This window comes from Diabrotica undecimpunctata, chromosome 6, assembly GCF_040954645.1.
Source record: "Diabrotica undecimpunctata isolate CICGRU chromosome 6, icDiaUnde3, whole genome shotgun sequence".
Taxonomy (NCBI): Eukaryota; Metazoa; Arthropoda; class Insecta; order Coleoptera; family Chrysomelidae; genus Diabrotica; species Diabrotica undecimpunctata.
Window position 1 is genome coordinate 109243421 of NC_092808.1, and position 72089 is coordinate 109315509.

The window sequence follows — 72089 nt, forward strand, 5'->3', positions numbered from 1 at the left end:
GCTCTAAACTCGATTACGGCAGCTTTATATATATGTCAGCATCCAAAACATCTTTACAAACCCTTAATTCTGTGCATAATACTGCTATCCGCCTCTGTTTAGGAGCTTTTCGTAGCAGTCCAGCTGAGAGCCTCTACCGCGAAGCCAACGAACCTCCTCTTTGGCTCAGGCGCCAATATCTCCTCCTTTCTTACGCTGCCTCTACTTCAGCTAACCTTTCTAATCCAGTACACACACTGCTGACATTACCCAACTATACTAGTACTCACCCTCCTGCTCCACGCATACACACTATCGCCCTCTTACTTCCAACTTTAATACCACATATAAATTTATCCCTAACTAACCCTCTCCCGATCCCGCAGAACTCTCCATGGACCAAAACTTTACCGAAATTTAATGTGTCACTTACAAAGTTTAGTAAGGCAGAAACCAACCAGGATTTGATTAGGAAATCCTTACTAGAAATTCTTAATTTTAAGAAATTCGATCGGGTACTCTACACTGACACATCAAAGAGCGAAACGGGGGTTGGTTGTGCGGTTACCACTACGGAAACAGTCGTTAGTTCATGTCAAATACCTGCCACATGCAGCGTTCACACTGGTGAACTGTATGCTATTTACCAAGCCTTCAAACTCTGTACAGCACCCAATCAACATATTGCCATCTGTACAGACTCCGTTGCCTCTATCCAGTCCATCAATAATCTATTTACTAATCACCTTCTTGTAGAAAAAATCCATGATATTTACCAAAATCTTATCATCCACGACATCCATATCACTATCATATGGATTCCCTCCCACATCGGGATTATAGGTAACGACAACGCCGATCGCTTTGCCAAAGAAGCTGCTGTATCCAATTGTACACCACGTAATATACAAATTGCCAGTGACCTAAAAACTAGTATAAAGAAACTCGTACGAAATTACTGGCAGAATCATTGGAACCAATCCACTACATTTTTACACCAAATAGATCAGACGATTGAGCGGTTCGTTATCCCTGGTATAACTAGAAATGAGATGGTTGTTGCTAGAAGATTGCGTATTGGTCACACCAGATGTACACATGGTCACCTAATGAATTCTGCACCTAAGCCAATCTGTCACTATTGCCAATCTCCACTAAGCGTTCTACACATCCTTGTGGACTGCCCTCACTACAATAAACGACGCCAAGAACTGGGCATGGAAGGCGACATCAAAGATATATTATCGAACCAGAGCCAAGTCATCACAGCTATCCAGTTCCTGAAGCTAGAAAACTTATTAAATAGTATAAAACTATAGTATATAATATGTAATTGTACCTTTATAATTGTATCCACAGTGCCTCGTGCTAATGGCCGAAGCTGTCACAAGCACGTTAAATTAAATAAAAAAAAAAAAAAAAAAAAAAATTCCAAACCCAAAAATAATTTTAGGTGATATTAATTGCCATCATCCGGCATGGGGAAGTCATAAAACTGACAAATTCGGTAATTTATTAAATCATTTCATTGATTCCTCAGACTTAATACTACTTAATAATGGAAAATCGACCAGATTTAACTCTTACAACGGCTCATTTTCCGCCATAGATTTGACATTATGTAGCCAATCATTGTCAACTTATCTCTTATGGAATACTTTAGAATCACTACACGACAGTGATCATTTCCCCATTCATGTAACACTTAATAAATCTCAATCTTCTAAATTCCCAATATATCAATCTTGGAAAATAAAGAATGCAAACTGGAACTCCTATCAGATCGACATCCAAATGAAAATTGAAAATTTCCAATTAAGCAGTGACATAAACTCTGACATTAGATCCTTAAATAATATCATAACGGAAGCTGCCTTAACTAATATCGGTAAAACTTAACTCTGTAATAGACAACCAGTACTGATATACCTCAGGAAATGTTAACGCACAAGGAAACTATAGAATCCTCTATTATCACCATAAACGATACCAATGATCCTTTAAACATCGCTATAACTCTTCAAGAATTAGAATTTGCTATTTTTGATTTAAAAAACGCCTCGGCTGGACCAGATGAAATACCACCAATATTTATAAAAAACTTGCCATTTACAGCTAAACTAGTTTTACTAGATTCATTTAATACTTGTTTTCTAAAACATAAATTTCTTGATCTTTGGTCCCAGGCTGTAATAATTATCATCATCAAGCCCAACAAACCTAAAGATAAGCCCACTTCTTACCGCCCCATCTCGCTAACCTGTAGTATGTGTAAAATCCTGGAAAAAATTTTAAACCTTCGTCTAGTATGGCACCTGGAAAATAGTAATCTCCTTTCCCCTTATCAAAGTGGCTTTCGAAGAGGTAGATCGACGTCAGATAACCATGTTGCTTTACAAACCTCAATTAATGAACCTTTTGCAAACAACCAAAAACTGATTTCTATTTTTTTTGACATAAGCCAAGCTTTTGAGAGAACTTGGAGACACTGCATTTTGAAAAATCTAAGCGATAACGGGATTCAAGGTAACATACTAGCATTTGTAAACAATTTTTTAAATAATAGATCAATAGAAATTAGGATACATGGCCTTAAAAGCTCAACAAGAACATTAGATAATGGAATCCCTCAAGGTTCCATCATAAATCCAACATTATTCTTAATAGCTATTAATAGTGTTATTTATGAAATTAGAGCACCAATTAAAGCCAGTCTTTATGCTGACGACATCGTCGTTTATACTAAATCAAACAATATAAAATCGGCAACTAAAATTTTACACAATTTTTTAACTCGGATTGAAAATTGGACGTTAAAAACTGGGTTTAACTTCTCTACAGAAAAAACACACTACATAATTTTTAATAAAAATAGATCTCGGTATTCAACTTACCTAACTTTAAATAATTTAGCATAAAAACAATCAGAAGAAGTTAATTTTCTAGGTTTAACTTTTACCAGAACCTTAAATTGGAACTTGCATATTAATAATCTACAACATTCCTGCCAATCTAGCTTAAATATACTCAAAATTATGTCTAATAAAGTTTGGGGCGCAGATACTAAATTATTAATAAACTTATATAAATCACTCATTAGGAGTAAACTGGATTTTGGTTGCATTTGTTATAGTTCTGCAAGCAAAACTACCTTAAAAAAGCTTAACGGTATTCAATCTGCAGCTTTGAGATTAGCACTTGGTGCATTTAGAACTAGTCCCACTAGTAGTTTACAAGTTCTAGCTAAAGAGCCACCTCTAAACATAAGGCGACAATAATTATCACTAAACTATATTGCCAAAATTTCAATTCAAAAACAACATCCTCTTTTCTCTCAAATTTTCCATCCTGGCATCTTCTCTTTTAAAAAGGCAACAAACTGTATTCCTCTAATAGAAAGAATAAAAATTTTAACATGGATCAACTAAGTCTATTGCTATAGACAAATGCAATATCTCCTCCATGGACAACCCCTACTTACCATTGACCTAACACTAAGAAAGTATCCCAAATCATATACAAACTTCTCGATATCAAATTTCCCCAACTACTTACAAATCTTTACCGACGCCTCTAAAACCCAACATAGACATGCTGCTGCTTACTATTCTGATGAAGAAAACTTCTACAGCATACACTTACCTACAAATTGTAGTATACTCACAGGTGAAACCACAGCTATATTAAAAGCCTTAACTTTTTTCAAAACGAGTAACAATATGAAGTGCGTCATCATTACAGATTCGCTTAATGCGTTATTGAAATTAAAGCAAATTTATACAACAAATCCCATTATGCAAGCAATAAAAAATGAATTAGAAACACTTCATTCCATGGGAAAGGACATAGCTTTCATTTGGGTACCATCGCATACTGGAATCTGGGGAAATGAAAAAGCAGATCAACTAGCAACTACAAGCCGTATCAACTTAGAAGATACTACAAAAATGACAAAATATCCTTATTGTGACATGAAACATCTGATTAAAGATCATTGCAGTAACATTTGGCAAAATTACTGGGAACATTCAGTAACCAAATTGAACCCAATATGCCCAAAGGTGAACAGCTCTTTAAATAACCCCACAAGTAGACGAGATCAAGTAATTATAAACCGTTTAAGAATTGGTCATACTGCTGTCACACACAAATTTTTAATCACTAAAGATCCACCGCCAATTTGCAATAACTGCTTCACTTCATTGACAGTGAAACACTTCCTACTTGACTGCCCATGTTTCCAAAATCAAAGAAGAATGCATGGAATTCCAGACGACCTCAAATCCATCTTGACAGATAAAAATTTAAATGTATTAAGTTATTTAAAAGATATAAAATTGTATAATACTGTTTAATGTACATAATCGTATTAAAACTATTGTGTTTGTCATCACACTAATAACCCTGCGTGGTTGATGTGGTATAAGTGTTAAATAAAAAAAAAACTAATTAATTTAGATTAAAATTATATATTTATTATGTACTACTAATCATAAAATATCAATTTGTTAACAAATTTTTAATAATGTCCCATATTTGAGACAGTTCCGTAAACAGCAATTAATATTATTGCGTTTTTTAATTCATATTTTTTATCACTGTAATGTGTCAAACTCAACTTCGTTTAGAAATATCTCTTCCCGGTACAAGAAGTCATCACGACACAACATTCGTTGGCCTAAAAAATGTATTATTATTTTTAATTGACTCTACAAAAATCTAATTACTCTAAACGATATCGGCTGCTGACAACTCCAATTAAGTCGGTATAATTGGTCAATATCCGCTTATTATTATTTCATCTAGCGTCGTAAAATTCAATTAACCCAGTTTACAGTTTGATAAATAGTGCAAAAGCAGTATACGGTGGGACCTGTGCATGTGGACCATGCAATGCGTGCAGAACTAATGAAAACAATTTTTTAGCGATAGATTGGGCCCGTATAGGACGAGTTTACTCACAGTATTTTTTAGTAAATACAGGCTGAAAGATACTACACCAATATAAGGAAAACCGAATCGTTTTTAGAACTAATTTTAAATTGAATTCTCATTAACATATTTATTAAGAGTCCTCATCAAAATTATTGCATTTTTCTAACATTATTTAAGCCTCTTGTGAGCAGATTGAAAATTTAACTGAAAACAGAGATGTATTATTTACTATTTTTATTATTAATAATCCACAATTTAACTTTACGGAAATTGTTCTCAAAATACAAAACGTGATTAACCCTGCAGTGGTGGCGCCAAGTCTTTCAGGCCCAAGCGTCGTACTAGACGGTATACAAGGAGTGGAGTTTAAACTATGAACTTCGTGCTCTTTGTACCTAACTAATATTTGTTATTGCATCGACATCGACCGTCGAGCCGAGAACTTTTGCCGGATTTTTATCTTTATTGTTATAGCCCATGGTAAAATGAACACAAGGTATGATACATAATATTCCAAAATCGGTTCGCGTCGCGCATGACGTAGTCAAGTCTGCTTCTTCACGCAACATTTGAATGTAGTTGTATAGGAAAGACTTTTAATTTTAAGTGTTTTTATATAATTTGGCTAATTTAATTATAGTAATTATAAAGAGATGATAAAATTATCATATAATATTAACATAGATATCCTTTATAAAACAAGTTTTAATTATCTTTTATTACACGTAGGTACAGGTTATTCAACTTATACTCCAGACTTTGATATTTCAGATGTTTAAAATGATACAAAAAAGTGGTAATGAAGGTACACAAAATTTATAAGTTTATATACGAATATGAGTCTAGTAGTGAGGTCACACAATATTGCACAATATTTTAAATGACATCTTTTGTAATTTTCACACATAAAATTATCTTGGTATTGTTTAATAATGATAACATTATATACTTATTTTAATAATGATAACATGATTTAACAAAGAAAAATATGTTATTTTTATTTTGAAAGATGCTAAATTGATTTCCTCCAAAACAGATCTCATTGCAAATTGCATAGCAGGCTGAGGCTAGTTTCTTACTTAACAAATCGATATTACATATATAACAAATCGAACCATTTAAGGTTGCTGTCTAAAAAAATAACAACAATTTTAGAGTGACATGTTAAAAAGCTTTAAACTGATACATTCATATGAATTCTGGGTATTCGTTAATCTACAAAATGAAAGATATTATAATGGAGTTTTTTCTAGTTGCATAACTATGCACATCACTCAGTTTATCCAAATGTTTTTAAAAGCACCTATTTTTAACACATAACAAACATTCAAAAATAGCGATGGTTCATGAAGATTAAAAATAAATTAATGCAGAGCTGAATAAATTACTGCAGAGCGCAGATATCGTAAAAGAATGCCAGATAATCGAGCTGTACAAGTAATCCAGAGATTAAAACCCCAAGCAAATAGGACAAGAGGTAGGCCCAATAAAAGGTGGATAGAGGATATAGAGAAAGATTTTCAAACCATGAACATCAGACAGTGGTGAAGTAAAGTATTCATCATGGTATTCAACATTTTACCAATCAAATTTTTTAAGCGCTTGCGAAGTGGATATTTGTATAAAGAGACATATGTAAGCATATATCTAAATTATTTTTCTATGTATTATAAAATATATGACTCAATCAGTATTGAGTTACTTTAAAATATATTTATTATCTCATAACTTGCAATTTGCAGTCGTCCCCATTGATAACCGATATTATTGTCGAACTTTTGTTTTTATACAAACATTCTGTCTTGCCGGTGTAAAGTCGCCTAAAGTCGATATTCATTGTGTTTTGCGTTTGAACTAATTTGTGCCTTATTTTCATATTATTATATTGTTTGGTAAGTAAATTTTGCATGTAATAATCGGTGGATTATAGTGATGTGTATATTTTTTATTTTACTAAATATAAAAAAAATAAATCTAAAATACCATATTGAATAATTATAAATAAGATTTTTTTATTGTAATCTATTTTGTTTTTATTTCAAAAAAACTGCTTGGAAATGAGTGAGAGTGAATCAAAATACGCAAATCCACCACTATTTACATATTATTAGTATATGTATGAAAACAAAAATAAATAATTAGCCTGAACCCCCGGGAAAAGTAAAGATTTTACGCTACTGAAAATATATTTTTTATTCAATTATAACCAAAACAAAACATTAAAAAAAAATCGATCATTTTTTGACCGTAATTTCAAAATTAATGTGTATGTTAAGCTGTAATAATGGATTCGAGCAGTCTTGACTACGTCACACTCCTGGGCCAGCTGTCAAATGTCATGCGCAATATCATACCTAGTATTCATTGTACCATGGTTATAGCCTATTTTGGTTCATTAGACTTGGCGTCAACACTTAAGTAACTCAAGTGACTTATTTTATTTTCGTTTCTGGGGATTTATTTTACAAGTGGTGAGTAATTTTGCTGATATTATGTATTATATTATGTAAACATGTATTATTTTATATTTTCCTTAGTTAAATTTATTATTTTTAGCACAATGAGTTATGTGCAAACAGAGCAAAGTCGTCTACTTCAGTTGCTTGAGGAAGTAGAAACTCACACAGAACAACATTTTGATGACATTGAATCAGAGGATGAACTAGACACCATAAAGAAACATCTTTCAGATTTAGATACTAAACAAGAGAGTGATGGCGATGATTGCGAAGTGGATGTAATACCAGCAAAAGTTCCATGGATTGCTACTTTTATATGCAAAGATGGAGCAGTCTGGAAAAAACACTGTCCAGTGCAAACGGTAAAAACTCGCCAATTTAATAAAGTTTTTCACTTACCTGGTATAAAAGCATATGGCAAAAATGCCAAATCCATAATTGATTGTTTTTCCGAAGATATTTTCAACATTATTGTTAAAAGTACGAACAAAAATATATAGATCAAATAAAAGAGGTGTATAACAGAGCCATTTCTGCTAAAAATACTGATGTAATCAAAATAAGAGCTTTACTAGGATTGCTCTAGTTAGCTGGGTGAAAAGTAATCGGTTAAACACAGAAGAGTTGTGGAAGCAAAATGGCAGCGGGGTTGAAATGTTTTGGTTAACTATGTCTAACTAAGTATTTTTATTAAGACATCTTAGATTTGATAATTAAGAAACTCGAGACAAAAGAAAATTACCTGATAAGCTAGCGCCTATAAGACAACTGTTTACAAGTTTAGTAAAAAATGATTGCCTACACAATTAGCGAGTATGGCATTATGGATGATCAACTTGAGGCATTTTGGGGAAGATGCGGTTTTAAGTCGCTTTATAATTATAGACGTTATATATTAAGAAGAAACATAAAATGATGCACAAAACTTATGAAAATAATTTTGCAAATAACACAAGTCGTGTGAAAACATTTTTTTTGACGAAGGCTTCTTATGCTACGATGTTCTAACTCAATGTTCGGCCGACTGTCTAAAGACGTAAGGCATACAGAAATAACGTTATAACAGTATATTGATACCAATTCATACACGAAAAGTTTGACGAATTGAGCTCTGTTCGCCGTTTATTTTTATATATTTAGCGTCTTTTTTCATCCAAGACTTAGCAAACATTTTGCTGAAATTTGAAAAACTTTTACACATTACGTTTACCTAAAAAAGACGGAAAATGACAGCCGTTTTCGTTTAAGGCTACCAAAATAGGTTGCGCTTTTTGCAGCTTACACTAGCATAGTAAAAATAGCAGGACGCATTCGCTGAATTTCCGTGTATGAGTTTGTATCTACCTGACTGTCTAAAGGCGAAGGGTATACAGATATAACGTTATAACAGTCTGTTGAGACCAATTCATATACAGGAAGTTTGATGAATTGTGCTTCGTTTGCCGTTTATTTATTGTAAAAACAATACTGAAGGTGGGAAAAATGGAGAAAAAGTAGAGAACGTTCAAAGAAGAAATGGTTGAAACCAGTAAAGCAAAACTTGTCAGAAATAGGCGTGAGAGATTGAAGGGAGAAAACAGGGGACCAAAAAAAAAGTGATATTCAAGTTTTTTGAAGTCAGAGGCCTGCAAGGCCTGTAGCGCTGTTATATAAATATAATATCAAAAAACAAAACTTTTATTTGCCACATGGTTATTTGGATAGAAGGCCCGGACATTCAGTTAAACATCGTAGAATAAGAAGCCTTCGTAAATAAAAAAACGACTTGTGTTATTTGTAAGATAATTTTCATAAGTTAAGTGCATCATTTTATTTTTTTTTCAATATGTAAAGTCCATTGTAACGAACTAGCTAAAAATTTAAGGGGTTCTAAGGAGTAGTGATGCGCAATACAAGGTGTTGCTTCCTGATAACACCTCTAGCCACTCCTACTCAATTCCTATCCTCACCTCCAAGAAGTGTGGCTCAATCACACGGGTGAACCCCGGCAAACCTGAGCAACCTTACCGGAGATTGGGTAACCAACCCCAATGGAAAGTAGGGTCAGGGCTGACGAGGAAGGGAGAAATGGTCCTCCGAAAAGGGGGTTGGGCGATAGGCCAGTAACCTATTCTTGTAAAAAAGTACTACTACGAAACCTTCAGATAGGCCTCGGAATAGACGGATATCAAGACGACGACTCTGGCAACGGAATATGGAATTTACGCTGGGAACATGGAATGTCAGAACGCTAAATAGACCAGGAGCACAGAGGATCCTTCTACACGAACTGAAAAGATATAAAATAGGAATCACTGCAGTACAAGAGACTAAATGGTTGGGAAAAGGTATCCGGGACACTAAAACACACACTATACTGTATAGCGGTAAAGATGAAGGAAATAAAGAATTTGGAGTAGCCTTTATCGTAGATAATAAAATGAAGCACCTGATAACAGACTTTCAAGCCATCAATGAAAGAATCTGCAAGCTTAGGATAAAAACGCATTTCTTTAACATAACCCTTATAAATGTACACTGTCCCACAAATGAACAGGAAGAAGACACTAAGGTAGCCTTTTATCAAGATTTAGAACGAATCTATGACTCAATACCAAGAAACGACATACACAGGGGTAATAGGGAAACATAGTTTGCATAGAGACACAAATGAGAATGGTCAGTTTCTAATAGATTTCGCAGCTGGAAAGAATATGATTATCAGTTCGACATGCTTCCCACATCGGAACATACATAAGGGCACCTGGATATCTCCTGACGGAAATACGATCAATCAAATAGACCATATACTGGCTGAAAAAAGAATGGCGACGAGTATATTAGATGTAAAAAGCAGACGTGGTGCAAGCTGTGACTCAGACCATCTGCTAGTACAGGCACGGTTTAGATGCAAAATCAGTCGACAGGTAAAGGAAAAATATACAAAACAAGAAAAACTAAACTTAGACAACCTAAAAGTCTCTGAGGTACAAGAAAGATTTGAGAGAACAGTGGATGAAAAATTACTAGAAGAAAACAAAGCAGACTCCACAATAGAAAACCAATGGAACACAATAAGCAGTATCATACTCAACACAGCGAAAGAAGTCTTAGGAACAAAGACACAACGGAGAGAAGAAACATGGTTCGATGAAGAATGCAAACAAGCTATACAGGAAAGAAATGAAGCGCATAAAAATTACATACTCAGACGTACTAGAGAGAGAAAAACAGAACATGAGAACAAAAGACGAAGAGCAGATAAACTGTGCAGGCAGAAAAAGAGAAAGTATGAAAACCAACGGATACTAAACATAGAGAGAGAGTTTAAGGAAAACGAAACACGTAGCGCATACCAATTTATCAAACATCTAAGACAAGGATACAAACCGAGGACTAGCCTCTGCAAAAATAAGAAAGGTGAAATCATTAGCGATATGGACGAAATTAAGAGAACCTGGATGACATATTTTAAGGAATTACTAAACAAAGGGACACAACTACCATTACAACAACAGTGGCAGCAGCAGGCACGACAGGAGGTACAACAACAAGAACTGGGGAAAGATGGAGAAGAAAATGAATTAACTAGACCCCCAACGCTAGAGGAGGTCTAAACGGCAATCCACATACAAAAAAGCCAAAAAGCACCGGGAATAGATAAAATACTGGCAGAACTACTTAAGCAAGGAGGAAGGAATTTGACACAACAGATGTACCAGCTAATACGAGAGATATGGATAGAAGAAGAAATTCCCCAACAATGGAAGAAAAGTATAATCTGCCCTATTCATAAAAAAGGAGACAAACTGTTGTGTCAGAATTATAGAGGCATCTCTTTACTTTGTTCGGGATACAAAATACTCACAAACATCATTAATCAAAGACTACAACCTCTCACGGAAAAAATCATCGGGGAATATCAAGCAGGGTTTAGGCAAAATAGATCTACCATTGACCAACTATTTACAGTTAAACAAATACTAGCCAAAGCATGGGAATATGACATGGACGTTTACAATCTCTTTGTAGATTTTAAACAAGCCTATGATTTAATAGATAGAACAATTCTACCTAATATACTGAAAGAATTTGGCATACCATCAAAATTAATACGACTAGTGCAAATGACAATGACAGAAACAGAAGCACAGGTATGTATTCAGGGACAGATCACTGATGCGTTTACGATAACGCAAGGACTGAAACAAGGCGACGGACTAGCTCCAACGCTCTTTAATCTTGTTCTGGAATATGTAATTAGACGGTTGACGGTGAGCGGAAATAACATACTTACAAACAAGTCTACCCAATTAGCAGCATACGCAGATGACATAAACATAATGAGCAGAACAATGAATGCAGCGGAAGAAACTTACGTTGAGTTGAAACAGAGTGCAGCAGCAGTAGGGCTAGCAATAAATACAAATAAAACAAAACTACTCATACAAACCAGATCAAATAGACCGGTGCAACAACACTTTATTGACGATATAGAACATGTAAATAGATTCACATACCTAGGAATGGATCTGGTCGCAACCAATGAAGAAGAACCGGAAATAAATAGAAGGCTTGTGCTGGCAAATAAAGCCTATTTCGCGATGGGCCACATATTCAAATCGCGAGACGTACACCGGAAAACAAAACTCCGGGTCTATAAAACAATAATCAGGCCCATAGTAAGTTATGGTTGCGAAACATGGGTGGTGACACAGAAATCTGCCAATGCATTAGATGTGTTTGAAAGAAAAATATTACGTAGGATCCTGGGCCCAATAAGTGAAAACAACAACTGGCGAATTAGGTACAATAGAGAAATATACGAGCAATATGCTCTTCGGTTACATGTTTGTTCCAGTTTTTTTTTTGTTTTTATCCACCTGTTAATATTTTGAATTTTGCATTGTTCGCGTATACTTCTGTTGGTTTGTCTGTCTCTTAATGATATGGCTGCTATTGATATTAATACCTTCATGTCTATATTGTTGATATGTTGTCTCGTGTTTCTTGTATCATTCCTTGTCTCCGCTGCATATGTTAGGATTGGTCTTACTGTTGTCTTGTAGACTTTCATTTTGCTTTCCGTGGTCAGATATTTGTTTCTCTAATATCCCTGTCACTAGTGATCTCTACTCCTAGGTAATTGAATTTCATTACTTGTTCTACAATTTTGCGTCTATTTCTAGTTTGCATCTACGCGGCTCTTTACTGATCACTATACATTTAGTTTTTTTTACTGATATTCTCATATTAAGTTTGTTTGCTGTGGTATTGAAGGTGTGGAGCTGCCTTTGTAGGTTATCTTCGTTATCAGCAATTAGTACTGCATCATCGTCATAACATATTATCGTGATTTTATGCGCTCCCATGTAATATCCGTGTCGTTTTCTTACTTCTTAACCGTCTAGTGAATGAATTTATTTTATTTTATTTTTTGACAAAATAAAATCAAATATATTATAATATATTTCTCTAAATAGATGTATGTAAAATTTATCGTTTTAATTTTTTTTTAAGTAATCCGGTTGTTAAAAAAAAATATGTGCCCATCTGGGTACATTATCTATAAAACATTTTATTAGAACCAATTGTCATACACATTAGATCGATGTATTGTCAGTAACAAATTATTCCAAATTGTGAAACTTCTTAAAACAGTAACCACTTTTAGAATGAAAATATAAATGCACTTACATCTTTCCCTGTTTATGGTCCAGTTTGGTCCATCTTATCTATTTGTACATATTCATATATTTAATAATGCAAGACCTTTTTGAAACTTAGCACTGGTATAATCTCTTAAGTTATTTTAATTTAATGTAATAATTCACTCTGTAATAGCTTAGCACTGACTACTGCTACATCTAGCTCATGATAAAAATACAGTGATAGCATTTTTTGCTTTTGCTTTTAATTAGATTTAATCCTAATAAGAAATCTTGTAAATCCACACCGCCCATGTGCCTGTTATGTTATTGTACAATGTGTGGGCAATCAATTTCTCTCCTGGTTATTTTGTTGCGAAAGAATCTTTCCACTTCGGCTGATGGTTTTGTTCCACAATAATCTGACAGTCAAGATACAATATTGTTGTCACACCAATAGACTATATGTATGGCAGTATTCTCATAAGTACTAGAGTGTTCCTGAATGTTTTCTCCTAGTAATTTTTTAATTTCTTTTTTTTTTGTCAACATTTATAATTCAGAATTCGATTTGTACAAATACCAGTGGTATTCTTAAAAAAAATATATGTAAAAGAGTTTGCGGTATTTTTTGTATGGTCTTTCTCTGGTCAATCAAACTACAACATTCGGTAATTCTGTGTAACCGTCCTTTCCAGCCAAAATTTTAAAATTAAATGAAAGTCCTGAGATTCCTGACTGAACCTACATCTTGGTGCCCCATTTGTAAGTTTTTTTTTGATGGTGTTAATACTATTACGTCCTATGAACAATATAACTTGTTCGTCAGAAGATAATTGTTTTTTTAAAGGTATCTAGAAACACGATCTTTTTGTTTATTTAATCAGGAGCGATATTTTGTCAAGACTCTGGTATTTTCTAAATTATTACTAAAATTTTCGATCTATATATGTATATAATATATATACATATCTGTCTGCAATTTGTGGAATTCTTTTTGTCGAAGCCCAATATCATCTTGTAGTAGGTTATCTTAATAAAGACATCCACAGAACTTTCCCAATAAAATTTTAAATTTCTACAGGACATGTTGTAATTGGCTTTTGTGGATTTGTTTGAGCGCTATACATACAAGTTTGTCTAAATACCTCAATTATAAAATCTGGTGTCAAAAAAAAGCAATTTTTAAGGAGCATTGAGCTGCAATATGTTGGTTGGAAGTAATTCACTACTTTCAAAATGGAGTTCATCTACATTTCGCACCGTTTTTAAAGGTCGCCATGTCATAGGAATTTTTTGATAAATTTTAGTCTCGTAGGTAGTTCAGTATCCGATTCAAGGTTTACAAATCGCAGCAAGGACTTTTCAACGGCTTTGATGAATTGAGACGCCGAAAGAAGCACAATTCGTCAAACCTACTGTCAATTAAGGAAAAAATTGTTTTGTACAGCGACGGCTGTTCAAACCAGATACGTTGCTGTACACTAGCCAATGCGCTTCTTCATATTGCATCTACGAACAATGTAATAATTGAACAAAAGTTCTTAGAAGTTGGTCACACACAAATGGAGGCCGACTCAATGCACTCCTGCATTGAACGGAAGTTAAAAAATAAAACAGTTCGTGTACCAGCAGATTATATAACAACCTGTAAAGAGGCCAGAGAATTCCCTTCTCCATATACAGTGAAATATTTGGATTACAAATATTATAAAAATTTTGATAGTCGTTTATTTTATAATAGCATTAGGCCAGGCAAACTTAGTGGATCTCCCCGAGTTGTCGATATACGTACATTGAAGTATTTACTTTAGTATAGTATATATTTAATGAAACAATTCAATTTAAATTGAATTTTTCTGATGAATAGAAAATCCACCCCAAAGAAAGGACAAATTAATTATTCCAACGACACTTCACAATCTTTCAAGTCTTTACACCAAAAGACTATCGATTAAATATAGGAAGTATCTTGATTTACTATCCTTAACATCCATTTTGGAACCAGATTTTCATCCCATCAATGCTGCAATTCCTCACGATTAAACACCTTGTTTGTATTAAACTTCACTGTAGTTGTAAAATTTATGTTTTTTATTTCGTATTATAACTTTAAGTAAAATTTGTTGGGTTAAAAATATATTTTTGTATTAATAAATTTAAAAAAAGACTTGTTTTCTGGATCACTCTTTCTTCCATTTTAACAAAGAAATGTTGGAAAATCACTTATCTACGATAAAGTGTGTGTGCAAAACTCTTAACTCTGTAAAAAAACTATAAATTAAAAAAAAAAAATACAATTAGCTATTTGAGTTAAAGGATACAAATATAATATATTTAATTAATTCTGCTAATTAAGGTAGCGATATACATATATATATGTATATATATATATATATATACATATATATATATATATATATATATATATATATATATATATATATATATATATATATAAGAATTACTGGATATTATTGACTGTGAATATAAATAAACAACAAAGTTTATTAGGGTTGCAGTCAGAAAATTGGCCGGGATTTTAATGAAACACTCTTATGACTTTTTGTCTAGCTTTCGGAATGGTTTTATTCCTTTTTCAAGACATAGTCGTTGAGATTATTTATAAAAGCATAGACACTCAACATTATTAACACACATATAAAATATAAAATAGTGGACAAAATACATTTTAAAATTTAGGTACAGATAGTAAAAATGTATATAATTATATATATATATATATATATATATATATATATGTATATATATATATATATATATCTATATATATATATATATACTTACCTATACTTTATAGGTAGTACACGACTCGTCTAGTGACTGTCTATTAGAGATTTTTTACGTTTATGTTATTCGTTCGCTGATGTAGTTCCGTGCGATATGCCTTTACCACATGTGTTGTTATCGAATATATTATTTTATTATTAAAAAAAATTCCTTAAATATCTTAAAAGTTTTGTCTTTAATTGAAAATTGATATCTTTTTCAGCTACCTGTTTAATATATTTTCGGTAATAGTGATTTACCGGATACAAAGGAAGAAATTATCGTTTTATTAGTATACCACTCATGTATATTATAGTTCACATGTACCTTGTATGATAAACTTTCACATATGCCATAACATTTAGTATATTTAGTGTCTGTAACCTAATTAAGTAAATTAAGCAATAATGTCGTACATGACAAACATGAGAGCCCAAGGGCCGCAAAAGTGGTCTGTAAACCCGAAGGGCACCAATGAATTCCAGTCCTTTGGATCTGAATTGGAATTTCCACTGGCCTGTCTAACGCTGTAATAAACACGCAAACATTCAGTTTATATCAGTAGGGGTAATACTTTTTAAATAGAATCGCTAAATGTGTTCACAGATTTTTGGTTAGAATACTATGACAGTTTAAATTAAAATTTTAACATTTTATATTATTAAAAGTTTAATTTTAGTTGTAAAGACCTAATATAATACAAGTTACAAGCTTTAATAAAGTTCTTAAAATAAAATATATTTTTTTTTATTTTGTACCAAAGTCAATTTTCTATTGTTACTGGGAATAAGCTACATTGTACTTTAAAATGGGTTTTTAACGTTTCGCTTTCGAAAATGGTAATTTAAAAATGATTTCCGAAGTAAAATCAAGAATATAAAGAATATCAAGAAGAGAAAACTGTAGTACGCTGTAGAAGAAGAAGATTACGCAAGGGCAAATTTACTTGATACTTGACGTGACATTCGTTAGTTTCCTATAAAATTAATTAAGAAATTTGCCTGTTTATTGTTTTCAGTAGTTTAATTAAAATATAACTGCAATATTTTGATCAAAATATTTCTACTCCTACAGCTCTTTTCTGAATATTATTATGATGAATTGACTGCTTGTAGAAGCAAGTTGTTACGGAAAAATTTAAACTGTTTTAAAAAAAATATATTTTTATCTATAGAATATTCGGTTCTGAAAAAACTTTAAATGGTCAAATTTTATTACCAATATTATAAACTTCGATTAATTGAAGACATAACTGGATAAAGGTTATATGTCACTATTTTGAAAAATACTGTTTTATTGGTTTTTTTCTTCTAATGAGTTGTTTAAATAAGGAGATGCGCTGTCACCTCTCCTCTTTATTATCATCCTGGAGAAAGTAGTAAGAGCAGCACACCTTAAAACAGAATTACTGACAGTAAATGGACCAAAATTACTACTAGCATACGCCGATGACATTAACATTGTGGGAACACACAGTCACCAATGTGAAAGAGACTTTTAATAAATTGGAGGTAGAGGCAAAGAAAACTGGTTTAAGGGTAAACGAAGAGAAAACCAAATACATGTGCATCAACAGACAAAAGGGACGAGATAGAATAGGGCAAAATGTGACAATAGACCCATATAACTTTGAAAGAGTGGAGAGTTTTACGATATCGCGGAAGAGATTAAAGGAAGAATTCAGGCAGCAAATAGATGTATGTACAGCCTCCACAATACTATTAAATCTAAAAGCCTAACACGAACATCAAAGATTAGAATATATAAAACAGTGATTAGACCGGTGCTCATGTATGGATGTGAGACGTGGACCCTGACCAAAGAAACTAAAAGACAACTTAGATGGTTTGAGAGGAAAATCCTCAGAAGAATTTTTAGGCCTTATCACGACATTAATAGCAACCAATACCGCATGAGAACAAATGCTGAGGTCAAGCAGATGTATAGAGCGAGCGATATAGTCCAAAAGATTAAATCTCAACGTCTAAGATGGGCTGGCCATGTCCATAGATTCCCTAATAACCGCCTTGCCAAGTTAATATGGGAGGAAGCCTCCACAGAAAAAAGGCCCTTAGTACGTCCACGAATGCGATGGAGAGACAATGTATGGTCAGATCTAAGAACAATGGGGTTGTCTACTGAACCAACTATTATGGACGACTGTTCAAGATGGAAGCAAGTTGTGCAGTCAGCCAAAACCCACCCCGAGTTATAGTGCTACGAGAAGAAGAAGAAGAAGAGTTGTTTAACCATTTAAAATTTTCAAAATTATCTATTTTTAGCTAATAAAAAAAAATAGGAAGGTATTAGCTGGTAAAAAGCAATATGTCACACTAGATTTTCGAATTCTAGTGGATAAAGGTATTATGTCTGAAATCGCCGACACATCTTTATTCACTCAAATGTTTTGCAGCTCAGCAGTTCGTTTTCTGACATTTAACTTTATAGGTTATGTAATAGAAATCAGTGTAACTGTGTAATTTATTTTGTGCAAATATTTGGACCCAGTTATGCAACAAGGAACCAACTGACATTAACTTAGTTTTGAGAAAATCAAGAAAAATATTTTATTTATTTAAGGAAATTATTTTGATATAAAAATAATGAAAAACGACTCAAAAGTAAATACGTTAAAACTTATGGATATTACTGCTATAATCAAATTATCAACTAAAAAATTAACTCCTAAGTAAAAAAAACCGTGGTTCTTTATTGTTAAATATAACATTACCAATCTTCATCTGGTTCGAAATCTGGATTTCCGTTAAATCCGTCTGTATCCTCGATTATAATATTATCTGATATAAGATTTGTATAGAAATCGTGGTAACTTAAGTTACCACGGGTATTAAGTGAAGATAACTTTGTATATCTTTAAGTTTTGCATCCAAAACTGGCTTTCCTTTAGTCCACAATGTTCCAAATACGTGGCAAACTGTGACCCAGTAGAAGGTTCCCTTCCTTTTTTATGCTTACTTCTGTATAATTGTCAGTGTCTTGGTAAGTCGTTTAAAAAAATATGCTATAAGGCTTATCTTTACACAATTTAATTTCTTTGGTTTGTAACCAACTTATTGTCTCGTTGGTTTTACATTTTTTCTGTTGGTGATTTGTTTTTATAATTTTGCGGTACTCAAAAAATCTTCTTGTGTTACCAATACGACCCAATATTTGCAATATTGGGTTGTTTTTTTTACAAGTTTTCATTATATTGCTATATTCCCCAGGTGAAAATATACATATTATGTTGCCTTTTAAGTGCACATTTCATATCTCCAAAATCACTATCATTTGGAAGAAACGTATGACCTGGAACTAAAAATCTCAACCTGATTGTTTTTAAATGCTGTGATTAATCTAGAAGACATTTTAACAGAAGTACTATTTAAAAGTACCTGTTTTGACTTCCGCAAGAGTCGCTCCACAGAATAATGTGCTCAACTTTATCGCTAACATTACTGAAAATATATTTTCTTGAGCAAGACGCTACTTCTTGAGCTCCATGGCCTGCCTTCCTTCGAGCCATAAATGAAAAGTGGATTTTTTTTGCTAACCTGCATAAATACGACCCATAACTGTTGTTTATAAAATAAAATATTTGAAGATATGCGAGGTAAAGGCAGCGTTTATTCTATATCAAAGGTCAGAGTTTGTATTTGTTCATCTTCTATTGCTTTGGATAAGTTAAGGTTCATTTGTTTTCTTCCTAATTCAGCTTGTTCTAAATGCAGTTCCTGTTGTCTAACAATATCCTCTTTTTTATTATCTTGAGATAGTAAGGGTTTTCATACCCTATATCTTAATTTCAAAGGCATCATATTTATTGCATGTGTCTTTTTTTGGAATTTTTAGTCGCAAGTTAAAATCATTCAAAACAACTCTTTTAAAATTTGTATTTTAACTCTTTTAAAAGTTGAGAGACTCGCAGGATTTTCACTTTTTGGTTTGTAAAGGTTTGTAAACCTGGCTGTATCAGAGAATCCTACGAATAAGTTGGGTGGATAGAGTTCGTAACGAAGCTGTTTTGCATCGGATGGGAAAAGTTACGGAAGTCGTAAAAACAGTTAAAAATAGCAAACTTGAATATTTTGGCCGTGTTATGCGCCAACCAGAGAGATATAATATACTCCATTTAATAACACAAGGCAAGGTAGACGGAAGAATAGGGCCAGTTCGAAGAAAAACGTCATGACTTAGAAACCTGAGAGATTAGTTTAACAGATTCTCTGCATCTCTTTTCCGAGCTGCCGTCAACAAAATTACTATAGCCAATTTGATAGCCAACGCTCGATAATCATGCTCGGCACATGAAGAAGAAAAAGCTTTGTAAAGATTATACATTATTGATAAAGTAGTTCCTTCTTGCAAAAATTCTTGGTCCGCTTTACTTGCTCTGCAATAATGAGATACATACCGTGGAAACTGGTTTATATGGTTAAATATAATATTTTTTCATCTGCTGACATTTTGTTGTGCCCACCGCGGACTCCTCGCTTATCAAGTGTAGTCAAAGTTCTTACTTTTTGAAGAGCAGTATTTATGCGTTTAGTTGACACTTGCTATGTATTGGTATACATATTTCTACAAACTACTACTTTATTTATAAAGTAGTTTCTTGAGAATTGTAGTGCTGCAGGATTTGTGGTCTGCAAATTTTTTCTCTGTGCAGAATGTTCTCTAACGGATGTTGATATAAATGTATTTTGTAGATTATTATCAGCTAAGTGCCAATTAAGGTCTAAAAACTGTTAAAGGGTTTGAACAGAAAATTTTTCATGGCATTTAGCGGCATATGAACACATGTATCTCTTGATTTTACTAATTTTCTTCTTGATGAGTAATATTCCATATTGCTGTTAGTTTTTATTTTTTTCTTTCTTTTCTGTCTTGTTGTTCAAATTTTTTCTTTTTTCCTTTTTTTGGACGACCCGAGAAACATATCTGCATTCAAAGTAGACTGTTCACTTAGATTTTGATCTAAACTTTCATATGAAGATATGTCACTGTAGGTAAGTTTGAAATTTTTATCCTTAAAAAAATCATCAGAATCTTCTTTATTACCCACATCGTTAATGATTGATATATCCTGTTCATTAAAATTACTGATTTCTAATTCTTCACATGAACTACTGCTGGTACTTGGCCCCTGCTTTTCCTCGCTGTTAATTGGCTGGACCTAAAAAATAATTTTGCAATAAGGAACTATCTTACATATTACAAAAAAAATCAAAATGGATATAAAAAATTATAAACAAGAGCTTAGTATTTTAAAAATTGTTAAATAACATACTATTAGATACAAACAACTAAAAAATACAATATTCTACACAATTTTGAAAATGTTTTTAAGGTTAGAAGTTAAAAAAATATAAATCAATACACATACCTCTCGCAAATTGCAAATAAGCTTCAGTGGAAGTTGATGGCATCATCGTTACATTTCTCATATTTTTTTTTTGCACTCTGCGATAGAAATTTCGGCTAGATAGTATAGTAATAGAAAGTAATCGGCTCACAACTCTAAAGTAACTATTGATTTAATCCATCGAGCAAAAAGACAAAAGAGGGAATGTAAAGGTAGTGGGGGCAAAAATATTGTTAGACAGGAAGTGCCATCTTGAGAGGCCAAATTAAACAAGGAAAGAGAGTCTTTCCTTGTTTAAGAAATCAAATTTAGTTGGGTTATGTTATTATTTGTGCCAACTGTCACATGAAATCTTATTTATATTGAAGTTTTTTAACAATTGTTTCACATTTTAGACTGTTATCGTTAATATTTAATTAAAATTTTCTTGTCTAAGACACATTCTGAAAACTATTTTATAGCTACTGTTAATAAGTGTCGGAAAATTTAAATTTGGCGCATTCACATTTCCGGATATGTCCGCCATCAGAGGCCACTTTTTTGGTCGCCTTTTCATAACGATTAGATTCCCTCTTATGTCTTTTTGCTCGATGATTTAATCAAACATTTCTTGATCGACTGATAAATACACGTGGTACAATTAAATGGCCCGCTAGATAATGTGACTTAGCGCCTAACAATTTATTTTTTTGGGGTTTTCTTAAAGAAAAAGTTTGTAGGCATCAGTTTGAAAGGGTCCCAAAAATATAGTCGAATTAAGAATAAAAATACTTCATTTCTCTGCAAGCATTATACCAGCCCTACTTCAAAATAAAAGGAGAAATCTGTATGACAGATCTGGTTACTGTTTAGCACAAGGAGGTGGAATATTTAAGCCCTTATTTCATTAATCTGCTTTCCTAACTTTTATTTTTTGTAAGGTACATTTTACGAAGTTTGTAGGTTCTTAATTAGGTAGTATTTTTTATGTTTAAGTTTGGGAAGAATTCTATTGTTTTTTTATTTAAAAGTAGGTACAAACGATTCTTATTCTGATTTTTTTTTCTTTCTTTTCTTATTGTTAAAAGCTTTGTCCATAAAATTTGTACAATCTTTAGTGACAATAAAGCATATGACCTATTTACTAACTTATTTATTTATATTGCTATTAAGGCTAAAAAATAACCAAAAAATTAGTTTTAGGGCATTATAATATACTCTAGAGATGGGATTACAATAAATCTTAATTCCTATTGTCAACAAAACAATGTCGTTATCTGTATATATATATATATATATATATATATATATATATATATATAAGAATTACTGGATATTAGTGACTGTCAATATAAACAAACAACACAGTTTATTGAGGTTGCAGTCAGAAAATTGGCCGGGATGTTAATGAAACACTTTTATGACTTTTTGTCTAGCTTTCGGAATGGTTTTATTCCTTTTTCAAGACACTGTAATAAGAAAAAAAATGTAAATATTTATAAAATATCACAAATATTCAGTGCAACTTACTAGTCGTTGAGATTATTTGTAAAAGAATAGACACTCAGCATTAATAACACACACATAAAATATAAAATAGTGGACAAAATACATTTTAAAATTCTTTAAAATTTAGGTACAGATAGTAAAAATTTTGTTGGTCATCTTTTGCTGGTGTGTTTTAACTCTGGCACATAGAGAACAAAAAGAAAAAATCCTATGATTAAAAAGTAATTAGGTGTACTTAATATTTTATTTCTTTTTAAGAACTACTAGAGGCCAATCTTAGGTGATTTGAATTTTTAAACCTGTCTTAATGGTATGCAACATGTTATGCATAGAAGTGTAATTAGTGTGGGTACAGGTAGATATTCATTTTATTTTGGATGTTTTTCCAGTAAGTAACAATAAATGTTGCTCAGTTTATCTATGTCTGATTTTTTATTGATGCAAGAAGTACTAGATTTTATGGAACACATTCCCAAGAAAACACGTTTTGAATGGTTCTTTTCCTTTGCCAAAATACAGGAATCCTCGAAATTAAATTCATGTTTCAACGTTAATGCATGTTCTGTCAATGCACATGCATTTATTTTTTTGGTTTTTATATCGCTACGATGTGAGATCACCCTACTGTAAAAAAAACTTTATTGTATTTAATTTTTTTTTCAAATTAGAAATAACAACATCAAAAAATTTAACAAAATAAAAGTAGATCAATTTTCAAAAATAACATTTCAAGAAAAATGGTTCAAAAATCTAACTGACATCACTTTTCCTTATAATGTCAAAAAACTTTTGTCTTTGGGTTCAAAATTTTGCCATTTTTCTAGTGCCAGAGATTTCAAAATGTCTTCTCTTCTCTCAGAACTTCAACAGAAGGACATTGTGAGATCTCAAAGCACTAATATTATCACTAACTTTTTACACAAAACAAGTAAAGAAGGACATTTTTTAAACACAATATACAATGAGTGTAAACAATTTTTAAAATCACATCCAGAAATTTACATTGTTAGGAGTGACAAGGGAAATGTAACAGTGGCAATGTATAAGAATGATTACATTGAAAAAAGTAATAGTTTATTAAATGATACAAAAAGTTACATCAAACTTAAGAACAGTCCAGTGTGCACCCTCCAACAAAAGGCAAACAAGCTGGTGTCAGATTTAGCTTCTTCCAAATCCATAACAACAGAAGTTGCAAAATCCTTGAAAATTTACAATGCAGTTGCACCCAGGTTTTATACACTACCTAAAGTTCACAAACCCACTATTTCAATTAGACCTATTGTCTCTTCCATTGATGCTCCTAATAGTAAACTTGCTAAACACCTTACAGATATCCTCACAATTGCCTACAACGAATCCAATGAATTCTATATTAAAGATTCTTTCACGTTTAGTAACTTCATTAACCATGTTAAAGTTCCGAATAATTATATACTGATTAGTTTAGATGTTGTGTCACTGTTTACAAACTTACCACTAGATGGTATTCTTAACAGCATCAAAAATAACTGGAACAGCATCTCTCCGCATACCAAGATTAGTTTAGATAATTTCATAAGAGTTTTAACATTTATATTTGACTCTAACATCTTTTTATTTAATGGTAATTTTTTTAAACAAATCTTTGGCACTCCAATGGGCAGCAAAATATCCCCCATACTATGTAACTTTGTTTTGGATGAACTTATAACAACGTGTAAAGAAAAGATACCTTTTCACATACCTTTTATTAAACGATATGTTGATGATTTGATTTTATCGGTCCCTGAAAACAAAGTAACTGATGTGTTAAACATCTTTAACGCCCAATGTGAACACCTAAACTTTACGGTCGAGAGAGAGGCTGATAATAAGATTCCTTTTTTAGACATGCTAATCCATCGTGGCAATGATGGCATGCTAAGGACGGAGTGGTATCGTAAACCTTGTTTTAGTAACCGTTTTATAAACTTTAATTCTCAACATCCATCAGAGATGAAAACAAATATGGTTTTGGCCCTGAAAACTAGGGTTATCAACTTGTCACACATCGAGTTCAGAGACAAGGGACTAAAAAAGCTGAGATCTATATTACAAGAGAACTCCTATCCTATAGGACTGTTAAATAAACTCATTTTCGGTTCTCCTTTTCCTTTGCATTTTTCTGACAACCAAAATTTTCGTAGCAATGAGGTCCGATAATTGACATTGACACAGAACACATCAGTGATACCATCTAAAATAACTTATGGTTGCCTACTCTACATTCCAGTTTTGACACCGAAGCTAATGAACATCTTCAAAAATGTTAGTGTAAAAATTACAACCAAAAATGTGAAAACGGTATCGAAGTTATACACAAAAACAAAAGATCCTTTCACAATACAGGAGTCATGGAATGTTGTTTATTCTATACCGTGTAATAATTATAACAAAATATATATTGGAGAATCATCTCGTAATTTTCACAGTAGGGTGATCTCACATCGTAGCGATATAAAAACCAAAAAAATAAATGCATGTGCATTGACAGAACATGTATTAATGTTGAAACATGAATTTAATTTCGAGGATTCCTGTATTTTGGCAAAGGAAAAGAACCATTTAAAAGGTGTTTTCTTGGAAATGTGTTCCATAAAATCTAGTACTTCTTGCATTAATAAAAAGTATACAGACATAGATAAACTAAGCAACATTTATTGTTACCTACTTGAAAAACATCCAAAATAAAATGAATATCTACCTGTACCCACACTTTTATGCATAACATGTTGCATACCATTAAGACAGGTTTCAAAATTAAAATCACCTAAGATGGGCCTCTAGTAGTTCTTAAAAAGAAATATAATATTAAGTACACCTAATTACTTTTTAATCATAGGATTTTTTCTTTTTGTTCTCTCTGTGCCAGAGTTAAAACATACCAGCAAAAGATGACAAACAAAATTTTTACTATCTGTACCTAAATTTTAAAGAATTTTAAAATGTATTTTGTCCACTATTTTATATTTTATGTGTGTGTTATTAATGTTGAGTGTCTATTCTTTTACAAATAATCTCAACGACTAGTAAGTTGCACTGAATATTTGTGATATTTTATAAATATTTATATTTTTTTCTTATTACAGTGTCTTGAAAAAGGAATAAAACCATTCCGAAAGCTAGACAAAAAGTCATAAGAGTGTTTCATTAACATCCCGGCCAATTTTCTGACTACAACCTTAATAAACTGTGTTGTTTGTATATATATATATATATATATATATATATATATATATATATATATATATATATATATATATATATATATACAGGTAAATGTAAACTCTGCCGTTTTATGTACACCATTGCTTGCTACTGTAGAAGCGTAGATAGAAAAGTAAGGATATTGGGATGAAAATGGTAAAAGCAATTGGAAAAATGTGAATAAAAAAATTCGCATGGTTTTGTGTTGAAATGTATATGGCTAGACTGGGATGCCCAAACAGTTAAAGGGAAAAAGACTCATGAGTTATGTAGTTCTCTACCATGAAATCGGCCATTTTCATAAATTAAGGCAGGTTAGGGATATCAGCATGATATCGTTGACAAAACAATTGACTCGTTCTATAAGTTCTATAATACGTGGTGCAACAATTTGCGGTTGAAATCTCCCCTCTTGTAAGTGGTTACCAAACCAAGTTTTTGGATTTTGCAAAACCAACTTAGAGTCAAGTGAAATAAATACCCAATTCACTTCGCAGATGGCCAAACGGCAACTACGGCTTATTAATCAAAATCAGCCACAAGTCTTGATCGACTTAAAATGATATCAATTTATTCGAAGCAACGAATTAATTAAGTAAAGAACGTGACGTAGGTTTCCATGCATTTGTCGGAAAGAACTTAGAATATAAGAGACACATAATGCCCATTTATTAAAACATATTGAAATGTACCATCCATGTATTATGTATCTGCTTTTGCTAAGTAATGTAAATTCTCAAGGCTGCCAACCATAATAATACTTTGTTGAGAATCGTTGTGCAACACAAATTATTTTTAAACCGGTGCGAAACAACTAAAAAAACGGTATAGAATCTACTCACCAGTTGTATAACATTAAGTCTTTCCCCCTTTTATCGCACAAGTCCACATAAGGCAATTCCATTTTAGAGTCTTTCGCAATTAAAATTTTACATTAATTATAATCATTATTTTTCGTTCGCGTTGGCTCAGAACGTAATCAATAAGCAGTTCACTATCCATGTTGAAGGAATAAGGGCAAATCCAGAGAAATTTTTATTTTCGCATAGTTAAAGTAGTTATCAATATAATTTTGCAAAATTCCCAAATAAAAACCAATGAATTGGATTTGCAATGTTATACATCTAGATTTAGATTATTCTGTCAAATTACCAAACCTTAATGATTTGCAAGAGTTTTATGGTCTATATCTGCCATGGGTTGTAGGATTGTTTATCAATCTCTCGGGGTCTATTTTAAGATCTATATTTTTATGTCGGTGATGAGTTTGTCTATGTACGATGGTATTTATGGTAGTAATTGGTGATGAGTTTCCGTGTATCCCCCATATTGTGCTACAGAGCAAGTGAAGCAATTTTATTCCGGTTCCTTCGGTGGCTTTGAGCATTTTTGCTGTTAATATATCTGGACCTAGTGCTTTGTTATACTTGAGTTTACTGATAGCCAGTCTATGCATATTGTCTTAAATATATTATTGAAAGACGCAAACTCTCAATAACTGACAATATATCAGAAGTTTTGGGACCTAATTGGAATTTTAAAAGCTTATGTTACTATCTAAAAAATATTAATATCCCTAACAAATAATAAATTTTATGATTAATAGATGATATTATTATTATTAGTCTAGGTGCCAGGCAATAAACTGTATCACTCATACATAACAGGCTACAATTTTCAGGATAGCTTCATAAGACCTCGACTCCCAAATATCTCTTGGAATACTTTCTGTACCATGTGCTTTTTCTCTCCAGCTTATCCAAATATGGTCATTTTGAAATGATGTATCAAATTTATTAATAGCGTATTGCTGTTTAATGAATACAATAGTCGACTTCGTGAAATATCCAAAAAAAATCTTGTCGGACAAATATGTTGTTTTCATAAGTGAGTCCACCAAACTTAACAAGCCAAAAAAACAACTTCAAAAAATTTAGTAATAACAATTTGATTGCTGATTTTCTCTGTATCGTTCAAAAATAACGTAAAAAATACTATTTTTACATTGTCCGACAAAATGTACTCGCCGATTTTTCCGTCCGACAGTGAAAATCGGCTTTTCCAAAGTGTCGTCTCCGGTGTAATTAATAAACGTATGAAAAACTGATTGCAACTTGGTGCAAGTTTCCATGTTTATTAATTTGTCCAACTATTGCGCAATATGGTGTAATATTGCGTAGTTGGCCGGTACGCTCTTATTGTGGCATTATCTTGAAGAGACAATGCCATTATGGTTTTATTAGGTGGTGGAAATAAAACACATTCTTTCTAAGGAGAAAAAAACTCAGCTTCAGAGTCTTAGAAAGAAACAGAGCCCTTCGAGCAAAGTGCTCTAGGGAGCTACCCTACACGGGTAAAACACACACTAACACTTGACTGTCTTGACTGACCCGAGATCCGAAAATGTCCCATATTTAAAGATAAATTAACTTTTATATGAAACTTTTTCATTTCTCGACCAATTAAATTTAATTATTTGTTCCAGAAGGAAGGGCGATGCACATCGAGATGCGTGATTGGTGGCATCTGATGACATCCCCCCTGCTTTGGAGACTCTGAGGCTGATAAAAAAAGATGATTTTATTAAAAAACTTAAGAAAACAATTTTTTTTACAAATCACATGTAGAAAAGAAAAAAAATGCATAAAATATATCAAATATAAGATGAAATATATCAAAATGAATATGTCTATATTGTCAAATTACTTACAAGTCCTCTAACACACACTACACTCGCGTACACTCGCGTAGCGCACACTTACACTGCACAAAAACACTCACAGGCGGTGATCGGTGTTGTGGACAGCATCTGCAGGTCCATCCTCGACGACGTGCTCTCGTTCTACGGCGGCTTCGTCCTCTCTAGCTGTACATTTCCCATCTGCATGTCGCCGGTGTGTCGTAGGCGAGTTTGCCTGGGCCTCCGTGGTGCTCTGGACCACATAATGGTAGGGCAGGCAGTGACTGGCTACTGCGGAGACATCCATTGCATCAGGTACTTAGCATCAAGTAGGCTGGCTCGTCGGAGATGTGGCACATCGACGGTTTCAGGGCTGCAGAAGGTGGATATCGGCATGTTAGTTTGGTGTACTAACATCCGATGCTTCTCCCCGCTGTTTTCTTGAGTGGTTTTGATGCAGGCATCGTGTTGGAACTGTTTGCGATTTTCGATCGCGGAGCATGAGAACTCTAACATCTCGGAGTCGTGGTAGAGTTCGTTGAAGGTTGGGCGCCATGTCGTCTCCGGTGTAATTAATAAAGGTATGAAAAACTGATTGCAACTTGGTGCAAGTTTCCATGTTTATTAATTTGTCCAACTATTGCGCAATATGGTGTAATATTGCGTAGTTGGCCGGTACGCTCTTATTGTGGCATTATCTTGAAGAGACAATGCCATTATGGTTTTATTAGGTGGTGGAAATAAAACACATTCTTTCTAAGGAGAAAAAAACTCAGCTTCAGAGTCTTAGAAAGAAACAAAGCCCTTCGAGCAAAGTGCTCTAGGGAGCTACCCTACACGGGTAAAACACACACTAACACTTGACTGTACTTGACTGTCTTGACTGACCCGAGATCCGAAAATGTCCCATATTTAAAGATAAATTAACTTTTATATGAAACTTTTTCATTTCTCGATCAATTAAATTTAATTATTTGTTCCAGAAGGAAGGGCGATGCACATCGAGATGCGTGATTGGTGGCATCTGATGACAAAAGTGTCATCAAATGCCACCAATCACGCATCTCGATGTTCATCGCCCTTCCTTCTGGAACATATAATTAAATTTGATTGGTTGAGAACTGAAAAAGTTTCATATAAAAGTTAATTTATCTTTAAATATGGGCCATTTTTCGGATCTCAAGTGAGTTGTGATAGTAGTGTCTAACTCATGGTTTTACCCGTGTAGGGTAGCTCCCTAGAGCACTTTGCTCGAAGGGCTCTGTTTCTTTCTAAGACTCTGAAGCTGAGTTTTTTTCTTCTTAGAAAGAATGTGTTTTATTTCCACCACCTAAATAAAACCACAATGGCATTGTCTCTTCAAGATAATGCCACAATAAGAGCGTACCGGCCAACTACGCAATATTACACCATATTGCGCAATAGTTGGACAAATTAATAAACATGGAAACTTGCACCAAGTTGCAAAGTCCGATGTCGGGGCGCTGCTCCAGTTCTACGAACATTTTAGACTCTGTGGCTGGGCCTTGCCCACCTCCTAAACCGAGTTTCATTTATTTCCTGTGTAAGAAATACCTAAGATGGAAGATACGCAGAGGGTACTTCGAATAGACTGGTCGAAGGCCCCCTGTAAGGCACCGTGGGAATGTATAAGTGGCCATATTGTGACAAGCCCTTACATCCCATATGGTGATATGGCGCCCAACAAAACACACGAGCCTACGACCCAGGCTCCCACCGAGCTCAGCTAAAGCTCTCACAGCAGCAGCAGCTAATGGTATCATCGACCAATTTTGCAGTTCCTGACACTGTCCAGTGTCGGAGGTTCCAGCGATCGAGAAGTCACCGAGGCCACCAGTCCCAGAAGCTACTGAGGCCCCCGGAGTAGCCGCGGAGTCACTCCCTGCCCTACTGCATGTGGTACATACACCACGTAGGCACAGGCATACCCCCTACTGAGAAACCGGCTGGCAAATGATTATGGGTTACTGATGAGCTAGAGGAGGACAAAGTCGTTGAAGTCGAAGGTGCTGTGATGGTAGACGGTACCTGCAGAAGAAGAAGATGACCACCGGAAGCTACTGCGCAGTGTTGTGAATGAGGTACAGACTTTATTTTCAATATTTTCATAAACTTTCATAAATCTTTTTTTAAACTTTTGTTTCATAACTTTTTATAAACTTTTTTAAACTTTTTTCAACATTTTCATAAATATTTGTCTAGGGTTACATTTCTGGTACTATACTAATGTAATTTTATTGTATTTTGTATTGTATTTGTATAAATATGTTGTTTTAAATAAATTTCTTCCCAGCCATAGAGTCTTCGAAGGGAGGGGGATGTCATCCTGGTGCCTTAGTCTTGGACTAATACGCACCCTGATGCGCATCGCCCCGCCTTTGAACATCTTTATATTTTTCTATTGGCCGAGAGATCTGAAAATGCCATATAAATATTAATATACTTATAAATATGGGACATTTTTCAGCTCTCGGGTCAGTCGAGTCTCGGCTCCCAAATAGGGTCTCTGCACCCTGGGAGTCCGATGTCGGGGCGCTGCTCCAGTTCTACGAACATTTTAGACTCTGTGGCTGGGCCTTGCCCACCTCCTAAACCGAGTTTCATTTATTTCCTGTGTAAGAAATACCTAAGATGGAAGATACGCATAGGGTACTTCGAATAGACTGGTCGAAGGCCCCCTGTAAGGCACCGTGGGAATGTATAAGTGGCCATATTTTGACAAGCCCTTACATCCCATATGGTGATAAGAGTGTCGCCCAGCCTGCTGAATTGTGATTGGTCAAATGGCAACAGTAATTGCAGCCAATCATAATTCAGAAGTCTGTTGCTCATTTTCTGAATTATCGTTGGTCGAACGGCATCTGAGCTGCAGCCAATGATAATTCTGAAAATTGGGCATTGGTCGTCGTGCCGGTCCAATCGTAAAAAGGTCCAAAACGACCGTTACGATTGACCTACTTTTTTCTGCATAAAAGAAGTGCACGACGGCCAGGAAATCAGATCTGGTCAGGTTTGGTCCGCAGATCCAGCCTTCTAGGCATGTTAAGATCCTCTGGTTGATTAAGTTCCTAGAGTTTCTTGTTTTATTTCCACAGCTCAACTTTAAACCCGGAACCTAACGTTCCCATCTTTAACCACGGTTTGTTTGCAAACCTCCGGCGGCCATTTTTGAGGGATTTATCTGTGCTTTTTGACTTAGTCGAATTTGCTAATAAATTCCCTTAAGAGCGTCGTCATTTTTCATCGAATTAATCTGTGTTTTTGGACTTAGTCCAAAATCTGATTATTTCGATAGGCTTACAGGTCGTGTAAGAAAATTTCTCTTACAGGATTCAGCTAAGTTCCTACTTCACGGGACTTAGCCATCAGACGGTGAATATATCCTTTTTTAAAAAGATTGAGATTAAATAAAGACTTCCCGCATAGTGTTTTATTTTCTCTTTCAGGATATTATTAACATATATTTCATACTTGCAAAATAAACGTATAAACTGTGTTTTATTTTCCCTTTTATTTTCAGGTACACTGCAAAAATTTTATATTTGAATTTTTACTTTGATATCTTTGATACTTACAATTTTCAGGTACACTGCTAAACTTTTATATTTGAATTTTAACTTTGATACTTTGATAATTATAAACCTTATATTTAAACTTTGAATCTAATACTTTGATATATATAACTTGTATGCTATTTCTTTTCTCTGTCTCTTTCAAGTACACTGTTAAAACTTGTAATTTCTATCTTTGAATTTTTAATATTTTATTTTCTGGTACACTGTTAAAATTTTGATTATTATTTTTCTGACTTTAATATTTGTTGTTATTTACAGTTATTTAACTTGGTTTATATTATTTATGCGTATTTATCACCACTTAAATTAACTTGTAATATTTTCTACAGGTCCAATCGACTTAGAAAAACTTTCATAAAAATAATTGAATTTTTGACTCTAATTATTTTTACAGTGTAGTTCTTCCCCTTTTTATTGTTGATTATCCCGATTGGCATAACAACCGACATCCCTGTCCTTATCCCGAGTCTCTAGCTCAACTCCTTCCCACTTCAAGTAATTTTGACAAGTGACATTTCCTATACTTATTAATTTGAATTTTGCTGAAAATTGGTTTATTGTTAATAACTAACGTGTATTACTTTTCAGATTCTTATTCTAAGACTAATTAGTATAATTATCCTCCAGATTTCCGGATCAGGAGATAATTATACCTTTTCTTACAGATTCTTAATATAAGTTACGTTATATCCTTTCTAACTATTTTGAATATTGTTTAATAAACTTTATTTATCGTGTTATTCTTTAAAAAGGCAATTTTAATCCCTAGCTAAGTGTCCATAGCCTGTGACTATGGCCACCGACAGAGAACCTTATTCCCTTAGGTCCTTCCAAGCGACGGATAGAGCGGTTAACATGCCTTCTCTCTCTCCAGACGGAGATGGGAGTTATACAAGTTACCGACATGGCGCCCAACTCACAGATCGAACATCACCACACCCTGAGACAACAGAGTCCTCACCGCCTGCGACGTCAGGCCTTTTCGCACCTTCCACAACGGAAACGACAACTCAACTTCCACCACAGCCTGCGACGTCAGGCAATGCAGACCTAGGACAGATGTTAGCAGCTCTCACACAAGCCGTGACAGCACTAGCCCTAGCTCAAGGACAAGGAGTGAAGATCGAACAACCTCCAGCACCACCTGCACCCACACCACGATGGAAGCCAGCCCTAAAGAAATTCAGCGGAGCAGAGCACGAGAGCCCCGAAGAATTCGCCGCCTCAGCTACTCATCACCTACTGGACATGGCAATCGAAACGAGACACTGGACAGCATACCTCCTGGAGCATGGACTTGAAGGAGAGGCAGCCACATGGGCGAAGACACACACAGACCCCAAATTGGATCACACGACGTTCTTCAAGAGACTAGTGGACCACTTCAGCCACTCATCGAGATTTGCGAAGTTGCTAGCCAAGCTATACGGTCACAAACAGAGGCAAGAAGCAGCAGCAGAGTTCATTAACCAGAAGATGGCCCTGTTTGACCGTGTAGCACCTGCCACCACAGACGAGGAGCGCTGTGAGATTATAATAGACCAGTTGCGCCCCGAAATTAGAAAATACCTGAGGGGCAATCCACCACGTACGGAAGAAGACCTACGGCGGACAGTGGACGAACTGGAAATGGATATAAGACTCTCTACTCCCTCACCTGCCAATCAAAAGCAAGAGAGACCAGCTCCTAAGCCGGACCGTCCTCCACAGCCACAGCAGGACCGTCCACCACAATATCCACCACGTCACGACCGCCCTAGACAATCAGAGACCCTCAACGAATGGCGCAACAGGGGAAATAACCGCAACCATGGCAGCAACAACGGCAACAACAACAACAACCGCAACAACAACAATGGCCGCAACCAAAACGGCCAATCCAGCCAGCAACAAGGAGGTCATCCCATACCTCCACCAAGAAACCAACCACCACGTCCAAACCAGGGAAACTCCGACGGGGGCACCGTCGAACACTAAGTCCCAAGACCAAGGTGCCCCAGCTGAACATCCTCCAGGTAGCCGCTGCTTCCTGACCACCACCCGAGATTTCCGTAGAAATCAACTCAGTCAGGATGATGGCCCTGATAGACTCCGGTGCAAGCCACAACTTCATCCGAGCGGGCCTTATCGAGACGGCAATGGTGCAGAACACTTCTACCAGAGTCCAGCTGCCCAAAAGAAGCCAATCACTGCAAACTCTAGGCTTCGTAGACGTGGACGTCCACTTTACTGATCAATTTTCAAGTAGAGTCCGATGTCAACTCGTAGATGATCTCCACCACGACTTGATTCTAGGCATGTCATGGCTGACGTCCGAGGGTGCCTTGCTAGACCTCACCAGGAGGTGCATCCACGTAGGGACCAACAGCCGCCACATCTTGTTCTGGGAGTCGTCTACAAAGCCAACATCCACCAACAACGTCCACCTCCTACGAGAAGACCAGGCCCCAAGTTTTGCAGTGACTGAAATAAAACAGCTTCTCGAAACGTACCAAGACGTTTTCGACGACAAAGTCCGTCAACCAACCACCAAGGCCACGCAGATGTCCATCAAACTGACTGACTCCACACCTATCAACACCAGGCCGTATAAATACTCTACGGCAAAGAAAAAGACAATGTACTCCGAGGTCCAGGACATGCTCTCGGCGGGCGTGATACGTCCAAGCAGAAGTCTGTACAACAGCCCAGTTGTAATCGTCTCCAAGAAGGATGGAACACCTAGATTTTGCGTAGACTATCGCAAAATCAACGCCATCACCGTGGACGAAGTTTCAAACATCAAGGAACTTGGCTCAGCTAACATCTTCACCACCCTCGACCTGAAGAGCGGATTTTGGCAAATTCCGCTGGCCGAGGACTCCAAACAGATAACAGCCTTTAGCCTTCCTGATGGGTCCCAGTTTGAATTCACGGTGATGCCATTTGGGTTGAAAAACGGACCTGCAGCATTCCAAAAGCTGGTGACCACCATCTTCGCCGGCTTTGTGGACGAATTCGTCAAGGTGTACATGGACGACATAATCATCTACTCGTCCACCTGGGAGGAACACCAAAAGCACCTCCACCTGGTCCTGGAGCGCCTACGCACTTACGGCCTGTGGGTGTCATTGAAGAAGTGCCAGTTCGCCGCCAAGGAACTGGACTACCTGGGCCATACCATTACTTCCACCAACACACAACCGATGGAAAGACACAGAGACAAGATCCAAGGGTTCACGACTCCAAAGACTCTCCGCCAACTGAGGTCTTTTATTGGCACTGCCAGCTGGCTACGAGACTTCGTTCCAAACTTTGCGGAGATGGTGACCCCGCTGACTGATCTAACAGCGGGAAAACACCGTTTCCAATGGAACGAAGTAGCTGACAGGGCATTTAATAACATCAAAAATGCCATTGCCAATAAATTGGAATTACAACGGCCAGATGCCAGCCTGCCCTTCAGCCTGCAGACGGACGCGTCTGAGATAGGCATGGGCGCCGTCCTATTCCAAGGTGAACCTAACAACAGAAGGATCATCGCATATGGTTCCACCAAGCTGAAGCCAGCTGAGAAGAGGTACCATATAAACGAAAAAGAATGTCTTGCTGTCATATGGGCCCTGAAGCGTTTCAAACACTTCCTGCAGGACCAGGCCTTCACCTTGTACACCGACAGCAGAGCTCTACTGTGGCTAGACAGATACAAGTCCGATAAAGCCAAGTTATCACGATGGGCTCTGCTTCTACAAGAATTCAACTTCAAGGTGATCCACGTCGCCGGTAGAGACAACCAGCTGCCGGACCACCTATCACGCCATCCGACCACCGAGGAGGAGACGATCCACGACCCTGATGCAGAAGTCGACCGCCTAGCCTGGCCACAGCAACCTATGATGGAAGACAATACCTTCCCGTTGCTGTGCCTCCTAGAAGCCCAGGAAGATGGTGTCAACCACCCCATCCTGGACGACCTTAATGACATGCCGCTGCAAACACGAATCCAGAGGGCACACCTGACCCACCATGGAGTGCAGCGCTTCATTAACCGCTGGCGTCGCATCCAAACCAGAGGGCCTCGTGACGACGTCGAGACAAGCCTCCTCGATGAGTTTCTGGTCGAGGACGATACCGCCTACTACCTCCAGGATGGCTCGAAAAGACTGCTAGTCCCTGGTTGCTTCCGAACTGAGGTTCTGCAAGTTTACCACGACAGTGAGGAAGCTAACCATCCGGGACAAGAAGAAACTTCCAGAGCCATCCGTGAACTCTACTTCTGGCCCACCATGTCCAAGGACATCATACACCACATCCGATCTTGCCTGAAGTGTGCCACCACAAAAGCATCGAAGAGACAACCCAGAGCTCCGATAGTTCCGAGGGCCCCCGTCAACCCATGGGAGAGGATCTCCTTCGATGTTTTAGGTCCCTATCCTCCAGCTCGAGGAACAAGGAACCGTTATATCCTCCTGGCCACGGACTGCCTCAGCAATTGGGTTGAGTACCGATGCACCACCTCAGCAAAATCGAGAGACATCACGTCCTTCCTCCAGGACGAAATCTGCAATCCATGGGGACGACCGAACACCATCGTCACTGATAATGGCTCCCAGTTTAGAACACCTACCTGGGAGAGATTCCTACGTCGCCACAACATAGAACACGAGAAGGCCCCCATATACCACCAGAGGGCCAATCCCATCGAACGTAGAGTCCAGGAGCTAAAGAATGGACTACGGGCGAGAGTATCGTCACCAGAGGACCCCCGATGGGACTCCTATGTCGGAGACGTCGTCTTTACTCTACGAACCAGAGCCAACGACGCCACCGGACAGACTCCTGCGGAACTTCTCCTCGGATACAGGCCAAGACGAGCACAGGAAACCAACTTCCAAGCCAACCAGAGGGAGAACAGGGAACAACGAGTCCAGCGAGCGGTCCAAAAAGCCACCGTCTACGCCAGGAACCTGTTCCCGGATAATCCTGATGCTCGTCCACCACCTCAATACGTTCCCGGACAACAGGTGTTGGTGAAGAACCACCAGCGAGGAAATTTCGGAGAAACCTGGACAGGACCCCACTAAATCATCAGGGCAGCCGGCAACCATACCTATGAAGTCCACCGAGACAACGACATAGACCGACTGATCCACGTAGATGACATCCGTCCCGCACCACCTCCACGTGTCGACGCCATCGTCGGAGAAGACGCCGAGTGACGTGGTGCAAAGACAATTCTTTTTTTATAGACATTTTTCTTTTGCATTTTCAATAACTTTGTTTGCTTTCATTTTGCTTATTATTATTGTAAAAATCTTGTTTTTTTTCAATAAAAGCAGAATCACCAGAAGGATCTTCGAAGCGGGGGGGATGTCGCCCAGCCTGTTGAATTGTGATTGGTCAAATGGCAACAGTAATTGCAGCCAATCATAATTCAGAAGTCTGTTGCCCATTTTCTGAATTATCGTTGGTCGAACGGCATCTGAGCTGCAGCCAATGATAATTCTGAAAATTGGGCATTGGTCGTCGTGCCGGTCCAATCGTAAAAAGGTCCAAAACGACCGTTACGATTGACCTACTCTTTTCTGCATAAAAGAAGTGCACGACGGCCAGGAAATCAGATCTGGTCAGGTTTGGTCCGCAGATCCAGCCTTCTAGGCATGTTAAGATCCTCTGGTTGATTAAGTTCCTAGAGTTTCTTGTTTTATTTCCACAGCTCAACTTTAAACCCGGAACCTAACGTTCCCATCTTTAACCACGGTTTGTTTGCAAACCTCCGGCGGCCATTTTTGAGGGATTTATCTGTGCTTTTTGACTTAGTCGAATTTGCTAATAAATTCCCTTAAGAGCGTCGTCATTTTTCATCGAATTAATCTGTGTTTTTGGACTTAGTCCAAAATCTGATTATTTCGATAGGCTTACAGGTCGTGTAAGAAAATTTCTCTTACAGGATTCAGCTAAGTTCCTACTTCACGGGACTTAGCCATCAGACGGTGAATATATCCTTTTTTAAAAAGATTGAGATTAAATAAAGACTTCCCGCATAGTGTTTTATTTTCTCTTTCAGGATATTATTAACATATATTTCATACTTGCAAAATAAACGTATAAACTGTGTTTTATTTTCCCTTTTATTTTCAGGTACACTGCAAAAATTTTATATTTGAATTTTTACTTTGATATCTTTGATACTTACAATTTTCAGGTACACTGCTAAACTTTTATATTTGAATTTTAACTTGGATACTTTGATAATTATAAACCTTATATTTAAACTTTGAATCTAATACTTTGATATATATAACTTGTATGCTATTTCTTTTCTCTGTCTCTTTCAGGTACACTGTTAAAACTTGTAATTTCTATCTTTGAATTTTTAATATTTTATTTTCTGGTACACTGTTAAAATTTTGATTATTATTTTTCTGACTTTAATATTTGTTGTTATTTACAGTTATTTAACTTGGTTATCGACTTAGAAAAATTTTCATAAAAATAATTGAATTTTTGACTCTAATTATTTTTAAAGTGTAGTTCTTCCCCTTTTTATTGTTGATTATCCCGATTGGCATAACAACCGACATCCCTGTCCTTATCCCGAGTCTCTAGCTCAACTCCTTCCCACTTCAAGTAATTTTGACAAGTGACATTTCCTATACTTATTAATTTGAATTTTGGTTAAAATTGGTTTATTGTTAATAACTAACGTGTATTACTTTTCAGATTCTTATTTTAAGACTAATTAGTATAATTATCCTCCAGATTTCCGGATCAGGAGATAATTATACCTTTTCTTACAGATTCTTAATATAAGTTACGTTATATCCTTTCTAACTATTTTGAATATTGTTTAATAAACTTTATTTATCGTGTTATTCTTTAAAAAGACAATTTTAATCCCTAGCTAAGTGTCCATAGCCTGTGACTATGGCCACCGACAGAGAACCTTATTCCCTTAGGTCCTTCCAAGCGACGGATAGAGCGGTTAACATGCCTTCTCTCTCTCCAGACGGAGATGGGAGTTATACAAGTTACCGACAAGAGTGTCATCAAGTGCCACCAATCACGCACTTCGATGTTCATCGCCCTTCCTTCTGGAACTTATAATTAAATTTAATTGGTTGAGAAATGAAAAAGTTTCATATAAAAGTTAATTTATCTTTAAATATGGGACATTTTCGGATCTCAAGTCAGTTGTGACAGTTGTGATAGTAGTGAAGTCAGTGTCTAACTCATGGTTTTACCCGTGTAGGGTAGCTCCCTAGAGCACTTTGCTCGAAGGGCTCTGTTTCTTTCTAAGACTCTGAAGCTGAGTTTTTTTCTTCTTAGAAAGAATGTGTTTTATTTCCACCACCTAAATAAAACCACAATGGCATTGTCTCTTCAAGATAATGCCACAATAAGAGCGTGCCGGCCAACTACGCAATATTACACCATATTGCGCAATAGTTGGACAAATTAATAAACATGGAAACTTGCACCAAGTTGCAATCAGTTTTTCATACGTTTATTAATTACACCGGAGACGACAAGAGTGTCATCAAGTGCCACCAATCACGCACTTCGATGTTCATCGCCCTTCCTTCTGGAACACATAACTAAATTTAATTGGTTGAGAAATGAAAAAGTTTCATATAAAAGTTAATTTATCTTTAAATATGGGACATTTTCGGATCTCAAGTCAGTTGTGACAGTTGTGACAGTAGTGAGTCAGTGTCAACACATGGTTTTACCCGTGTAGGGTAGCTCCCTAGAGCACTTTGCTCGAAGGGCACTGTTTCTTTCTAAGACTCTGAAGCTGAGTTTTTTTCTTCTTAGAAAGAATGTGTTTTATTTCCACCACCTAATAAAACCATAATGGCATTGTCTCTTCAAGATAATGCCACAATAAGAGCGTACCGGCCAACTACGCAATATTACACCATATTGCGCAATAGTTGGATAAATTAATAAACATGGAATTTTGCACCAAGTTGCAAATCAGTTTTTCATACGTTTATTAATTACACCGGAGACGACAAGAGTCTATGGAAATTTATTAATAACTGTCGGACAAAAAAAAATTAGATTTATGAAAGATTTACATACTAAATGGAATATGTGTCCGACAAATATAATGTACCCAAATTTCAGCCTGACAAAAAATGATAATTTTTTTATTTATTTAATCTCTATAAATTTCAGATATTACGAAAGCATAAATTTTATTAATAACCGTCGGACTAAGTACAAAGTTCATTATTTAGATAATTTTTCGACTGTTCTAACAACCATTCAAATTTCGTCATTTTGAGTCATGTGGAACAATTTCACCCAATCATGTCAACATTAGACTGATAATTGCATTCAGTGCAATTTTCAGTCCCTATGACAACACGATCGAGTTTGACAACTTCATCCAAATAAATTTCACATTTCGGCAATGAGAATGTTCAAAGTATAAATGCGCTAATCAAAGAAAAAATTCCCAGAAATACAACCTACAGTCACAAATATATTTGGGGAATATTCATGGAATTCTATAAAACCATACTTGAATCTCGATCAAGAACACCACAACAAGATTATAAATATTATGCGTGGTAATAGATCTTCTATAGTAGAGAACAGCAACGAATCTAATGTTAACTTAAATTTTAATAATTGTACTTTCACTAACTGTACTTTTAATAAATAAATGTTTCGTTATGTTGAGTTATGATTTTTTTTTTTAAAATTATCCGCCAAATATCCCTCGGACATTGATGAATGCCTCATAATTTCATGACAAATTTCTCAAGCTCAAGGAACGAGCTTTCGATTGTCATGAAATTATCTCGTCTGTTATCAATGTCCTAGGGATATTACTACTGATAATTAATTAATGTTTAATACTATTGACGGACATATCAAATGGTGCGGGAGCGCCTTATGAAAAAATCAGTTATTTTTCGCGTGAAATGCAAAAATTTGCATTTATTAAATCGCGTTATTGAGAATTATGCGTATAACTAGGATTACTGGTATTTAAGTAAGTATTTGATATTTTATATTATATTTTGTATGATTATTAAAAAAATTTGTAAAAATAATATATATATATATATATATATATATATATATATATATATATATATATTATATATATATGTATATATATAGATATATACATACATATATATATATATATATATATATATATTTATATATATATATATATATATATATATATATATATATATATATATATATATATATATAAACATATGTATACAATAAAAAATAATTAAATTCAGGTTTTAAATTTGTTGGTGATCGTAAATGTGCCTTGTACCACACACTGCATATACAAATTGTTTTTTTAATTTGTTGCAATAGCTCTTCTTTAGATAGAGGCATACTTGATGCATCGAGACCTCTTAACTGAGCCTTTATTACCGTTTCATCGTGAGTTTTGTTTCCAAAAGCCTTCTCGAAGAGCTCAACTCGCCCCATGTTGACGTCTTTGCTTTTTAAGGAATAAATTTTAGAAATAAATTATTCAATGACTTTAAATGTTGGGTTTGAAGTATTTTTTTCAGATAGAAGGATCCTTAAAAGACACAGGAAGGCTACCTGGTATCTCTCGTTTTTCTTCAAAATATAAAATGGTCTCTTTTTTTCTTTTTTATAAAATGCAGGGTTATAATCATTGCCAGTAAATATATGATATACTGTTAGAGCTGGTGTCATTTGCTCTCCATAATTTTGATAACTATAATTAATATTAAAATATTCCTTTTTTTTGTTGGTTGACATATCTATAATTACTTCCACATTAGATTTTAAAAATTCCATATTGGATAGCATAATTATAGGTATGTCAGAATCGGTAAAACGAACTGTCACTTGGTAGTTCGTGTTCATCTGACAAATATGGTGTACAATCTTTGTAGCTGCTTCTTCATGTGTACAAGGTAAATTATAATCTACAGATCTCTTTATTCGATTGTTGAAAACTTCATACACGTAACAATTATCATAATTAAATTTTAATATTTTTCCTTCAGATATCTCAGCAAATTCGTCGTTGCACCAGTCTTCCAAGAGAAATTCCACAAACTTTTCTTTAAAAGTTCTATTTCTTAATAATTTGCCAAAATCTGTTGAGCGCATCTTTTATCTTGTGACATCATACTGAATATTTTAAGTTTTACAATTAAAAAAAAAATTATATACACAATTTCAGCGAAGGGTACGACGAAACGTGTCCGACTGAAAAATCGGAAAAAGATTCTTGTCCGTCAATTCTATCTACATTTGTATACTAAGAGATTTTATAAAACAGCTTTAAAATAATCAACTTGGTATTTATAAATAGGATGTATCTACAATTTTAATGCTCACATATTCTACAAAAAAGTAATCTCGGCTGTATATTTTTTAAATTTTTACATAAAAGGCCCTATTTTTTTGTCGCACCATTTTGTCGGACAATGTACAAATAGTAATTTTCACGTTATTATTGAACGATACAGAGAAAAACACTTGTTATTACTAAATTTTTTTAAATTGTTTTTTTGGCATGTTTAGTTTGGTGGACTCCCTTATGGAACCAAAATTTTGGTCGGACAAGATTTTTTTCGGATATTTCACGAAGTCGACTTTTGTATTCATTAAACAGCAATACGTTATTAATACATAATTTGATACATCACTTCAAAATGACCACTTTTAGATAAGCTGGAGAGAAAAAGCACCCGGTACAGAAAGTATCCCAAGAGATATTTGGGGGTCGAGGTCTTATGAAGCTATTATGAAAATTGTAACCTGTTATAAATGAGTGATACAGTATGTCGCCTGGCACCTAGACTAGATATAACTTTAACTAACATACCAACTAAAATATTAATTTGCTTTGTAATTTTATATTGTAATTATATACTTGTTGTATTTTGTCGTCAATTTAATAACCCTCACTGGTTGATGCAAGTAATAAAAAAATATTATATATTACATACATCACAATCTAATTTTTTTTGATTATTTTATTTAATTTTAGCATTATAATCTACATATTTTCATCATAAATTTCTATCCCTAGTGAATCAAAAGCACTTCCACGTGACTTGATAAAGTTTCCACTTGACCACATAATCGGAATACTTCTCATCCCTATTGTTCTTATCCCGAGGGACAAAGACACTTAAAGGCAGAAGAGTAATCGGCAAAACTCGGCATTAAGTGTTTATCATCTTCTATATTATGTTAAATGTTAAGTTAGTTAAACTTATTAAACGGCAAGTAGAGTAGAAGTATATGGATACTACTTTTATCACTATGAAAACATTGAATTTTGTAAAAGAGTAGATAGAAATGGTTATTATTTTTTTACTTTAATTACTTACTTTGAATTGTTTTATTCATTTAGCTACAAAAAATTATTAATAAATGTTAAATGTTGAAAGGAATAATAAAGGATGTTAAAAAAATATTACAAAATATAAAAATTATGACAGAACAGAATGATATATTTTCCAAACAAGGTCCTTACTGACTTAACTGAATTGACCAATAAGGAACTATACAGATACAGTTTTTACACCAGAGGGCATGCCATAACTTTACTAAATACAACACTACAAAAATACAAAACGGGCATCTGACAGGAGGGTAATATAATATAAGGATAGACAAAGGAAACAAAAACAAAACCTATATTTTGACATTTTCATATAAACATTATTGCTATAACTGTAGAAAGCATTTAGTATCCCAATTTTTATTTGGAACTTTATATAAGTACGTACAAACTGATCTTCATATACTATTCAAGATAAATATAAACTTTTTGGTTTGGGATCTAATGTTATCTTACAATTTGTCGATGCCCTAGAAGTCAAGGCTTCAAAATTACACTATAATATCTATTTTGACAACTATTTTACCGGAGTTCGGTTCTGCATCGATAATTATAATGTTGTATTCAATATGGGCTCCGAATATTTTTAACATTAACAAAGTTTAATGTAAGTTATAAATTGTGAATCTTAGTGATATATTGAAATAAACTGTAAGTGTACAAACTCCTTACATAATATCCAGTTAAATTAGTATTAAAGTCAGCAAATTGCAATTATTTGTTATTGTTGTCAATAAACAAATCCAGTTTTACCAGCAAAAAACCGCTTTTAGTAAAGACTGATATACCTGTTTTAGCAGTTGTACAGAGTCGGACTTACTTTTCACAAACGTTTATCGAAATGAATTCAAACATGGAATCACACAACAGTTCTACAATACAAGACCATCAAAATCGAATAAACACGTCACAGTCATACTCTTCGGCAGCGTCGAGAGTGCAATTTCCATTAAAGTCCCAAGCAATTATCTTTAGTGCCTTAAAAAACACCAAACTTCAAGACTACCTTCTCCCACTTGGAAATATAATTCAACCGAAAAATATAATCTTCTCTTCTAGATTATCTAATAATCGCATATGTATGTATTTATCCAATAAACAAATAGTGGACGATTTAATGAATAATCACGGTCAAATAGAAATACAAGGTGAAATTGTCAGAGCAAGAAGGTTAGTTACACCAGCGGAACTACTTGTACTCTCCGGCGTATGTCCTTCAATACCGCACGACTTGCTAATCAGTGAGTTACAAAAAATCGGCATAGTTCCTGTCTCTCTTATGACCTTCCTTAAAATAAGTTCTTCTATGCCTGAGTATAATCACATCCTTAGTTTCCGAAGACAAATCTATATCAGTCCTCACAATCTAATACTACCAGAGTCATTTACTCTTGTTTTTGACAACACGACATATAGAATATTCATTTCTCAAGACAGTTTAGTTTGCTTTAGATGCAAGAAGCCAGGACACATCGCTTCACAGTGCTCCGAACCACTAGCTCAAATAAATCCCAACCAAAACAACGAAGCATCGGTATCCAGCGCAACAAATATATCCTTGCAAGCATCCAATGACACGAACCCTTCTCAGTGTGAACAAATGTCTATTTCCAATATCCCGGAGATACCGAACAAAGTAGACTCATCAAATAAGGACAGTCACATAATTAATCAACCAAAAAGAAACTTTGATGAAATTATTTCACCTGAAGCAGATCCATCTTCAAAAGAACGTAACATTTTTCCACCACCTAAAGTCCAAGCAAAATCTAAAAAAGCTAAAATTAGTTCAGCAAGCACTTCTGAATGCTCATTTTCTCTCTTACTTGTCCCTGCTAAAAACTTCATAGAAAATCACCATCTATCTTTCCCTCTAAACGTTGATCAACTTAACATGCTCCTAATGAATATCATGGGGTCAGCAGATCCTATAACCACAATTAAAGAATATACCACAGACCTATTAGCTTTGTCCCATATGCTCAGTCAAGTTTATCCTCATTTAAAAGAAAGATCCATAAAACGTAAATTCAGGTCCATAATGAAAAAAATCCATAATTATATTAACAGTGAGGCATCGGAAGCTGAAAGTGACACATCTCAGTTAAGCCAACATTAATTAAAAACATCCCTTGTTGTCTAGTCCTTTCTGACTCTCTCAGCGCAGTCAAAGCTATGCAAAATGTATACCCTAAACACCCCATTGAGAAAATTATCAGGGCCAAATTAATGAAAGCTCAAGAAAATTTCAGAAGAGTCCACTTCCTATGAATACCATCTCATATAGGCATAGAAGGGAATGAAGAAGCAGATACTAGTGCGCGTAACGCTATCACCAGTGACACATCAGAAACACAGTGTCGGAGTATCGCAGGCGATCTAAAAGTTTATTTCAAAAATAAGGTGTTAAGTGCGTGGAATCGGGAGTGGAATGACTCTAGTTCGAAACTCAGAACCATCAAAAGTGATATTTTTTCATGGAAGTCCACAGCCAGAAGTAGAAGATGCCAAACTATTATTCCACATCTACGACTTGGACACTGTAGGTATACTCATGCATGTCTCTTCACAAATAATGAACCTCCAAAATGCGAAACATGCAATACAGTAGACAGTATAAAGCACTTCTTGATAGACTGTCCTAAATACGTAAATCAAAGACAGTCTTTAAATTTGCCAAATAACCTAAAAGCACTCCTCAACAAAAGTTTAGTTCCGAACAATTTATTAGGTTACTTACAATGTATAAATATGTTACACAAAATTTAACTTAATTCATTGTTACAAATGTTTTATTGTTCACAAATTGTAATTAATTGTTACAATGATTGATTATTACAAATGTTAAATTTAATATTATTACAAATGTTACAGGAATGTCGCTAATAACCTTTGGGTGGATGCGACTTTATTTCTTTAAATAAAAAACTATTTTACCATGAGGCTGCTTTTGGAAGAATTTACATCAATGGGATGTAAAGAAACAGGTACAACAAGAGAAAATCGTTTAGGCAGAGATTGTGATATTGAGGGCTCAGACACACTAAAAAAGAAAGAAAGGAGTTCGTTTGACTACTACTGCACGGCAGGGGAAAGTGAAATAGTAGTTTGCAAATGGAATGGAATGATAATAATGTTGTTTTCATAATATCCAATCACAATCAGACATATCCAACAAAGAGTACAACGGTATTCTCAAAAAGAAAAAAAGAAGGTGCTTGTTGATCATCCTAATATTATAAAACAATATAATGAAAACATATGTGGCGTCGATCGCGCAGATGAAAATATCAGCTACTACATAGTAGCCATCCGTGGCAAGAAATGGTATTTTCCCATAATAAGCCACATAGTGGATCTAGCAGAACAAAATGCCTTTCAACTCCATAAAATTATTGGCGGTAAAATGGATAATTTACAGCATCGTCGCACAATTACAGTATAGATTCTTGAATCTTTTAAAAAGACAACAAAACGAGGAGCCAGTAAACCTTCAGCCAATTTGCATAGTCACTGAAGATACGATTGGATGGACCACCTTATTGTCTTTAAGGACACTCAAACTCGTTTTGCTGCTTTCCACAAAAAATGTAATTGTTGGGGCAATAAATGTAAAGTAGCACTACATCCGAAACAATGTTTTTATGATTATCATATAAACTAGATATCTAAGATTTTTTTATTTCAATTTGTTGAAATAATTAGAATAAAAAACTTTGTTTTAAAATTTTGGTACTTTTAATTATTTTTTATTCACAATTATTGATTATGCCACCAGGTTTTCAAAAGGACACCCTTTTTTAAAAAATATATCGTATTTATTGCAAAATTTCTTCTATACTTTATTTCTGTCAACCTTAATAAGCCTAAAAATAAAATATCTCATCAAAGAGAATAAAAGTTTTGGCCTTAAACGGCTTAACACGACTCTTCGTAGCAGACATATTACATAACCGAAAATATATCTAGTATATCCATGATAAAACATTATATTTTACATTAGTACCTGATTGGGAGTGATTAACTACCTTAAATATCTCTTTAATCCATTATCAATTTGGCGATTTATTTTATTATTAAAACTTACAAACACCACCTAGGTAGTAATTACATGTAAGAGTGCTCATTACTTGGTATAAAAATATACACACAAAAACTACAATATACCTACACACAAGTACAAAATAAAAACACAGAAAGTAAAACACATTAAAAAAAAAAGACACAAGTTAATAAAATTTTAAAATTCAGTCTATTACTTATCTATTCATAACATTTTTTAATATCCCTTACACTACAGGTAAAGAGGTCTATATCACAAATCTTTATTAACTCATTACACTGATATTGCATATAGTTTATTATTGCACAAGAATTATATGGACTACAAAAAATAGGTCATTACTGTTTACCCTTAGGTTGACCTTTGGCACATGAAACCTAATAAAGTTAAATATATTAAACCACATGTCTTATATTTAACATTGTTAATGATATTATGAATAAACACAACACAATGCATGTTTCTTCTTTGCTCTAATGACTGCAAGCCAAATATTTGAAGCAACTCTTTTGATGGCGTAAGGTGAGTATACACATTGTATTTCTTAAGGTATAAATACCTTATAAATCTTTTTTGTACCTTTTCTATATGATTAATATGAACTTTGTCTTCAGGAGTCCATACCACTGATGCATATTCCAAGTTTGGTCTGACTAAAGCTTTATATAGTCTAATGGTTGTGTTTATACTAAAGTGTTTGGAATTTCTTATTACAAATCCCAATATTTTGTAGGCCTTATTAACAATATTTATATAGTGTTCATTAAATTTCATGTTAGCCTGTAAGTATATTCCCAGATCTTTACATTTGGTTTTCCTAGATACTACACAATTGTCAATTCTATAATTATTTTGAATGTAGTCGATTTTGCGAGTAAAAGATATGACTCTACACTTCTTAATATTCAAGATCATATTGTTGTCCCCAAAACCATTCCACAACTGAAGTCAGGTCCTCCTGTAGTAACTGATAATCATTTGAAGTATGTATAGTCTTAAAAAGCTTAAAATCATCAGCATAGATCAAACTAGAAAAAAATTTAAGAGATTGTGGTAGTGAGTTGACAAACATTAAGAAAAACAAAGGCTCTAAGTTACTCCTTTGGGGGACACCAGATGTAGCCTGAAATTTATCTGATAAACACCTACCAATTTTGACTCGTTGAAACCTTGAATCCACATACGATTTTATAAATGTACAAGCATCATGCGAAAAAACAAACTCATTCAATCGCGATAAAAGAATGCCATGGTCAACCATATCAAGGGCCTTTGAGCAGTCAGTCATTATTAAATCTAATTGGAGTTTATTATTTATTGCCTCACTAGCAAAATTAGACAGAATGCACAGATTACTAGTTGTGGATAACCCCGGCAAGAAACCATGTTGTTTTGGAGCAAATTCATTTTCAAAATTTTTCAGTATATTCATATAGAGAATAGATTCAAATATTTTAGCCAGGGAATTAAGGATACTTATAGGACGATAGTCTTATATATTGTTTCTATTACCTGATTTAAAAACTGCAGTAATGGTAGCCTCTTTGAGTTTGTCTGGAAAGGTGTTAGTTTTAAGAGATAGATTAAATAGATGTGATAATGGCTTTTGAAATATATCAGAACATTCTTTAAAGATATAGGCAGGGATATTATCACTACCAGTGGCCTTTTTTGGCTTTAATTTTTTTAAACTAACCTTCACATCTTCTTAACTAATAACTGAAAAGTTAAAAGATCCCTGTGAGAACTACCCTGATGTGTGGATGATACCTGATAAATTGAGCTAAAATGATGAGAGAAAGCCATGGCAATATCCTGAGAGCCTGTATATGTATGATCATTTAAAGACATCTCGTGAGGAAATCCGCTGGTTTGTCTCCTACTTCTTATAAATGTCCAAAAACTATTTAAGTCATGCAAAATGTTATCTTCAATATTATTTTGATGCTGCATAAATTCATTTTTGATTTGCTTTTTAATAGTATTTCTAAGACTCTTGAATTTATTGTTATCGATAGCACTAGCTTTGCTCAGTGCACCTAGCGATAGTTCAATTTACTAACAAAAATGTTACGACATAGTATATTTTTAATTTGGAAAGAATATTCTCATAATAAAATGATATGTATGAAAAAATTTTTCACCAATAAACGTATTTTGAATAAAATCAAAATTTAAAAACTTACCACAATAAACGTAATATTAGAACACAACTATCTCAAACAAATGCAATATAAGAGATGTTTTTTACCGTGAATATTCGTCTTCTTGCTAACCAGCATAACAAAGTATTAGGGAAAGTTGACTAGTTTATGGCCCTCCTAGAATTATCTGACACGTGTGAAATAAACCGTTCGCGGCCGGGCATATATATCACAACAAGTCAGAGCATTTAGATTAAGTTTTTCGATTTAAAGGCTGAACCTTTCAAATCGACTTGATTGATTCCAACAGCACCACGCGTTATGCATGTTTAGTGGTTTTCTTCGAGGGTTTGAAGTTTCGGGTTGAAGCGGTCTAGATAAGAGATCGACTACCACAGATTGTCTAGTTCGACGGAATATAAAAAAATAAATAAGTCCAGAACTCAGTTTATATATACGTATATAAATATATATATATATATATATATATATATATATATATATATATATATATATATATATATATATATATGTATATATACATGTATATATATACATATATATATATATATATATATATATATACATATATATATACATATATATATATACACATATATACATATATATATATACATATATATACATATATATACATATATATATATATATATATATATATATATATATATATATATACATATATATATATATATATATATACTGTCGCAAGAAATACAAAACGTTGGCCCATGGTCATCTTTTATGGATTGCTTGATGTTACTGCATGCATTTGTGATACAGAGAACTAACAAACTGGATCTAAAAACAAGCAAAAGAAGAAGATTTTTTTTTAAAGAACTAGGTTTTCAGTTAGTAATGGACAATTTAAAAGAAAGAGCTCAATCTCCTCATTTGGCACGAGATATAAGAGAGCTTGCTGCTAAACTCAGTGGTGTTGGACCAGTACAAGCACCTGAGGAATTGCAAAATAAAAGGGGGCGTTGTGCTTTTTGTAGAGATCGTCAAACTCGATACATGTGTCACTATTGTAAAAAATTTATTTTCTTGACACATACCGTACCTGTTTGTCGCATATGCATTGATAAAATGACCGAATAAGTTATTTACAAGGTGTTTTCTAAACATCGGCCATATTGTGATACGTAATTTCTTTTATATTTTTAATTTTAGTATCATAATTGAAGTTCATTTTCTTTTATTGTATGTAAGTTGTCTTTAGTAGTAGTTCTAATATATTCAACGCAAACCTGTTGTTACAAAATTAAACATAAAAATTCTTAGTTTAATTTTTGGGCTTCTCAGACCCAACCCGTTCTTACGTGTATCAAAGTATCACCCGTGTATCACCTGTGTACCGAAGGGTTAAATATAATTCATCTCATCAGATGCATTACCTTCATTTTAAGTTAAACATTACATAAATAGACTCCTTTTTCACCACGCTTCTTAGATGCAAGTGAATCCATATCGATCACAGAGTATCTAGTCTAATAATTTATGTAATATTAATGATAATTTACAAACACTTTTCAAGAATCCACACACTATCCGCCTCAAACTAATTGTTTATAAATTGTTTAAATAACAAGATAATTGTAAACTACAAACTGTTGCAAATTGTTAAAATTTATAGTGATTCTTACTCTAGCCAGTGCATTAGAATGCATAAACACCGCCTCAGGAATGTTTTCCGAGATATCTATCTAGTATAGTGTAGTATAATATAGAAACAACTCAAAATATTTCTGTATAAATATTATAGTATTCAACTACAACTCTGTCATTCATAAAGAAACTACATATTAGAATTTTTGCTGTATGGATCTAGTAAAATAACGAAATGGCGATTTTATCATAAGAAGGTATTTAATTATTTTACTAAAGGATAAAATATTGTTTGAGGACTTATTTCTATATTTTATAGATAAAACTGGACTTAATAAACACTTCCTTATAATTAACTCCAAACGCGAAATTTTGGGGTTGCTTCCCGACGGAACTGATGTATGGATATATTTTTTACTAAAATAATTTAAAATATCTTTTTATGTATTTTTTATCAACTGTATTACTTAGTTACATTTATTGCCCCTATATACTTTTTATCCTGCCAAAACATAAATCTTGAAGTCGTTTCTTCTTCGCTAAAATAATAGGTGTGGATTGAATTTTTTTACGTATATTTTTGTATAAAATATATTTTGCAATAAGTTAAATAGTTTCCTTCTTATCTCCTTTAAGTTATATCTGAGGTATGTAATTTTCATGCTTCTACTTTTAAAATTAAATTAATGTTATAAAAATGGCGAACATTTTTCCTAACTTTCATTTTTCCAGTTTGTCCCTGCGAAAGGACAGATGCAAGTTAGCGATAAGTGGCCAAGATATAATACACGTTCATGGCAGAGTTACCCAGATTCAATTAGTAACTATCAGAAAGCATAATGTTGGGAAGTCAGTGGAGCGTGACATATTTGTAACCGCAGCAGTTAAAGCGACCGTGGAGAGGAGCGTACATCCTGAGAGAGTCTGGAGAGTTGCGCTTGTGTTTGGGAGTAGGCCTGAGTAAGGCGAAATAGGGACACTTTGCAGATTTAACGGATAGGAGGGTGTCTGTCGATAATAAATGATGCTTCTTCGAGTCCGGGGTCTAGTTGTTGGATCGGGTGCGGAATGTGAATATTGAGACTGCGGTAATTGGCTCAACTGTCGGATTTAATGATCTCTGATGTCTTTTAAATTTGTTTCATATTATACAGTATGTCTTAGTTATACTGCGACTATCAATACAGTTAGAAACAAATTTTTGTCCCTTTTTTACCTCTTTTGCTCTTTTTTAATTGTAATATAACTTATAACACGTTCATTTAAAATATGCATTCAAAATTGAACATAGAGAGTATGGGGAGCATTTCTTACAAATATATCTGTAACACAATCGCGACCAACCTATTTTTAGGTATGGCCAGTCAAACTGATTGTTGTTATACACGAAAGAAACATGCCAAATCCACTATTTTTGGGGAGGAGTATAATGATTGAACACGGATTATAAAAAAAATTGTTTTGAATAATGTCACGTCATGTATGACACTGGCTTATACTAATATAAATTTAAACATAACCCAAGTGTCACAAATATGTGATATATAAATTTTTAGCTACTACCTATAAAAAATCATTTATTTCTTCAGCATTAGCAAAAATAAAAATTACTTCCAATAAAAAATGAAACATAAGTTTAATGTTCTTTTCTGTATTACTCAGTAGAATAGCGTGTAACACATAACCCAATGGGCTGTCCATCACTCCCATTACATTCCTGACATGTGTACCAGGTGATAGCTCTTTTTTACTGTCGACATCTTTTCCGCTTATTTTCTTTTTTCAAGTTGTGTTCCGCAACAACTTTTTTCTGCTTGGCCGTTCTGTTTGTCCTAATAAATGTTTGATCACGTCCTCTCTAAACTGAAGGTACGACATTCTGGTTTTCTTTGACGTGTTTCTATTTTTATTCAACAACCAGTTGCCATTCCATATGCAAATATCTACTAAGTAAAGGAAAATTTTCATGTACCATCTTAAAGTTTTTCGTAGTGTGCCATAGTATAAAGTCATCTGGTCAATTCTGTCAATTCCCGATATAAAGGAATTGTAGTCACGTATTATTACTAGCTTTAATTTTTTCTGGCCTCTACGATTTTTATCTTAAACCATTTCGAAACCATGCTTATATGAAATCGTTATTACATTTCTCTTATCTTTCCATTTTAATACTTTGATTGGACCTCCTCTGCCATACGACTTCTCCTTTCTTTAACTATTTTGTAATAACACTCTTTGGGTTACTTTTTATATTTTTTCTTAATATTTCACAAACGTAGGTCTTCTTCTCATGTAAAAACTTGGCAAGCTCATAACTGTTGTAATAATTGTTTATGTATATAGTGTGCTCATTCTCTAAATATTCAGTAGCAAGCCTGTTAACTACTTTAAACGCATGCCCATTTTCATTTACTACTGTCCCATTGCCGATGTACATTAGAAAATTTAGTAAAAATCCATCAGGGCTAGTAATCTCATAATTTTTTATTCCATATTTACTAGTTTTTTTCGGCATATACTGTCGGAATATTAACCGCCCTCTCCACAGTAGGCTTCATCAAGACTTAAGTTCTCTCCTGGATAGTTAACTTTAGAGATATTATTTATATTATGACTCGTAACGTTTTTAATTTTGTGAAGTCGATTTTGAACTTCTACGTCTTCCGGCTTGTAAAAACAAATATTTTGAAGAATAGCTTCAAACTTTGATCTGGGCATAGTTTTTCCAAATATTGAAAAGTGATATAGTGGATCTGTGCTCCAGTATAAACGCAAGGAGGAAAGTTTTATATTTCCCATTAATATGCAAAGACCCAAAAATTTTTTTTAGTCGTCAATATTTATATCTATCTAACGTCTTAAAAAGGAATATTTTTTTAAATTATGGTTTTCTTTGCGTGAAGCAAATAGTTCTGAAAAATATTGTATAGATTGATATAAGGTTGAATGCTCGAATAAATAAACTTTGATCAAATAAAAGGCAGATATCCAGCACAGTTTATTAAATAAATCATATCAGGGGACGAAATGTCCCTTAAATGGACATTTCATTAATTTTGGGCTATCCAACAATCATAGAATATACGAAGACGGTTGCGTTTCTATTTAATCTGAGTCTCTTATCACTCCCTAACACGTGTTTCTGGGTCTACCCATCATCAGAGAGAATTTTTAAGAAGACTTAAACCAAGTTAAAACGCACCGACTACTCTGGTAATTATAGGAAAAATAATTACCAGAGTATGCTACTACAGACTTCGAGTGAGGAAATATGAAGTTAAATGTGTCGATAGCATTTAAAGTAAACTGTATACCCAAGCTTAACCAAGCCTTTCAGAGCGATGCTGGGAATATTTATATTCCACTATGCATCAACAATTTACCCATATAAATTACCATCATTCTTGTACTCATTGCGTCGAGTAAGGACGATAAATATACGAAGACGGTTGCGTTTCGATTTAATCTGAGTCTCTTACCACTCCCTAACATATAATGTCATAATGGCCTAATCATATAATGTCATAAACATCAAATTGTACATTACACTATACTACACAAGGACAAACAGTTCAAAATTTAAAAAAAAAAATACGCGAAGCTACATTATGGTTGGCATCGGAAGAGAAAATCGTTCGAGAATCGTTCGAGAACATCAATAGACATAAAAAAACATAAAATAGCAAACCAAGCAAGGTGTTTCTGTACAGATTAATTTACTAAATAAATATAAGGTTGAATGCTCGAATAAATGAACTTTGATCAGATAAAAGGCATATATCGAGCACAGTTTAATTTAATCTTGCCCAAGTACTTTCAATCCCTAGATCATCTTCAGGGGCATTTCGTCAATTGCGGCCTATCCGACAAGAACAAAATGTCATAAACATATAAATGTACATCACACCACACTACAGAAGGACAAACAAACACTTTAAAATTATTTAAGAAAGGATACATTACTTGCAGAAGCCGGAGACAGAATCAATTCATAGCCTTAAATGAAATTTTGAGAAAATTACTCGACTGATGTCTCGTGATTTAACTGTCAAAATTTAATTCGCGAAAATTGCTAGTCAACAAACTTTCATACCATTCGAAAATATTGCCGGCAAAATTTTTTCTCTTATGATATTATATAAGAAAATAAAATTGTTGTTTTGACTATTCTCACCTTTTAGACCTTTCGTGAACTTTTATTCCGACAAATATTTTAAAACCAAAATTAATTAAATAGATACAATCTTCCCAAATTGTTATAAAAAAGTTATAAAAAAATTAAATGACTATTGTTAAACGGTATTTTATTTTTATACTTAGTGTATACAGTTGATTGAATGGTTTTTTGCCCGTGCGTCAATAATACCTGACGAGCTCAAATACATATCTAGCATTATTGTTTTCCACGTAAAAACTACCGCTTGTTGTTGTAAAGACACACATTTTTCTAGACTCAGTACATCACAAATAGAGAGGTACCAAAATGACGCTTGGGGAAGTTTTCAGATTTTAAGTACAATTTGTGACGTTTATGGTTTGTTTACTTCTGGCTGTCAGTTTTTTTGGATTTTTTGTTGTTTTTTTAACCCTATATTGGACATAAAATTTTATGGTAAGTATAATATATTATTTTGCCATTTATTTACATACAAAGTTAACCTTAATAACATAGTTAAGGAATGGTTTAAGTTTCCGAAAAAGTAAAACAAATGCCAAAAAGAAAAAATTTAATTTAATTTTTTAGATTATTTTCGGAAATACTCTTACCCCACAAGCACAAGAACTCATTTTAAATTTTTAAATTATAAAAAGGAATGGATTAGTGTTGGAACCGTTGTCATCTTCAAATAGCTACAAAAGTCAAGAGATACAAAAAATAAAATTTTTAAATGTGCACTATTATAAAGCTTGAATGATGATAAGCAATAATATTATTAATGATATTTATTTACCAACAACAAAATATTTATAATTAGGAACTTTTGTTTTTGGTTTTTTTCAATTTCAATTAAAATATTGATAATATTTTAACTTTGTTTAAGAGTGTAACAACAGCACTTAAATTGGCGTAAAAAAGCCGTATACAACATACAAAAATAAAGATTAAAAAAAACCTGCTTTATCTTTTTCGGGAAAAAGCAGACCTCGTTTAAAATCGAAAACTACTGATGTACCTGAGGGCAATAAAACGGCAATTCGAAATACAATATATAATATATACCAGGATAGTAAGTAAAGCAACTTTCTGTTGAGAATTACGAGTAGGACATAAAAAAACGGAATATTTAGTTAACAATTCAGATGCAAGGTTTGAAGTATTGATAGACGAGGACGTGGAAATCAAACAAGTGGAAAAATATAAATATTTAGGTGCACTCATTAATAAGAACGGCTTGGGAGAAACCGAAATTAAACACCGAATTAATCAGGGACGTAAAATTGTAGGATGTCTGAACTGCTTATCGTGGGATCGCAACATTTCCAAAAGGAACAAAAAAAGAATAGGGCAAATATCGTTGAATCAGTTCTTTGTTGTGGGTCTGAAGTATGGACAATTAATGCAGACCTGAAGAGAAGATTGTTGGCAGTTAAAATAGATTATTTGAGAAGAAGTGCTAGAACATCAAGGCTAAAAGAAAGACCAACGAATCTATAAGAAATAACATGAATGTACAGAAACGATCATTGACAGAATAGAAAGAAGAGCTTTAAATGGTTTGGACACCTATTGAGAATGCCTGACGAATGTTGGCCCCAAAAACTTAACAGATGGAAGCCCCTTGGAAGAAAAAAAAAAATAGACCTCGACGCTCATGAAATGAAGGAATTAGAGGAGCGATGGAATTGAGAGGTTTGGAGAGGAGCATGCCTTGGACCGGGAGGATTGGCGGAGGAGAAAGGGAATACGGCGATAACCGTCTCCAAAATGTATTGTATTTACAAGTTGGATCCTGTAATATATATAATTAAGAGTAGGACTTTGTTATAGTAATATATTAAAATAAATAACTTTTTAGAGAAGCATGTAACGCGTGAAGCATTTATTAATAAGCTACAGGCTAAATAAATTGTTTCTACAAGTAAAACATTCGTGAGTAGAATATTAAAAGATTTGGTCCGTAAATTAAAAAAAAAATTATCATCGAAGATCTTTAATTAAAAACTCACATCGCAGCACAACGAGCAAGTTTCTTACATAAATACATGGAAAACAGAAATAGCAGATATCCACAAGAAGTTGTATTTTTATGCGAAAGGTGGATTTTTCTAGGGGAAATAAAATAATGTCGTAGCGGAATGACAACAGCAGAAGTATACTTAACCACGTGGTTATAGTGGACAAAGATTTATTGTGTTTTATGCTGGTTTAGCGAAAGGTTTTATTTCAGACGCCAGTTTGATATTTTGTGCCAAATCCTTGACTGCAGATTATCACGGTAAAATGAATAGTACAATATTCACTAAATGGATAAGTACACAATTACTTTCAAACTAGCGGACCAACTCGACATCGAGTTTTTTAAATGAAATTTTTATTTTGATAAAAATATTTTTATCAATAACTCAAAAACTATAAATGATAATTTCGTGAACTTACATTTTTGAACTCTACGTTGAATTCTCTATTGATTTGACTAATAAAAACGAAACCGGAAGTCGACCTCAAAACCGGAATGCAATTTTTAGTTCATCAAATGTCGACATGGATATCATTTAGCAGTTAATTTTGCATGCTGATCACGAATTCGGTGTCAGATTTGCTCTATCTTGACGTTTTATGCGCGTTTCGGGTCACTTTCGGTGTCGGATCGCAACCGGAAGTACATATTTAGATTCGTCTCGCCGAGACCTTTCGATCCATATATACATTGTGGGGTCTAAAACTTAAAGTAAATTTTAACTTCCGGTTATCTCAAAACCGGAAGTGAATTTTTGTACCAAAAGTATATCTTGACAATCTCATACGTAATACTAATAATATTCCGAAAAAATATTTTAATTATCTAATATGGTTTTTGAGTAAAGTGGTGGACAAGAAAAGGGCTTAGCGTTTTAGTATATAAGATTTAGAAAACCTATCTTTGATTGCTATGAACAACGCACCATACCATAGTAAAATCATGAACAAACAACCTTCCTCTATATGGTTAAAATTAGACATTATAGATTGCTTGAAGATATGCAATGTTAATTTAGATGGAGATCAGTTAAAACCAGAATTGTTACAATTAGCCAAGACGAATCGACAAAAAATAGATTGGTAAAGATGGATATAAAAGTAAACATGTTTTAAGTATCAAATTAATTGAACAGTGGTATATTAGAGAAGAAAATTTGTGTAATATTATTATCGAACCTGTAATAACTAACATTGGAAAAAAACAGTTCAGTTGTAGCACATTTCATAGAAATGTGCTACATCCATAACTGTAGCTCTTCTATGAACTATAAGAAGGATGTGGTAAACTTTAGTTGTATTTACTCATTTTTGCTTCAACAAGACTTGACAAGACGTAAGAGACTGGAATATGAAGGCAACTTATAATAACATACACAGATGACCTACCTGCACTTGAGTACACATTTCATTTCCCAGTTGAATGTATTTTTTAATGTTTTTAAAGTTGTCTTCGAACTGGTGGTTCCATATTATTGCATGTGGTGTAAATATAAACATAACCTTGTTACATATGACATCGAGATATTGACATAAAATAGCGAGATTTTCAACAAAAGGGAAGAAGAATTCGTCTATTCTGCTTCTTCACTTTGAGGTTTCTTTGAGATGAAGTTGTAGTTTTTGGTTGTTTTTAGATGTTTTTGTGCTGTATTGGTGAAAATACCCTTTTATGTTGTAATGTTTTTATTTAACATTTGAAACTATTTTTTAACAGATCTTATGACAATGTTCGCTACAAGAACTAACTGAACATTTTCAATGTAAGTTTTAGATGCTAACTTCCACCACTTGTACTAAATAAGTTTTCCATTTAGGTGCTGATGAAGGTGACAGTCTATCACCGAAATGTCACATTCCGAATAAAGTTCTTCAGCAAACTGGCCTATACCATCTTTAGCCATTCCTTTACCTGACGCTGTCAGAAATATAAAATATTTTAACTAACCTTTACCAAACATTATGTATACACGAGTTCTAATGGAATGATCGTATTTATTCATTAACAATTTGGATTCAAAACTAGTGGCTACTGATTTGTTATTTTAGTAAAATAATCAGAATGTTTTTGGATACCTTCATTTGCCACACGTCTTATAGTTGACAAAGAAATTTTCAGCCTCAGCGCCTCAACGTCTTAACGCCTCAACGTCTTAACGCCTCAGCAACAGGCTTTTATAAAAAGTAGGTAAAACAATTTAATTTTCAGACTAATTTTGGGCTTACCTCACGAACAGCAAAAATTGGTAATAAAGTTTGTCCAGCTTCCTTTTCTAATCGAAAATATTTCGGTAATTTTAGTATCAGTACTTGTTCCTTGCCATTTTAAAATATTTTTATGAACAAATAAATAATCCAAAACACAAAATATTGCACAGCGCTGTGAAATAATATCAAATACTAACCTGAACGACAACGATAACTTCATTTTTTGACACTTCGAAAGGATGGCAAACAGAATGAAGTTTCACGCCAAGTAATCGTAATTCGCAGGCTTTAGAAAGCGCGCCTTTTAAATATCAACGAATCAAACGTAGGTTAGGAATAGACCGCTTACACTCCGTTCTCTGTATCTTTGCACATCATAGTTGTACGAATTAAATCAAAGCGTTTAAATCAAACGTAAGTCTTTTCTCAATTCATGAAATAATTAGGAAATGTATAATATCCCGTTAAACGTATTTATAGTGATTGTTTTTGTTTATTTATTGTACTGGATGTTAAAAACTCATTATAGAATTGTTTTGAACGTAATTTTGAGTTTTCTACATATTCAACGTTATTGTGATTATTGGAAGAAATGCTCTATTTGAAATACTGTAGTCGAGAAAGATGGACCCAAGATCAAACAGCTTAAATTCTCATGTTTATTTATTTATTTATACACCAAACCAAACCAATCGTATACATATGACATTCAATTTTTCAAGAAAATGCCCTAAAAGATTAAAAACTCTTGTTCATGCTTTTCGAACTAAGTTACTAACATAACAAAAAAATTAATTAAACTTTACAAAACAAAACAATAAAAACAACAGAAAAAGAAAAATTTCGAAAATACATTAGTTTGTAGAAAACTTAAAGGGTGTTACAAATTAGTGCTTCCAGGCTAAAATAGTACGACTTCCCTTATGTCGCATACCTAGAGACTTAGTATTTATTTTTTGTACTAGCTGGTTTTTATCAATTTTTTTACTTATGTATCGAACTTCTCTGTAGTTTCCAAAATAAAGTGTGGAAAGTTATGTGTAAAAGGTTTCATTGTTTTAGCCTAAAGAATGGATCAATTACTTCGTTACAACCTATTTCCATAAATACGACTAAATGACTTAATTATTAAAATGAATTGAAAAAAAAAATTTCCAGGATTTATTATGATGGGTTGGATATCAATATCAACTATATTTTGCTCTCGGACACACCACTTTTTAATAATTTCATGAGTATGTCTTACACATTTTCCCCAAATATCTCCCTTACATTGATTAAGCGCCTCTTTCCACATATTTATAACAACACTCTCAGAATAGCCGTCCCTACAAATATGCTTATTGTAATATGACTTGCAATTTGCCCAAACTAATTTAATAGCGTTGAATTCGCAATGATAAGGAGGTAGTCTCAACACTTCATGACCATGCTCTCTTAGTAACTAATCAATAACATACACATTTTCTTTTTTATTCATTTTTGCAACTTGTAATAATTCAGGTTTTGTAAATTTTGGGTCAAATTGGATGTTATTTGTTATCAGCCAGGTAACAATTTCATCTTTCTTTGAAGCAGTGGTAGGTTGCTTTTCTAAAAGAACACTATGATATGGAGCATTATCCATTACAATCAACGATGGTTCTTCTAAATTGGGAATTACTTGTGAACTTATCCACTTCGTAAAAATGTCGTTGTTCATTTCTTCATGGTAATCAATATGTTTAGACTTAGAATAAAACAAAAAAACTTGCTTTAGAAACAAATCCTTTAGAAGAACCAGCGTGAACAATTATGAAACGTTTACCATCAAAACCTTTTGGTGTACGTACACATTTGCTACTAGTGTGTTGCCACAAAATTGTTTTATTTCCTTTTGAATAAATCCATGTTTCATCCAAAAAACAAGTTCTCTTGGATGCAAACTTTTCAGGTTTTCAAAGTACTTACGAAAGAATTTTGCTCTTAAAGCAACAATACTGGTTTGTTCGAATAATGATCTTCGATTGTCATCCTTTTTATATTTAAATCCTATATATCTCAGTACAATGCTCAAGGATGTTTTTCTCACAGTACCAACTTCTTTTTTCTCTTATTCACATTTCAAACTTTGTAGAGTAACATGCTTTTCTAAAAAAAATAAAAACTAGTAATAATAGCGTAATAGAAACTTTATTTTAGAAGTGTTAATGTGAAACATCTATTGGCTGGGGTATAAACCAGATCGTTTTTATTTTGTACAATATCAACTTATACTTACTTTGTAGGTACATATTGTACACAGTGTGTCGTATTACCATTTTAGTTCCTTCAGGCAGATCAGTTGTCTTGCTTTTACGACGACGTCTACTTTTGCCTGGACTTGAAAGGACAGGATTGCATTCTTTTCGTTTTTTAATTGTACATACTGTATGCCGTGATATTTTCAAGGCAGCAGCTACCCTCTTAAATTAAAAACAATTTCATGATAGGTAAATTATTAAACAACATACAATTCATTACAATACCTCTTGAACACAAGCCGAAGGTGCCAATAAGGGTCCTACGTTCCTTTTTTCCAATTCAAAATATTCATACAAATTCAGCACGAGTTGCTGGGATTGAGAATTTAATGTATTACCAGGCATATTCTAAAAATAAAAACCTTGAAAAAATATTCTGTTTTATATTTGTTTGATATTTATGACAACAAATAATGTTTTATATCAATCCGTTAGACAGTTTTAGCCAGATCCAAAAATGATACGTCAAATTAAAGATAAGAAAATTTAACTGCAAAATGTATACTTACATCAAGGAATCCAACACTAAGTGAACAGTTAGTCGTTATTACAACTCTTTTTGAGAACATTTATAAACTCAAGGCACGAAAATGTAATGGAAAATTGAACAATATGAATATCATTTTTGTAAACACCACAACGCTGTGAAGTTAACAATAAGCAGGTTCAATGTTTAGAATTTATCACAGACTGTTGTTATATTACTGTCTTTGTCTGATGTATTATTAAATGTTGGACCAGCGGCTTAATTTCAACATTTTATATTCTGTGAGTAGAAATGAGACAAAATTTAAAAATAGTTCGTGAATAATTTCATACATGTGCAAAGATACAGCGAACAAACTGTATGTAAGTAGTGCTGCAATATTTGTGTATTTAATCACCGACCTACCGCTTTTTGCAACTAAATACTTCTTCCAATGAAAGAAGGCTCCAAAAAAAAAAACTTTAACGCCAGGTTACTGCACATGTCCCAATATTTTGCGTCACACTAAATAGTATTTCGGGATCGTGCAAAAGCATCATAACGAGCGATAAGAAGTATTTACTTTAAAATTTGTAATGATTTTATAATTCTAATTGTCTATGTTAATCTCTATATCTCGAATCAGATTAGTACGATCTTTGGGCTTAGCAAGGCCCTTTTTAATTGATGTATTTACCACATATTACCAAAATTACGCGCAAGTCAAGGTACTATATTTGTGGATGTACCTTACATACATGATGTACTCAATAGTGTAATGATATTTTGTAACCAGTTCTTTGATATTAATTTTAACTAAAATCTCTTACGCTTCATGTTAAAATAATTTATTAATTCACAAAGGATATATTGAAAGAATCAATAAGTCATGAATATAGAGTATATAATATAAGAAACTTTATTCCTAAAAAGACTTAATTTTAAAAATTCTTTTAAAATTCCAAATATTATCATATTTAGTAGTTACTCTGAAAAAGTATTTAAATCATCGCTTTTCCTGTTAACAAACTTAATTAAAAATACCCAAATATATTACGCTAAGTTGCTGCAACTCTAGCAAAATTTGCAGTTTCGTGGAAGAATTATTAAAAAGTGTCGAAAGTATCTTACTCAGAAAAGGATTTTAATAATGTTTGCCTTCTAAAAAGTTAGAACTTCTTGATCTCATAACGAATTTTTTATTAGATAAGTTTTCCAAAACAATATGCAGCTGTTAGATTATAATATTTCTTTTCAAGTATAAGATTCCTCGCAAAAAGTACGTACTATACTCGAGAAATTCAGGTTCATAAATTGGGAGGTGTAGAAGTTTTTATGCGTCCATCAGGTTCTCTAAGCTGCGGTAAGTTTCTGAAATTTCACCAAGTGGGGTAACATTCTGTTCTTAGAGCGATGCGGAAACCAAAATTGATTTTACCAAGCACACATGCGAAGTGCAATTGAAACTATATTAAAACCATATTAAAAGTTATATAGGATGAGGAATAACTACCAAACTTTTTACTAATCCCTTCTCAAAGTCTAAATTATGTATACTACGACTACCGGATTGTAATCAAAAATATATGTCTTACATACAGGAAGATCCACACTCCCACATATACAGGGTGAGTCATCAGGAAATTATATATTCTTACCTCGTATGGAGGCCGCTACGGGTAAGAAAAATAACCAATAAAAAGTGTTTCCTAATGTTTTATAATATACAGGACCAGTTCTTAATTTTGACTGAAATTCTATTCGTCATGACTTTTGAACGGTACGTTAGATGTGTCTCATGTTTTGGTTAAACGTTACACTACTATCTCTGATTTATTCAAATTAGAAAAAAATCAGTTCCCGTTTTAGAAAATTAGTTTGTTTTGTTCACAGAAAAAATGTCACATAGTATAGTAACAAATTTTGTTTAATTTACTAATGTTTGTATTTTAAGAACGATTTCCGAAGTGGAAATTGAAACGTCAATAAACGTATTTTAACCTTTAATTGTGGCTTATTCCCAGTTAAATAGTAATTAATTTAAAATGCCACAAGAAAATAGCTTCAGAACAATATTCAACAACGTTACACAGACACAAAAAACAACAATGGATGACTGATGAAATTCTGGAATTAATGGAGCAAAGAAGAAGACTGAAAGGTAACAAGACAAAATATAAGGAAAAACAGAAACTAATTAAACAAAAAATAAAGGTGGCTAAAGAAAAATGGATGGAGGATAAATGCAAGGAAGTAGAAAAGTTGAACGAAAAACATGATACGTTTAATATGTTTAAAAAAGTTAGAGAAGTAGCTAGTCTTTATCATAAGAAAACTTCACATACTATAACCGATTCGTCGGGAAAAATGATAATAGACGAACATGAAATTGGAACAACCTGGTGTAATTATATAAGTGAACTGTATAATGACGATAGACCCGAAGAACTGGAGACTTTAGTTGAAGGTGAAGGAACAGAAATACTAAAATCAAAAATACTGCATGCTATAAAGTTAGCAAACAACAAGAAAGCCGTTGGCCCTGATAACATACCGACAGAGATGTTAAAGCTTATAAATGAGGAAAACATTGGAATACTGGTCAAGCTTTTCAATGATGTTTATTCGACTGGTGATATCCCTGAAGATTGGTTAAAGTCCGAATTCATAACACTACCAAAAAAAACAACGTCCGAAAAACTGTAGCTATTATAGAATGATAAGTCTTATGAGCCACACTTTGAAAATATTTCTACGCATCATCCACAGTAGAATCAGAGATAAATGTGAAGAAGACCAGGATGAAACACAATTTGGCTTCAGAAATGGACTGGGAACTCGGGACGCCCTCTTTGCACTAAATGTATTACTGCAGAAATGTCGAGATCAAAGGAAAGACGTCTTTGCTGTATTTATTGACTATGAAAAGGCCTTTGATCGAGTACAGCATCACAAATTAATAACAATATTAAAAGATAAAGGAGTTGATAGTCAAGACATACTATTCATAGAAAAGTTATACTGGCGTCAAACAGGGACAGCTCGCATAAACGGAAAATCAACAGAAATATGTAAAATACAAAGAGGTGTCAGACAAGATTGTATACTATCCCCACTGTTATTTAATTTATATTCAGATAGAATATTTAAAGAAGCGCTGCATAATTTGGAATGGGGCGTGAAAGATAATGGAATTCTGATAAATACAATCAGATATGCAGACGATACAGTTATTTTAAGTGATGACATGAATGGATTACAATGCCTTTAAAATGCCATTGATATAGTGGGAAGAGAGTTTGGCATAAACATAAACTGTTCAAAAACAAAACACATGGTGTTTAGCCGTTTAGCACATTAAGATGAACGATTATATGTTGATGGTCATATAATTCAAAGAGTGTCCAGTTTTAATTATCTTGGTTGCCATATTACTGAACAACTAGATCCAGATCAAGAGATAAAACGTAGAATCGAGATGGCCCGCACGACATTTTTAAAAATGAAGTCATTCTTCTGTAATAATTACTTGTAACTTCAACTTTGAAAGTGCATGGTTAAATGCTACATTTGGCCAGTCCTCTTATACGGTGTCGAAGCATGGACATTAAAAATATCCACCATTAATCGTCTGGAGGCCTTTGAAATGTGGCTGCACAGACGTATACTAAAAATTCCATGGACGGCTATGCTAACAAATGTGGCAGTCCTTGAGAGAGCAAATGCTGCTCGCGAGCTACTTGATGACATCAAATGTAGAAAGATGGCCTATTTTGGACACGTAGTAAGGGGAGACCGATATAATATTCTTCAACTTATTATGATGGGTAAAACCGAAGGACGCATAGGAATTGGTAGAAAGCAGGCCTCTTGGTTGAAGAATATCAGGAAGTGGACAGGAATGAGGAAAGCTGAGCAACTCTTTAGAATAGCTCAAGACAGAGACAGTTTCACCATGTTAATCGCCAACGTCAAGGGGACTTGATAGGGCACGTTAAGAAGAAGGACAACTTAAATGGAATATCTATTTTTTCCCAGGCAATTACTTAAGTTTACATTGAAAAAATCAAATTTGACTGTGACTTAAAAGTTTGGCAAAGTGAATCATAAATTTAAAACAATGTAACCTTTCGTATAAAAATAAGATTTTTTTTACATATTTAATTTATAAATATTAATACTCGCACTGTTCGTGCTATACATTTTTAATAAAACTACCGTTTTAACCGATTTCCAGAGTTGCAAGTTGTTTTAAATACTGCTAAAACATCTCACTGTACAATATTTGTTTGGCGGCTCATAATGTTGTATTGTTTTATCTAATTATCAGAATTTTATTTCTACACTGTTTAATTTTTTTAAAATCAATTGCAAAACTGTTTTTTAGAATTCTTATCTTATAAGCATAAAGGGAAAAATAAAAAAAAATGTGACAAAAATTTTTATTCATTTTGACAAAAAAGTAGTTGTATCAAATTTGATACATTGAGCATTAAGTTACAAACATGTTACTGATTCTGAAATGAGAGAAAGCAATTACGATTTTTACTTAAACATAAATGTACACCACATTAAGAGCATTTAATATAGGAAAACGAAGAACAAGTGGAAAATTTACATCTTTGTCTAGTTTGATCATATCGTTCGTGGTTGCCTTTAACGGGCTCTCAGATAATCATTGACGCTACAAAACTATATTATAATCTGAAACAACATTTACCAGCACACACAAGTTTATACACGTATATATCGGCCAATGATCTATGGAATCTGTTCGAACCTCTTTAGGTGGTACATGAGGAAAGACTGAATTTTTTTCTCTTTTCCAGCAACATCTATTCAACTGAATCCTTGGAAGGCCTGCCTCGTTTCCTATTGGTGTTACCAAACCTGCAAAGACAATCTGCTATTTCCAAACGAACGTGAACCTGAGATATTGACTTTCCTCTGTCGTTGTGTGACCGGCTATAAAGCAGCCATGTGTTGACAAATGTCATGTCGATCAGGTGGTAAATAAGTCTTGTGCATCATTTTTTTTTTTGATCTTAGTTTAATTTTGTATTTTCCGATAAAGCTGTCCATAGCATCTATGCTTCCCATATGAGCATTACATTCTGGGTGTAAACTAGGACACTCAATTTGTATGTATTTTTTTTTATCCCATCTTTTTACCTCTGTTAACGGTAGTATGCTTTTAAATGTTGATAAGAAAAAACTGGTTTGTTGTTCAACCACATTACTGAAGTTATTTTACCTCCTTCAACATTACAAACAAACTCTTCTGAGACACCTCTGACTTTTTTGCTGAACTCTGTTTCAGTTGGTAATTTACAATTTGGACGTGGTCGTTGAACTGTATCTAGTGAGTAAATTCCTTTATCACCTAAATATGAAAGCAGAGGAAGTGATGTAGAGAAGTTGTTGAAATTGATTATTTAGTTTTTATTTGAAGCAACAATTCTGGATAACCTCATAACAATTTTGGCACTAGACTCCAGGTCAAGTTCGCTGTCCAATCTATATTTTGGATCGTTTCTGCCCCAGTGTATATTTTAAAATTATACGAGAAGCCATCACCTCCACATAGTACATAGAGTTTATAACCTCATTAATGTGGTTTTGCCGGAAGGTATTGTTTTAAATGATGGCGTGATTTAGTAGCACCAAGTTGCTCATCAACAGAAAGATATTTATCTAAAGGTACTGAATAGAATTTAAAATTTACTGCATTGATATAGGTCTCAGTTTATGTGACCTATCATAGTCTGCATATTCTCGAGGCAACATCTTATCGTTATCATTGAAATGCAAATTTTTCGAATAAACTCAAAGTGATTTTGACTCATAGTGTCATTGATTTCGGAAAAACCTAATTTTGTTTACCAATAACTTTGTAGGTACATTGGGCAAATAAAAAATTGAATGTATATGAAGATCCAAACATACTGCTTTCTATCAGTCACAGGTAACATGGCTGGTTTATGCACTAATTTTTTGGAATGAGTTATCATCAAAAAAATAGTAGAAGAGCTGAAATGGTGCTTTAAGCTCTATTATTGAAGAATGTGTTGAGTTTTCTCAAAAAAGTAAAGCCTCTTCACTTAAAACAAGATTTTGTTTACGCCATAATAAATTCGAAAATTTTTTATTCAAATTACCTGACTGTTGTGTAATATTCTGCAAAGTTTCATTGAATATTATTCCTTTTGTAATGCATTGATTTTCCTTCTCAACTTCTTCATGAAGGCGAAATGATGGTAACATCCTCTAATTCCAATGGTAGTTTTTCTATATCAATTGGATCAGGTATTCTGCTTTCAGGTATATTGTCCATTTCTTCATCCGAATCCAATTCAAACTCATCCTCACTATCTTATAAATGTGCTATGGCATCTTCCAACTCTTTCTGTGTAAGCAGTTTTTTTCATTTTTGTGGATACGACATCTTAAAAATCAAAAAAATATCATTGAAACTAACCCATAAAATTATGGGTTAGTTTAATGGGTTAGTCAAATTTTATGGCAATTTGACATGACGTAGCAAATTTGCTACAACCTAATTTTATTACAAAAATGATTGCTCTACAATAACTAAAATTATAAATAAATAAATGAATCGGATACTACCTACCCTTACAATAAAATAAATAAATTAAAAATAATTCTATTAATTAATTAATTCGTAATAATCAAAAATATATATTTTTTTATATCAATGATAATATTATTTTATATATTATATAAATATTAAATATATTATATATTTTATAAATTAAATTTCAGGTAATTTTTTTATACATTATATTATTATATTCCTTATATTAATTATATAATTATGTTGATTTTCCGGGATTTTTCGAGATTTCCGGGGAAGTGAAAATTATGTCATCATTATTAATAATGCGACAGACTATTTCAGCCAAATAAAAAAAAAAGAAAGTTCTTACGGTGAATTTCAAATGGACTCAAATTTTTCGAGTTTTTCCATATTTCCCGGCCAGTAAAAACTATGTAGTTACTCATATTTCGACGAGCTACCCCAAATTAAAAAAAAAGAGGCTTCTAGCTGCAATGGAAGCCGAGATAATGTAAATTTTTCCTACGTGTTTCAATTTGAAGTTTTGATTTCGAAAAAAAAAACGGAGCTAAAACAGTTATCCCCTTCACTTTATTATGCCGATCTTTCGAAAGTACCTTTGTTTCGAAGTTCTGTAAGTTTCGAAAAATTGGATGAATTTTATAGCTATAAGTTTCAATATAAAGTTTAGATTTTCATTTACAATTTGTACAAATTTTACCTTAATGTTTATAAACAATGGAGGTATGATTTTTTAAAAAATAGTTCCTAACTTCGTTCCTATTGGTCATAGAAGGTTTTTTTTAATGTGAGTTTTTTTACCAGCTATCCAATGGTTGTACATACAAGTCTGTAGCTTGAAAAATATGGAAGTTATTACAGTTGTTTATAAGTAAAAAACGTACCCCTTTTTCGCACATTTATTTTGTAAATAATTTCGATGAAAACGCAATATGCATTAAACTTCTGAGATAGTTTAGTTCTTAAAAAATCCTATGAAATTTGCTAAATTTGTCTAGCATTATTAATAGAGCAAGTTCAATAGTTTAAATATTTAGCCTCAGGGATAAATAAATTAAATAACTTTTAAACTATTTGACCGATCGGGAAAAAATTTCGCACAAATTTAAAAGACGGTAATTCCTCGATGTTCAAATGTATTAATAACATTTTATTTTGTTAATAAACAAATTAATAAAATTTATAAATTAGTGCAAAAAAACTGCATTTCTGCAAATATCTCCGTAAATTATTTATCAATTTTAATTTAAAAAACGGAATAAAGATATTCTTGATATAAAAAAATGACATACCTAAATATTGTTTATGTAAAATATAAGGGAAAAAACTTATAGAGAAAAAATTAAATTGTGACCATAAATTATTGTTTAAAAAAATTCAAGGTAAAAATAGGAGTACTTTTTCATCTTTCCATCATCTAGTAACCCCCACCTATGTCTTAAAAGCTTCGGATATCTGCGAAAAATTTTTCGACCTTTTTTTTTAACCTGACTGGGCTAACTAGCTCACTGATATTTCTCTCAAACTTTCTAAGTTGTTCGCAAGATACAAGGACTCGTAATATACTACTAGTGCTTGTATTTTTATCTACAAACATAATGTCGACTGTAAGAGGATTGTTGTGTTTTCAATCACTTGAGATAAGAAAAAGAGGCTACTGTCTGAATATAGTATTTCTTTGAGTTTCCTGAAAAAGGGTCGATGTACTCCTCTGAAATTAGCAGCTGGGTATACTTATTCCATAAAGCTAAAAATAATCATATGAATAGATATCTATGTAGATATTGAATGACTATTTTATGAGAATTTCGAACAGTCGGTATGAGTTGCTTTTCAATATATTGTGTATCTAATACTTCCATACTTCGCTATTATTACTGATAGATCTAAAAATGGAAGGTTTTGGTTCTTATCCCGTTACATGGTACTTACTGACATGTATTATGTGGTAGATACCAACATAACATATAACCAAGCACTAACCCAAACTATGATTTAGGTATGTTGACGGCCCCTTTGTTATTTGGGAACATAAAAAACTAAATACTAGATTTTTTACACAGGGAAAGGAGATCCTATCAATCCTATACTTTTTATCTTATTGGATAAATAAGTATCACCATTTAAAATCACAAAAATACTAGATACTAATACACAAAAACTGTCTTATCTTTGGGTACAAAATTATACCCATTTGAAATCACAGCAACTTTGAAAAATGCAATATTTTGCCCGTAAATAATTTAGCGAAAATAGCAAGTAATAATTTTGAATAAATTACAATCTAGCTTTATTCATTACTCTTAGCTGTACATAGCATAGAGTTACCTTTGAAAATATTGGTGTAATAATTGTAGCCAGTGGAGTAGATTTGTAGTGTTGACCGTCTAGACGCCATCTGAGGCACAAAAGTATTGACGTCCCCATAAACTCGATATGCTTTATCATCGCGCCCTACAATAGAGTTGATAAATCAACTCTATTGTAGGGCGCTTTTTGAATGGCAATAATCTAACTTAATGGTCACAGTAATATGATACTGTACAATGTTTTCTGTAGTTTGCAAGAAAGTGACCCAATATACCAAAGAAAGTCGAATCTTTGAACTTAAAAATGGTTAAATGTGGTTAAGCCAGTTTATCAATAAGATTTTAATAAATAATAGAAAACAATATATTTTAAAGAAAATAAGTAGTTTGAATATACCATTAAATATGATCACATTATAGTACGGTAAAAGAAAGTAAAAAAAATGTAAAATATGAAAATAAATAATAAATACTTTTCCAAACATCGAACAATAGGCAAAATATTTGCTAACAGAAAGTCCTGGGTGTACCCAGTCCAAATAAAGACCAAGTACATCGTTAATGGAGAGTCTGTAGCAGATCTGCTAAAGTTCTGAGGATTTATTATTATTCCAAGATTTACAAAAGTCAATTGCCCTAGTACTACTGGTTAATAACACAGGGACAGTTTTCAGAAAAAAAAATAAAAATTTAATCAGTATCATTT

The 72089-nt window shown here is 33.6% G+C and overlaps 1 protein-coding gene and 1 long non-coding RNA gene across 2 annotated transcripts; one reads left to right on the plus strand and one right to left on the minus strand.

Moving 5' to 3' along the window:
• Positions 1-23483: 23483 nt before the first annotated feature.
• On the plus strand, positions 23484-32758 carry LOC140444561 (uncharacterized). The gene is made up of 2 exons (XM_072536323.1): positions 23484-24129; positions 32736-32758. Exons 1-2 carry the CDS (start codon positions 23484-23486, stop codon positions 32756-32758), a joined length of 669 nt encoding a protein of 222 aa, XP_072392424.1.
• Positions 32759-62059: 29301 nt separating this feature from the next.
• Positions 62060-62648, minus strand: LOC140442780 (uncharacterized). Its single transcript, XR_011951139.1, has 3 exons — positions 62520-62648; positions 62236-62358; positions 62060-62172 (listed from the first exon to the last, which is right to left on the minus strand). It is a non-coding gene; the product is annotated as an uncharacterized lncRNA (long non-coding RNA).
• Positions 62649-72089: the final 9441 nt, after the last annotated feature.

Excerpts from the sequence above, each read along its gene's own strand:
- LOC140444561 (XM_072536323.1), top strand. The coding sequence starts at position 23,484 with ATGTCTTCTCTTCTCTCAGAACTTCAACAGAAGGACATTGTGAGATCT. Across the intron at positions 24,130-32,735 it reads TACAAACTTACCACTAGATG|ATTCTTATTCTAAGACTAAT; the intron begins GTATTCTTAACA and ends ATTACTTTTCAG.